The following is a 72089-nucleotide window of genomic DNA, read 5'->3' as shown; positions in this document are numbered from 1 at the left end:
TAAAGCTGCTTCAGTTTTCTGGATGCAGGATTTTTTTTTGGTTTGATTTTTTTTTTTTTTTTTTTTTTTTTTTTTTTTTTTTTTTTTTTTTTTTTTTTTGTGAAACTGTTCAACTCCCAAAGCTCAGTAAGATCTCAAACAGAGAGGCCTTTAGGATCTAGGATAAAGAAAGATGCCAGTGATATTCTACCACTTGCTTTAGTTTTCATGGTCTTTCACAGTATTTTCTTGAAGTTTCTAAAACAAGGACCTAAAACTGCTGCTAACACCTCCAGTCAATTCACTCTGATCTTGTAATCAAACAAGGCTGCAGAGAATCTGTCAGGCAATTTTTCTGTAAAGTGTTTGAACCTTGCAGGCATATTTCTAGTGCCAAAAATCATTACAGAATTGAAAACCTCTTAGTCAGGTACAATCAAGTGTGAATCTTGGTCTCTGGGTATATAAATTTTTACATTTAAGGCATGTTAGTGTTAACAACTTGACAGCTTGTCTAAAACAATTAAGTTTTTAAACCAAAGGATCTCTCATGTCATAACTTTTTACCATTATCATAGAAGTGTTTGAGTACAGCCTGACAGCCAAGCCATCCATTTTCTTTAAAGTAAATGGCACAATGATGATGATGATGATGATGATGATGATGATTGCAATTATATTATTCACTCTGTGAAACAAGCACCAAAATTTTGACTAACTTCTGCCAGATTTCCAGATTATACTTCCTTTTAGTAGCAATATGTTAAAAAATATCTTTCTACACTTTAGTACTGTTTTCCTGTTGAAAAATATCCTGCTGACACTTTATATGTATGCAATCAATGTGCACATATTTATTCCAAATTTAACAGATTATCAACACTTTTCTAGAATGAAATTGTGCCATCTTGCTAAAAACTTTTACCATCACTCCCTGTTTAAATATCAATTATAATAATAAATAAATCTGGAGTCATTGTCAGGTAGCCATTTGCAACCATTGCTGTTCTAGCAGTGAGAATGACACTTTGAGGCCCTATCAGCTGGCTGAACATCTGTCTGAATCTTAAAGGGAACTGATAAAAGTAAATAGATATAAAATCAATTTTTTTATTAATATATGTAAGGTTTGACTTTTTTTTTAGTAGTTTGTTTTTTTCCAGTAAGGCTATTAAAATAATATTTTCTGAAATTAGCAGACTTTGTAGTTCATATTTACTTCAGATTCATGTCAGAAAGCTCACAGAAACTAATACTTATAAATTTTGGGTTTTTTCTGAGTTTATTCTGTTCTTTGTAGGTTTGCCATGATACCATTGCCTCCTTTTGCTTGGCTTTGTCTTCTATGGATTTTGACATGGTGAATCTTTTGAATAACTGAATAATTTATTAAGAAATGAGGCTGGGCCCATCAAACCACTCCTGATAAAAGCATTTATCTAGCTATAAAAAAGAAATTTCACAAATGCCGAATTTTTTTTTCAACTTCGTAATTTGAAGATACTTTTTTTTTTTTTAATTGTGAATTTAACAAATTGTTTAATATTAAATACCTAAAAGAAAGCATTCTAGTTAAACTAACTAAACCTTAGCATTTAATTCTTTCAGTTTCCTGAGAAAGCTGTTTCTCATTCTCTTTTACTCACATAATCTTATTTTTAATGCAGATTTGCCAAACATTATTAAGCTGAATTCAGAGGTCACTGGACCTCTGTAAGACATGACATGTCCACTAAAAGTGGACAATTAATTATTAGACTTAAAGTGGATAGAGAACAGAGATGCTGATGCTGTTCCCTCCTGTGCCACTGCCCCAGTCTACAGCTGTTTTCTGTGAACATCTCTGTACCCATTTCTGTGAAGTCCATCAGTTCCATTTTCCCTTTGCCAATTTACTTTGTGTTGCAAAGTAACCCCTAAAGCCTTTTTCTGACTGTCCCCATTCTCCAGTCTTCCTCTCATATGTGTATTGACAGTCCTTTGGGCTGTTCTTGCCTTCTTCAAAATCTGGCTCAAGTGGAGGGAGCAGCTTGAATTGATGAAGTGCTCACATCCCTTTTTTTTTCGCTGGATTGACTTTCAGTCACATTAAATTAATTGACATCTGTGGACTTCCAGTGCCTCTAACACACAAAACTCTTTTAGGGTGCCCAATGTGCAGTGATTGGAACTCTTTTGTGGGCACTGTGGTCGGAATTTTCTTTCATGACTGACAACGAAAAGTTACAAAGGGCTTTGGTGGCAAACACAAGCTAAGAGCTTCTCTCTGGATATTTCCTCCTCTATCACTCTGCCTGTCTTACTGTTGGTTCAGAATGATTTCAGTGGCCTTGAGATCAGCAAAATTTATCTCTGACAGCACTGAGATGTGAATTATTATTGATGAGACCGTGTGTTTGTGGGGAGCTCATTTCAGGGTTTCACCACTGTAACGATGAAAGAGTTGTCAGACAATATGATTTCTGCTGCATCCTTAGTTCTCTAATTGTTTATCATATTAACCTTGGGAGATCTTGCAATCTCCTGTCTGCAACATTAATCAGCTGACATCATCCTGTGTTCTGAAAGGACATTATCAAATACAAAGACCAGAATACATCTCTGATGAGAAGGGCAGTGGAGCTTGGTGACCTGAGAAAGGGGATTAAAAAGACCTCTACTTTTAATCTTTGCCATATAACCTCAGATGAGTCACTCCCATCTTTGGATTGTTCTGTCTTTTGTCTGATGGAGAATTGTCTGAGCTGCTCTGCATGCAGAGGCTGGGTCTGCTTGCCCAGGCTGGGTCCATTCCAGGTCCAAGTTATCATCAGAAGGCACCTGCTGTTCTGCAGACTGGCAAAAACTCAAATTACACTACAGACCTAAACAGCATCCAGGTCATCTCAGTGTACTTTAGGAATTATTGCTAGCCAGCAACTAATCCTAAATGATTTTCAGTGGGAGGATTGCGAAAAAAAAAAAAAAAAAAAAAAAAAAAAAGGTTACTCAAAGGCTGAAGGAATTTTAGTTTGGGCAATTTGGGTTGTATTTTTTACTGTTAGGTGTGGTGGTTGTTTCTAGGGGTTTTTTGTTTTGTTTTTGCTTTTGTTTTGGGGGGTTTTTGGGTGTTTTTGTTTTGTTTTTGATTTGTCATTGTTTGTTTGGGGGTTTTTTTAGGAGGGTTGGGGTTTTTTGTGCTATTTGGGTTCCTTTCCCCTTCACCCCCATCTGAAAATGGTCACATTTGTAATGTGAGCTCATATTTGATGGAAGAAAGTTTGAAGTTCTGTGAAGTCTGGCTAATGAAATACTTTTGCCATGGAGTGTTGTGCAGCATGATAAACATATAAAAGGGAAAATTGCACTGAAAGGACAAATGCATTGTACTTATGAAATGTAAATGATTTATCTAGTACTCAAAGTAGTATTTCAATAATCTTCACTTGGTAAATGAACTGGTTTTATTGTGGGGTGAACTTCATGCAAGGTGAAGCAGATGTTAACCTACACAGAGATCAATTATTTGATTTCAGCTGCAAACACAACACCTTTCATAAAAGGTTTGAATTCACCAGATCCCTGGGTTAAACTGATGGATGTTTACTTTGTGTATCAGTAACACAATCTTTTCCAGACAATGATGGATATGATTAAATGGCCTAGGGCTCTATTGGAACCAGACACAAAATATTCCTCCAAATTCTCTTTAGGGGATGAAGCAATGTGGCTCAGAATATTTGACATGGCCACTGTTACTCAGCACTGCTCTGTCAGGTATAAAATGGGTCTTTGTGCTCCCCAAACTGAGCCTGATGCTTTTGATACATCAGAAATGCTGAAATTTGTGCCAAAGATCACTCCCATGGGCTACATTTGAGAGTTTCTGGAGAGGGTCAGTGCAGGTAATTGTATGCCTGCCCACAGCCCAGGTTTTGTGGGGGGGTTTGGCTGAGTCTGACCTGAGTTTAGGGAATTTGAGACCATCTGCAGCAGGTCTGCAGGGTGTTTGGGATCATCTCAGAGCTATGCTTGAGCTACTCAGCAGTACAGACAGCAAGAAATGTCTCTTGAGACATAAGATTTAAAACAAAACAAAACAAAATAAAAAACCTCATAGGGGAAAAAAAAAAAAAATCCTGAAATCATACCAAAACTGCTGACATGAAAGAATAAATGGCAAAAAATTCCTTATGTTGGCTTCAAAATTACCAATTGATCTGACAATTGGTTTAATTTGAGGTGACTTGAGTATATTAGAGATGCTAATTTATGCTCTGGGCCTGAGCTCAGCACTGTGCCCAGCGAGAGCCCTACAGCTCAGATTTTGTGCAGCCGTAAGCTCCTCACTGCCTGAGTACAAGAGGACTCGTGCTGTCAGCACCTCCTGAGCAGCTGCTTTTCAAACTGAGCTGTTTGCTAGGAATGACCTTCAGTCCTTCAAAAACACAAACACCTGCCCCCAGCTCAGAGTGAAAAAAACAAAAAAAACAAGCAAAAAAAAAAAAAATTAAAAAAATGAGAAAGAAGGAAACCAAGAGAGAAGGTAGACAGAAGACCATGCAAATCTTGATAGGAATCTTTTATTTATTTATATTTTTTCAGTTAATGAATTCCTAACTACTGCTACAGGTCTGAACATCTATTCAGGCAGAGTGAGGCTAGCAAGATATTCATAAGATAACACTTACTGAGGAAAAAATCTATTAGAAAACTATTCAGCTATGTTGATGTGGTGAATGGAAAAGTTTTATTCCATTAGCATGCATTCAACAAAGAGAAGTTAATTAGTTTGAGAACTTCTGATATTTCAGTAAAACTTTAGACTAATTTTCAGTTGAATTTTTTTGCCTTCTGGGGATCCTGTCAGTATTTTCAATTAACAGATTTCCCTGCACAAGCTCTTCAAAGAAATGGTGTTAGAAATAGAGGAGGGCAAGGACTGCATTTTTCATTTCATAGGAAATACACAATTTCTTTCTTGTTATAAAAAGCAGCAAAAAAAGAAAACATGCAAGTTTTGGGTATAAATTAAGTTCAATAATTCTGAACCAAGTTTATAAATTAATTCTCTGTAATAGTTTATATGTTAGAACTGAAATAGAAAATTTCTGCTACTGCCCCATTCCACCCTGTGTAAACATCATTCAAAGACATCTATCTCATTTGTTCCTCTACCAAGCAAGAGATTTCTTATAACTCTTAAAACATCACAAGAATTGTTAGTATTTCTGGGGAAATCTTGCATCCTTTGTTGGTATTAAGTACTTGTAAGAGCATATGTGACCTTCAGGCTTTGGTCTAGTATTAATTAAAAAGATTTTTTTTGAAAAATGAAGGCTTTGCTGTAGTATGTGTAACAGAACCTACAGTCCACAGTGAAAAAAAAAATGTGTTTTGTCTTTCCTTGCAGGAGAAACCTGATGTTCCTTTTAAAATGGTATGTGAGTAATAGATGCTTATGTTCCATTTCAGCATTATACATTTATCTACAGTAAACATGAACTTTGGTCTATTAAATTAAACGATGACACACAAATGCATCAAAGGAATGGAGTTTTGTCAGACAAGTGCCTAATGTAAGGATTGTTGGTGATATGTAAGGACTGGCTGAATGATCCCTTGTTCTGGTACATAGGAATTCTTGGTGCAGAGAAAGAAGATGTGTTCAGATTGCTTTTCTTCATGTTTGCAGTCAGATAACTGTACTCAGAGGCTGCAGCTGTGCTGTCCTGTCCTGTATTGTTTTATCTATCCTGCAACATTGAATCCTGCTGTCCTCCAGATATGGTTTTCTTTTAATTATTATCATCCCACCATGAAAATCTTGACTTGTTCCCGAAAATCACTTTCTTTATCCTTGTTTCCTCTTCCTCACTGATCATGAGCTTTCCTCAGCTCTAAGAACTGTGGAGCTCATACTCTTTTTTTTCTTCCTTCATTGATTCTCTCTTCTCCAGACAATTATCTCAACCTTCTCTCTTCTTGCCTTCAGGGCTTAAATTCACTAAAAACTTCCTCCCTTTCAACTGAGTGTTTGCAGCAATGATCAAACCAATCATAGCTCCCAGTTTTCTGTACTCTAAAATTAGTGTGTTGGGGCTGACGGTTTTTTTTTTCTAACTTCCTTGGTATTTCTATACAGTCAAAAACATGCTGGCCAGTTCTGCACTTCTTCCATCAGTCACTCTCAAATTACATCACTCTTAAGTTCTCACTTCACCCCTGACTGTGCTTTTAAAGGATTCTGAAATGTACATACATGCAGTTTTTTACCTATGGTATTGTTTAATTTCAGGTTGTGGAAATTAAAGAACAGTGATGGAAGCACTGAAGCTTCTATGTGAGATTTGAGCCTCCATACAACAATTACTGGGCATCTGAAATTGTCCTTGAGTTGTCTTGGATACTTTTCAACTGTTCTCTTTCAGCTTCTTCTCTCCAAGAATGAGCTGCTCTTGGTTCTTTTGAGAATCTAATGCAGCCAAGCATTACCTTGAAAGAAAATACACAGACTTTCTTCAGAGGAGAGCACTGACAGCTTTTAGTATGCATTCAAGTTTTAAAAAAAATAACCTTTTTGCATCATTTTTATGGTTTTAGATCATTTTTTAAACATCCCACACCAATATTATCTCAATCAGGATAAATAATAGAGCTTATTTATTTCATTTGGAATAATGTATTAGGTCTATAGTGATTCTTTTCATAATTAATGTTAGTTTCTCAGTTAAATGTTATGGTAAACAGGTGTAGATTAAGCTGCTTTGTATATATTTTTTATTCTCTCCTATCGTTTTTGAAGAAAAATTCTGCTGTAGACAGCAACAGCAATACAAGAAGGTAGGAGTCACACTGCATATAACAATTGTTTTACTTTGATCTGCAGATATGTGTAGTGGGTAGTGGAAGACAGCAATGAAGGAAAAGATATTAAAAGGAAAAATATTTATAGTATTGTTAGCAAAAATATACATAAACTCCAATATCAGATCAAGCAAAATAATGCGAAGTCAGTTTAGGGGATTATCATGTGAAATGTCAAATCTGATATTCCAATAATAGGAATCCTTCAGTTAAAAAAGATCAAAAGTCTGCAACAAATCTCTTATGACAGAGTTTTAAACAGATCTTTAATGAAAATTTTCATGTGCAGAATATTTTAATATTCTGGGACAAATCCCACACATAGAAGTTGGTGCCAGAATCTTGCAGCAGCTTTACTTCAGCTCTCTCATGCTTACACTGGTGAGACTCCCTGCAAAGGCACAAAGACACCTTTCCCAGGATGCTCCCAGGGAGTGAAACACACAGGATGCAACATCTCCCTTCACACAGCACGGACATTGACATTATATGAGTCAAGTTCACACTGTAAAAACAAAAATTAGTATAATGCACCTATTACAGTCAACATGATGTGCCTGTAATTACATTTTAAATTCAATAGATAATATTTTTTAAAGTGTTTCAAGGTATCTCTGATGGAAATTATTGCCTATTAGAAGTATTTTTAAAAAAAAACAAACTTGGGCATCCTTCATTAGAACTTGTCAAATGAACAAATGACCAAAGAGACTAACACACAAGATTTTTTGCACTTATTCTGAATGACTTGTGGTAGGTCTCATAATGATTTAGAAGACTTTAGAAGAAAAAGGGAGAGTAATTTCTATTTCTATGAGGTGATCAGTAAAGTATAGATTTGATTTATTTGACAATTTTTTAAATGATGGATATTACGATAAATAAGCTAGAGCAATTGTCTAATTAAATTCAATTCTCAATACAATGTTCATATCTATTTCTATTGAGAACATATCTTTCTTCCTAGAGGACAGCCTTGGAATTGTTACTTAATATATCTGGGTTTTTAGCTGGAAGTTATTTTTAATTTTTTCTCATATTAACAATGAGAAAGATTTAGTTGCCTGTAGCTATTTCATGAATGTTTGAGTTCTTACATTCCTAAATTTAGGTGTTTATATTCATATTTAGAAACTTTAGGTTTAGGCTTCCAAGTCTGAAGCTTTTGGCAGTGAGGGTTTCAGTCAGTTCAAAATACAAACCATGCCAGGGGCAGCTTGCTCCTGCCAGACAGGTTACCACCTGGAAATATGAAAATAAATCCATGGATTTTGCTGTGATTTGTGTTGATCATTTGATATTACTGCAAGCAATTTTGTGGTCTATAGTTACACAAAATCAACAGCAAAATTATGGGGGAAATGGAAGGTGGTTTTATATTAACAAGTTCACATGCAGAAGAATTATTGCCTTGATGGTGTGGGGATATGGTCACACTGTAAGGTTCTTACACACTGCACTGAGGTCTGCTCTGCTCTTACAGCTGTAACAAGTTGCTATTTATTACTGAAGGCAACTCTGTCCCTTCTTACTTGGTCCTTTTTCCTCTGCTAGTTGGGAAGCATGAGAAACCCTTCAGACCTTTCTGTGTGTGTGGTGGAGAAAGTGAAATTGAATTGCTCCCAAAATGTCAGGTGTTTTAATTTAGGTTTCTCACAGGCCACCTCGAGTCACATACCTCTACTGGTAATATCTCAGAAGTGTTTTATGCTGTGATTTTGGCCAGGTGAAGCAGCACCTTCCCAAAGGGTTCCTGGATGGGATTTAGCAATTCCACATTTCCAGGGATCCCAGCAGGCAGGTTTCAAGTGTTGAGCTCTTTGGGTGACTGGCAGGTCATTAACATGGGTGCAGGACTCCTTGGCAGCTTAGCTCAGTGTCTGGGAATGCAGGGTACACGTAGGTTATTGATGTAGATGTAGCTACAGCATGCAGAGATTTCTCCCTGGATTTCAGATATCTTCCCACCAATAATTTTAGTGAAATATATGTGTTTCAGTGGAATACAGCAATATCTAATTAAATAATATTTTTTTTAAAAGAAAGAGAAAGAGAAAAGAAAAATGGTCACTTCTTTGAATATGAAATATCTTCAACAATGGCAAAACCATTAGTTAGGCCCATTTTGAATATTAAAACAGAAATTACTTTAAAAAAATACATTTTTGCATCTTGCAAACTTGAGATTAAGGTGGATATTAGGGAATTATTATGCTCCCAAATGCTGTGAAGATTGGAACCAGTTATATGTCTTTGGTGAATTGGGAAAATCAGGGAGCTAGTGACTGTCTTTGAGAAATGAGATAGTTCTTTTCTGTTACTTAAACTTCTTCAGGATTTTTTTTTTATTCTACTCCTTTGGGTAAGGAGATCTTTTCTGTGTTGTGGTGGAGGAAAGACTACTTTTATATGATCTATGGAGTCATAGAAGTTTGAAATATGGGAATTACTGTATGCAAAGGAATTTCCAGATTTTCAGAAGTTTTCTCTGCAATATTACCAACTTTCCTGGGGTGACTTTGTGATGCTGATTTGTATCCCTATTTGTCTGTTTAGCCCAGAAATAGGTGCTGCATCTTTAAGCCTGGTTCCACTGGGGTCTGGGAGATGACATTTTCCAGCTCGGGAGGGACTGAGAGAGACTGAGCAAGCCAAGTTATATCCCACAAAAAGGACTTTCTGAATTTGCCATCCCTTCAGAATAGAAAAAGGTTTTATTGTTCAGTATTATTCATTTTTCCATGTTTGTGAGTACTTTGCTTGCTAGATAACAGAGATTTTCCACTTTTCTCAGAGGAGTTTTATCTCCTGAACAGGTCTGGGGAAGGGAGCTGTATGTGCCCTTTAGGAAAGTACCCCTTTGGAAGTTCCTTCCCAAATTTATCCCAAAGCAGGACACCAACATATACCAAAACAGCATATATTGGTCAAGTGAGTAAGTATCTGTTTTCTATGACAATTTTCCACCAGTCTGAGTGGAATTCCAAAAGTCTGAGACCCATTTTCCAGCTCCATTGAGAGGCATCCATTTGTTAGTGATTACTTCACTTGTTCTGGTCTGCTTTCCTTTCTTGCTACCAAAGCTTCTTGGAACCCCTCTGGGCTGACTAAATCACCATCTTAGGCCTGACAAATACATATCTCAATGTATGGAAACAGAAGAGTGATAGTTTATTTTAGTTGTTGCTTTTCACTCTAGAAAAAGAATGTGTGAAAAGTACATTGTGAACAGAAGTTCATGGGTGAAAATAACCTTGGATTGGCAACTTTTGCTGCTTTACTCTGTTGATGCTTCTGTGCTGTGCAAAAGGCTACTTGACTGATGCTATGAGTAAAGTAGATAATGATGGTAAAACAAAGCACAAATTAGCTGTAATAAAAGTTATTCTTTCTCATGTGACAAAATGTAGGATTTCTGGGCATACATCCATCATTCATTATATTAGGTGCTGTACAAACACAGGCCTACTCACTGGCCTCTATTTTTAAGGTTTCCTGTTCTTAGAAACATATTCTTTTTTTTTTTTTATGTGTGCAAAGGGAAGGCTAACATGAGGCATGAGGCTTTGTCAATATAAAGGATTCAAGTCAAATTAGAAACAGACAACTCGTGCTGAATTGGTGGAGACAGAAGCCACGTGTTAAGTCCTTATGCTCCAATTTTTACCTCTTGCCCTTGAGATCCTCATTACAATCAGTGGGTGGTAGAGCATCATGCTTGAGGGATACACCAATCTGCCCAGAAATAACTGAAGGATTCCCATATGACACTTTAATGTCTTCTGCAGGTAACTTTAGACCACTGTAGACATCATTAATGTCTTTAGTATTACTGTAATGGGCCCCTGGGGGGCTTAGTAAAAACATTACATGGTCCTGTAGCATAATAAGGAATTTGTCAATTGGCACATGTTCTGATAAAGCACATAACATCTGTAATATATTCCAAAACACCACTGCACAATAGAAGTCAGTAATCTCAGAATCTTATTCAGTGGCTCTGGAACCTGGGGTGTTCCTGTTGTGGTCTGTGAGGCAGCAGTTCATTTCCAGCATTGTGCTGGTTGCTGGGTAGTTTTTTTTGTCTCCTCAAACTCATCTTCCTCAGCCCCTGCTCCTTCTGTGTGCATTCAACACTGCAGATGCCTCATTACAGTCCTGTGCCACCAAAGGCTCCTTCTGTGATCAGAAATTTTGTTGGCCAGAGATTTGTTTTGATGGTGGAATAAACAGAATTAAGGCAAAACTGGATTTGTTGCTACCTCATCTTCATTTTGTCCTGCTGTCAAGGCCTTTGTCTGTTTTCCCCTCACTCTCTTCCTCTCTGAGGCTCTGAATCTGCTGTGCTTACAAATCCCTCCATAGAACACTTCTGCCAGGATAAGGCAACTGAAGTGAGAGTGGAAACCAAGACTTAGAGAAGCACACTCTTCAGCACAGATGTGTGTGAGAGTTTGGAGCAAAACAAGAGAACAGTTGAGCTTGCAAAGGACCTCTGGAGCTCATCTTGTCTAACACCTCTGTTCCAACAAGTTCAAAATACCCATGTCTTTCTTTCCATACAAGGCTTTCCAAATTGTATTTGAATGCAGAATATGCTGACATGTACATCATGTGGCAGAAAACTACAATCTTGCATAAAAGTAGGTTAAAGTCCTCAAGCACTAAGATAATGCTTTGGGGAAAATAAAGATGAAAATAGTTACATTTCTGAGGTAAGAAATCTTCCAAACAATATTCCATTTTTTTTCAAAGGCATATAAACATTACTCTCCTGATTTTTCAGGTAGGAATCTAAAACGATGAACATTGATGAGAAACATATTCTGGGAGCTTTAAGTCACAGGTACCTAAAGACACAGTGCCTGGAGGCACGTCTGGGCTTAAAATACAGAGAAGGAAAGGAAATGGAATAGAAAAAATGTAATAGCTCAGACATTAACTCTCTTCACTCTACCCCATACATGTATATTTTGTCTCCTCTAAAACAAGAGACCCCCCCCCCCCCCCACCACCAGTATCTGCATAGTAGAGCTTCATTTGTAGCCTACCAGCAACTTTTCTCAGTCAGTGGGTTTATTTTCTCATTCTTTCTCCTTTTGTCCTGGCTCTGCACTGTGGGTGAAGTTTCATTAGCACTTCAATTAGTGAGGCTAAATTAACAACATGAGTTTCTTGTCTCAGACTGCTCTCAGACCTTCCAAGTATAGCCCAGACATGGTTTGGGCTGGTCACTCTCCAGTGACAACAGCTGAAAATAGGACTGAGAAGTGAAAGTTCACTCTTTTTCTAAGAGCATCGGTGCAAGTTCCATGTCATTAAACTTCAATTAAAATCTCAGTCTTATTAGCTCTCAGTCTTATTCTCAAATTCTTATGATCTCAATTTGTCTTTTGAGACAGAATATCACTTCATCATTCTTCTGAGAGATGTAGTGCTCATAACTGTGTTTTTGCAAAAATATGTGTATTTTCTTGTGGTTTCTTTAGAAAAGTCTGGTCCTTCAGAAAGTCTTTTATTCAAGTGCTGGATTTTTTCCTGTCATGGCTTAGGAACAACTTTATTTTTATTATTCATATAAGGTAGTCTTAAGTGTCATTCTCAAGAATATGAAAAACAACAACAACAACATCAAGAAAAAAACAGTTCAGTGCTGTCCTGGGCAAAGAAACATTGAGCTGTTCTGCCAGTTTGAGTTGTAAAGGGGAGAGTTTTGATCTTATATATCCCACGTGTCAGACATTTACTTTTGCTTCATGCCTTTAAGTATCTTCTGATCATTGTTTTTTATTACCCTTGTTTCTCTTAAGATATGTCAAAAATAACTTGAACAGTATCAGGAAAAGTTTCTGTCACTCAGTTGTTAGAATGATCCTTGCTATGGTTTTAGCTCTGGAAAACTGTGACTATCTGAATAAATTTTTAAGCATAGTTTAGTAGGTTTCCTGGATCTGAAAGGATTCCTAAATACATTTGAATTTAGCTATACAGTTTAGAGTTTAATGATGTGGATGTATTTGACTCTGTGACAGATCATTTCAGTATCAGAGGATCATTCTGGAAATGGAATTTACTAAGACCTGCATCCCTTTAGAGATTTCTTTTGGTCTCAGTCACTTCCCTCTCCAGAGGTGTATGGAGTTTTTGTTATCATTTTTATTCATTTTGATATAATGCACAAAATTTTACTAACTGATCATTGCACAGAAAAATTAATCAGTTGAAAAGTAAACAAGTATCCCAAGGAACTTTGAGTCCTGAAAATTAAGAATGCAAGAGTGGGAAGAGATGATGAAGTAGAATGATTTGGGACAGTGAAGGGCAGGAATATGAAAATAGTACAGTCTAAATTCTTAAGCCTCAGTCATGCAGACATTTAAATATGTACCTTTATTGTCACTGTGAACTTTATGTTGCAGGACAAAGCCTTATTTGGCACTCAGAAGACATGAGTTCCAGAAAATCAGTGGTAGAATAAATCCCTCCTGGATTCTAGAAGGGAGCAACTTTTGGATTGTTTGCATTTTTTTTGGTATATTTTCACAAAGACAAAGCAGGCTGTAATTGTTAAGATTATAAACTGAGGTTTGAAACACACAGATTGTATTTCTTGCTTCACTGTAGATTTTCTTTCTGACCATGAGCATTTGTTACTGTGCAGCATGGAAGAGAATGTAGGTAGGTACTTGGCCAAAACAAAGTACTGAAAAGGAGGAATTAAGCTGTACTGGTTTCTCCAAATAACCAGAGAAAGAATGTAATTTCTGAGAGATTATGCATCTAAAGCTGAGGAAAAAAAGGGTAAGAGAGAAGTATACTTAGTTTTGTGGAGCTTAAGTATCCAAATTAGGTTTGCACAAATGGGGACTTCTGCCTGCTTGGAATTCAGACAGGTCTCCTGAAAACAGAAGGTTGAATGGATAGAAGTGTTTCTTCTTAAAAGATGACTGGAAGAAATAGCAGGAAAAATATCTGCTCAACTTAATCTTGAAACTTGGAACCAAAGATGTTGCTGAGTTCCAAAGCAGGAAGAATTCCAAGAACTGCTTCACCATCTCTCCAGGGAGTATGTTGAAGAACACTCCTAAGACATCACTGGACTGATTGGAGTCACACCTGGAAAATGGAGTGATACAAACAGACTGGGAATCTGGATCTAAATTCTCCTGAAGCCCCAGTTTAGGCAGGCTTTGAGGTATCTGAAACCCCTGCTTTGTGTTCCCTGTGTAAAATAGGGATAGCATCCTTTCTTAGGCAGATTGTGTGATATCCACCTCTCAAAAATGTTCCTGAAGAGATACAGGCCAAATGAAAACCCAAGTCTACTTCTACTTAATCATGCTAAGAACAAGTTTGTCCTCTGTCTTTTCATATCCAACAATTCTGTCCATCTTTCTATGTGGAAGCTTTCATTTTTCACTGCTCCTTTCATTGTGTCAATGACTGATGTTTAACCATGCTCTCTCCAGTTTTGCACCAAACTTGCTAGCTTTGTGGTTGACTTCAACTATATTTCTTTTACAGCAGTCCAACTTGCATCTACAGAATTAGACCTCAGTCTTTAAGTCAAAAAAACAACAATGCATGAGGCATCAGTACCTATTCCAAGTTTTTTTTTGACTTCTCCAAGGGATCATTTCTGTTACTTCGGTCAGACTTGCCATTGTCTTTATCACTGAACTCCTTTTTGGGATTTGATCTTTGTGCTCTAATAAAGCACCTAGAAAATAAAAAGGAATGACAGTCTATTGCAGATCAGTGCAGTACCAGAAACAGTTTTGACTCCTACAGATACTGGTTTGAGTACCTACTATGAAACAAATATGAAGTGATGAAAATCAAAAACTGCCTATAAGGAGTGTCTGATAACCACTTTCAGAGCATTTCTAATAAATTTGCAGGTCAATATATTTGCAAGAAGATATTTAGGTGCCTTCAGGTAAGTAGTTCACAATACTTTCGTGTCAGAATTTGACTAGAAATCCTGCTTTGTTTGACTGGAGACATTACCTGCTGAAATGTCGTATCTTGAATGAAATGCAAAGCCAAACCAAGATGAACACCTGTAGTTTTCACTACAGAACTTTGTACTCCCAGAAAAAAAAATACAGCCAGGACTACAACATTATGGCCAGAGTCCAGGTTTTGTTAATAGACCGTGGCAATGAAAATTATTCTTCAGGTCCTATTGCTTAAAGGATATTTATGCAGCATTACTGAGGGTTATTAAGTGGAAGCAGGTGAAACGAGTCTTACGTTTTGGTACCGCCAAATGGATTACAAGTATATAATACATACCAAGTGTTATTTTGATCATTAAATGAACTTAATTGAAGTTTTTTGTATAAAGATAAAGGAAAAGAAAGTAATCAGAGAAGGAAAATAGAGCTTTTCTTATTAAGACATGCTGAAAAACAAAAGAACCCCTGTAATGTAGCAAAGTTGTTCCAAAGAAATCAACTTCTTTGATTTATTACTTCACAGTCTTTTTTTTTTTTTTTTAATTTGGTGATTATAGTATTGAGAACATCTTTGGTAAGTTGTGATCAGATTTGATTCTATCTTTTCTGTGGAGACCAGAGTGGCCCTGATGAAATGTAGAAAGAAAGAAATGGGGAAAAACAAATAATGGAGGGAGTCCAGTTTCCACTGCACTGGTTTTCTCTCAGAGTGCATAAAGGTGAAAATGAAGAGGTAAAATACTGTCCTCTTGGAAAAAAAACTAAACCAAAAAACCTAGAAGTAACTAGAGTTCTAGATGAAATATAAGAAATGGCATCGGAATGCAACTTTTGGTGCAATGCAGAATTTGTCTCCCACCTTCTCTGTCTCTCTCCAGTTTTTCCATCAGTGGCACATCAAAGGCATGATCAAAGCCTTAGGATTTAATGGGGAGTAAGATCAAAAATAGGTAATTAATTACCCTTATAATTACCAGATATTATTTTGATTCCAGGGAGAGCACAGAGAATTGGTTGCCCAATTGTCACTGTGGATGTTGGCTCTATGAAAGATCACTTTGGTCTATCTTTTCTTATTTCTTTCATCTATTTTCTATTTGGAACATAAAAATATTTTGTATGGTACAACCTATTACTGATTTATCTCTATAAAAAACAAATATGTTCATTTCATATGTAACTGGAAATTCTCTTAAAAATCCATCAGCTACCAGGATGTTTGCTTGATGACATTTGGTCAGGAAACCATTCTCTCTGCATAATACCCCCAGTCTGAATATCACTGAAACCTCAAGCACAAGAACAAATGCCTTTGCTATAAAGCTGTACAAACTTTGGCATAAAAACAAGAAAATAACCCCAAAATATTTCATCCAACACTGCAATTAAGAAGGGAAAAAAAAAAAAAAAAAAAAAAAAAAAAGCCATTACCAGAAATGATTGTGTGTTCAGGACCGCTTACTTCATTGGAAAGTAAAATGGGCCATATCCAGCTCACCAAGCGTGTGGAATATATATCAAACATTACAGCCTGACATCCTCTATTGTCCTGGTTGATGAGAGCATGTGTTTGAACAGAAAGGTCATGCCCAGTCATGTGTGCTGAGTGTTTAGCTGGTAATGCAAAGTCAACACTTTTTTTCCCCCTTCCTTCTCTCTTTGTTCAAGTAGTACAATACTGACACAATGCCGAGAGTTACCTTGATTTAAAATCCTCACCTGCAGAATCTTAACAGTTATTTAGATTCTTCTTCATAACAAAACTTTTACTAACAATGTGTAATCATAATGTATTCCTTTGTTAAGTGTCCATCTGTCAGTAATAGTTTTGCTGATTACTTCCAGACCCAAAGAAAACTATGATGTAGGGCAGTAGATATATTTGTACTTCATATATCTCTACATGTCTGGTTTTGAATCAGCCCTATCTACATGCATTTCTGTCACTTATGCAAAGTGAGAAGTTGAAAAAAAAGGATGGTGGAACTGAATAATATGTCCTTCAAATGATAATAGATAAGAAGTTAGAGAAACAGATGCTTTTTCTGTTCACACTAAATATTTCTGTCCCTTTACAAAACATGTCAACTGAACATTACTAGGCATATAACCCTCTTGGCCAGAGAGCTTTTTATCCCAGAAGTAGGGAAAATGGTGAGAGTTGACATTTGAGATACTATGATCAAATTGAGAGACCATTTGATTTCTGATGGAGCAGAAATTCTATTTTCTCCAATAACAAGTGTTAGATTCAATGAGTTATTATGACCTTAAGCAGTTCCAGTTCTGTCACTGATGCTTGAATAATTCAATGTCCTTATTTCCCCTCCTGTGTTTTGATCATCTTGTCTGCACAAAAGGTGCATCTAGACTGCCCTGTATTAATTATCTGTACAACATTTAGTATAATAAATTTATTTTGACTCCCAGAATCACATAAAATTTGTGATTATAAAAATGATAAAAACCCTACATTTTTCTTGATGTTGGAGTTCATCAGAGCAATAAATAATAAGGGGAAAAAAAAGCTTTGGCCTTGGCATTTGTAATAAAAGTTTAAATTATAATTCAAATCTTCATGGAATATGTTTATTTAATTCATTTATTAAGATATCTTTCCCTGCAAAAGTCATTAGGAAACTTATATCACTCTTCAGCCTGTTTGGATAATATAGTGATGTTTTTATCTTCAAGTAATTGCCATCTGTCACCTGAATGTTTTCCCTAGAAAAATAGGAAAATGAAAATTACTATTTGAAATATCAGATGGCAGGGTCCTGTATTGTGTTCCTGTATTGCTATGTGTTGAAAACACTTGAAAGATTCAACACTTATGGAAGAAATAGGATCTTGTCCAAGGCTTCAGTTAAAAAAAAAAAAAAAAAGTAAAATCTCCATGGTGGTGAACACTGTTGATTGACTGTTCTTTCTTCAAGGTAGTTTCCAGAAATAAGATGTGCAATGCAGATGTGCTCTGTGTGACAGGATGAGAAAATTATTTAGGTATAAATCTGACAAAACCATTGATTATCAGATATTTCAAGTATAAGGTACCATAAAGGAAGGATTAGATATCTTGTTAAGGTACTTGAATGGCATACCTAGTTATTTAAGATAAATACTGCATGGTTTGACCATTCTTTGATATTATAGAATAGTGAACTGTGATCAACAAACCCTTTTTATACTTGCTTTTTCTGTAGGAAGTACTCTCAGAACCACACACTGAAAATAGGAGCCAAGTGTTAGAGACTAAATACTGATTAAGTGAATCCCAGGAAGCTCAGATCTAATTCTTATGCTGCTGTGTGTGTTTCCTATGTCATGTATCCCAATAAATGAAGGATTTATCAACATCCTCGCAATCTACTCATGTACACGATTTTCTTTGCAGCAATGTCAGAGCCTTTGGCAGAAAATGTAGCGTTGGTATTGCTCCTTTCACCTGTCCATTTTTTTTTTCTTTCTGTGAACCAGCAAGGAATTTCCCTTGTTTCCTGTTTCTATAGCACTTGTGGTCTTGTATGTGTTTTCATTTCTCTATTTGATGCTTCTGGGCTGTGTGCAGAGAGCTGTAATAGAGAGTCCCATTTGAAAGCCTCTGACCTCTTCTGAGCCACAGGTAGGCTCCTCCTGAGGGCACAGGGTGAAAAACTTTTCCTTAAAAAGCTGAAATATGCTCTTGGCACATTTTATGTCAACACTGAGTTTTGTGTAATCTCAAGCAACTCTTTAAAAAGTGTGCTCAAATTAAAATATCTGCCTATTAGCTGAAAGTTTGTGTACCTTGTAAGTATGAAACAAGCTACCTACTATAATAGAAACAATAGCAGCAACAATATATATTTCCTCCAGAATTCAGTGTAATTTAAAATTCTGCTACTATACTTTCTATTTGGAAGCAAAGAGAACAGTCTGTTCATCACTGCAGAATGGATTTACTAGGCATAAAATGATCCAAAATGCCTTCTCTGATCAAGATAAAAATACTTTAATCTTTTTCATCAATAAATGCCACTAAGACCCTGTCAGTTCTCATGCAGGAGACTTATGTCCAAACAAAATATTTAATATCACAGATTTGACTCTAAGATAAAAAGAAATTATGAAAAATATACATAAGCTTTCATTTTTATAACAGGAGAGGGGAAGAGTAAAGATATCTGAAGAAGAAAATGTTCTGGCTCTGATATATTTTTCTCGTTTCCTGTGGTATCTTCTTATTCTTATTGACAAATATTGAAAGAGAGTGAAGATATCTGAAGAAATAAATGTTCTGGCTCCGATATCTGTTCCTTGTTTCCTTTGATATGTTCTTAATCTTATTGACAAATACTGAAGAAGATCCAATTAGCAGTAGAATATTCCTGTATCAGGGATCTAACAAGCCCACACTTGGCAACAGAAAGGTGTGTGCTCATCCAATTCTATAGGAAGAGAATCTTTTAAAGGAAAATGACTCTTCAATCTGCTCTTACTAGATGGAGGGGCTGGAGTGTGCCCAAAGAAGAGCAGTGAGGCTGCTGAAGGGTTTATAGCACAAGTCTGATGAAGAGCAGATGAAGAAGGAGCTGGGGGTTTTTAGCCTGGATACTCAGGAGAGACCTTGTCATTTTCTACAACTTCCTGAGGAGATGCTCAAGCAGAAATGGTCTCATGTTACACCAGAAGAGGTTTAAATTGGACATTAGTAAAAAAAAAATCACTGAAAGTGTTGTCAAGGACCAGAACAGGCTGCCCAGGAGAGTTGTGCAGTCACCACCCCTGGATATATTTAAATGATGTGTAGATGTGGCACTTAGGGATATGGTGTGGTAGTGGACTTGGCAGTGTTAAGTTATTGGTTGGACTCAATAAGCATAGAAGCTTTTTCTAACCTAAACAATTCTATGATTCCATGATTTATACTGTCTTTCATCAGGTCAAAGTCTAGGAAAAGGTGCTCATCAATAACAGGATATTGTGGGCTTCCAAAACCATCACTGGAAACCACAGACCCCAATAAAAGGAAAAAAATGTATCTCTGAAGGGCAAAAAAAGGTAATTTTTTTGTGTGTTCTTAATTGAGTTGTACAAACTCCTAATTTAAAATAAAGAAAATGAAGAATTCAAACCCTTAATTTCTATCACTACCAACTATGGCCATGTTCTGTTACTCATTTGACTTGTATTAATATTTTCTTATTCAGCTCAGTCATTACAATCAGTGAGACTACATTACAAGGCACTTCTGTCTGAGTAAGGGTGATGTATTTTGTCAAGTGTATTAATTTCCAGAATAGTATACTTCTCTTAAAGGGAAGCAGAATTTACCAGCAGGATTAATGAAGGAGTGAGGTCAAAACCTTTGATTCAAGCAGAGCTGTCAACTAAAGCTTCATACAATGACACAAATCACAACTCAGGAGGGGTTTTGGAAACAGGCAGTAGAAGGTAAAAAAGGGAACAGCTTTATGCCTTGATCATGGAGACTAAGAATCAACTGAATCAAATCGTGTACTGAAATAAATTTTCACTTGATTAATTGTTCTCATCTAAAGTCCTTAAAGAGCTTCTGGCGATGAACAAATCTCAGCATGCACATCATCTGCATGAGTGCAGAAAGTGCCTTATATTGAATTGTTGACATGAATCTTCGACCCAAGATGATTCACAAATTAGACTAGGAATTGAAATATGAATTTGGGCTTTGCAGGGACAATACTCCATGTCTGTGAGTCAAACTGTTCTCATATCTGTGTTGCCAAGGGCTGTATCTGTCACAGATACTCAGGCAGGCTTCCTCCATTAAGATGAGCTTTGGTCATTTTAGTATGTATTTTATATATTTTGCTGAAGACATAGCTAAGTGCTTTAGAGTGATAATTTTAGAATTACTGAATAATTTACTTATTGAATTCAGGAGCCACATTTTAAGCTTAATTTCCTGCCACATGTGGAAATTCTACCACTGTCTCTGGCCAATACTGTGTAAATGCAGTCTAGAAATGCTACTGTTTTTACATACAGAGAGTTAAAGCTTTCATTCTTCATAAAAATGACATAAGACCATGGAAGATAGATCTGGGGAAAAAAATTCATGCTATTCTTCATGAATATTCAGATTATATAAAGTTACAGACAAAAGAATATCAACTGATGTGTTACAGTTAACAGAGAAAAGTAAATTCCTTTAGATTAAATTAAATTTTCTAAGGCGCATAAAAATTTTTGTTGTTGTTAACAGTAGTGGTACTAGTAGTAGTAGAGGTATTAATTTTCTAAAAGTGTCTGTTTCTCATTAATGACTAAGGAGAGCAGTGGAGTGGGTTAACAGCTTGAGTCAGTGAGGTGAATCTTCTACTAGTGCTGTAGTTGCTGTTGATCATCCAGAGCTCACAGGTAGGAGACTTGCTAACATATTCGAAGATATAATTACCTTTAATATGTTTTAAAATAATCTTAGAACCATTGAAGTTGGGAAAGACCTCCGAGATCACCAAGTCCAACCTCTGATCAGACACACCTTGTCACCCAGGCCACAGCACTGACTGCCACTTCTGATCTTCTCCTGAATGCTTCCAGGGGTGGTGATTTCATCACTTTGGTGGACAGCCTGTTCCAGTGTTTAACCACCCTTTCACCTGATAACCTGCCTGAACCTCCCCACCACAACTGAGGTTATGTCCTCTTGTCTTGGTGCTGGTTTCCTGACAGAAGAAATCAACCCCCAGCAGATCACAATCTTCTTTCAGGAGTTGTAGAGAGCAATAAGGTCTCCCCTGAGCCTCCTTTCCTGCAGACTAAACAACCCCAGCTCCCCCAGCTGCTCCTCATCAGACCTGTGCTCCAGGTCCTTCCCCAGCTCTGCTCCTTTCCCTGGACATGCTCCAGCACCTCAATACCTTGTCTGCAGTGAGGGGCCCAAAATTGAATCCAGTCCTTTTTCCTGGGTCACTTTCCAGCCACTGTGCCCCCAGCCTGGAGCACTGCAGGGAGTTGTTGTGACCCAAGGACACAACCTGGACTTTTGCCTTGTTGAACCTCACTCAGTTGGCCTTGGACCATTGATCCAGCCTGTCCAGACCCTTCTGCAGAGCCCTCCTACCCTCCAGCAGACCAACCCTCCTGCTGAACTTAGCATTGTCCATGAACTGATTGAGGGTGATCCCCTTGCACAGTTCATCCATAAAGACATTAAACAAGAATACCCAGTACTGAGCTCTTGGGAGCCCCACTGGTGACCAGCCACCAACTGGATGTAGTCCCCTTCATCACCATGCTCTGGGCCTGGACCTCCAAATAAATAAATAATTAATAGTAAATGGTAAAACCTTTGAAAAAAATGTATACAGAACACATCTCAGAACTATGACAGTCAAAAAAAAAAAAAAAAAAAAAAAAGCTCTGCACTTTTGGATGACTGTGAGTTTTTCCCAATACTTCATCATCTCTAGGAGTGATTGCAAAGGCAATGAACAAGGGTTAGATGGGCTGATTCCTCCAACTTTCTAAAAAAAACATAGGGAGATCTGTTCCATATTTTCATTTTGCCAAGAAGTAAAATCTGATATCCCTGAGAACTGGTAGGACCAATATTGATTCATTTACTGAGTAATCTTATATAGCAATTTTACACAGCATGAAGTGCTCTTTGGTGGCCTAAACCCTTATTTTTGAGCAAAACAAACCATAAATCTGATAGCATAAGTAGAGGAAGGGAACTACCATATGTTTCTTTGCTTTAAATAGTCCTTTTATGTGGACACTAGTGTTTCATAATAAAGTCAAAGGTTTCTGTGTGGAAAAAAGGGGGAAAAAAGGCTTTCAAGGAAGCAACCTCCCTTGACAAAGACCAGTTTCGAAGAAAAAAAAAAAAACAACAAAAAACCAAAAAAACAACCTGATAAAATATTTTTCTTTGTCTCCTTACTTATATCTGGTTTTTAAAAGATTATTTTAATTGCCTACTTCTGTTAACATGAAATGTGTTAATACAGGAAGATTCATTCATCCCACATACTATCCATTCATCTAGCCTAAATTTTCCCTTCTCTATAACACCTTCTAAAGGATGCAGAGTAAATGGGTTCTTGGTAATATGATCTAATAAAATAGTGTATATGAGAATATTGTGAACAGATTATTTTTCAATTAAATTATCTCTCCATTAGAAGTATATCTGCTGAATATTTTTCACCTTGGCTTTAATGTGCTTCAAATATTTATTTAATGAAGATATGAACGACAGTGCATTCATTCTAAATTTCAGTTTTCTTAATGGAGTGGTCTTTTCAGACCTCAGCAGGACCCATAATTTCCTGTGCTGAGGGCTGTACAAACATACAGAAAGGAGATTGCTCTTGCTCTGATTAATTTATTATCTAAGAGATAAGCCAGACGTAGGATACACCTACATGGGCTCTTGCCCTCTGAGCAGACATGAGCTCATTCTATTTGCATCCAAAGCAGATGGAAATTCTGTCTGCCTGTGCTCCACATTAACTGGAAGCCTTGTGAATACAAATAACATGGTGTTGAGCACAAGCTACCAAATGCTGATGAAAGATGTTATATCTTAACTTGTGTTTAGGGTTTCCCATGACATCTTCTCTCAAGCATGGGTAAAGTGACCTCTAGTTTTCTAGAGCTGTACTGACTCTAGATAATAATCTAATAATAATAGATAGATAACTAGAAAGGTTTTATCTAGATAACTCTGAAGAATACATTATGGCAGTGTGGAAGAGAGCAGTATGATTTTTGGAGATGTCTGGATGGGTAAGGCAAGACATGAATGGCAGTTTCTTGGGGAAGGATTAAGTAACTGCACATTCAAATACAAAACCCAGTCCAAGGCAGAATCAGTGTGCCTGTGTCTGCTAGAGTTAGTCACGACTGAGAGTAATTTAACTCTTGGAATGAACATTTAGCAGTCTAATAATTAGCTTTATTAACTCAGCTACTCATTTACATTCCCTCTGGAGAGAATGGACAAAAGCAGACACTGCACACACAGAAGTTACTGGTCCAATCCCCTCAAACACTTAAATTACAACAGACTGAGTCATCTCTGGGTGTGGCTTTTCTCTCCCCTCCTGACTACTGATAAAAAAACTGCACTTTCCTTTTCAGGTTACAGAACTGCATCCCCTTGAGTTTGAAATGCTCAATGCTACCTTGAACTGGCTAAATCTCTGTTCTGGCCTGAAACTGCCTTCAGCTTTTACAGGACACCATTTTCATTCTCTTTCAATAACCTTATTTTCCGGATTTTTTCCTTATTTTCTGCAGTGCTGATCTGTAGATTTCCAACCCCACTCCTAAGGAAATATAAAAAAAAAGGAAGAAAAAAATAAAATAAGAATGGTGAGAAAAAGTGATTACAAATCCATTCTACACTCACCCTCACCCAAGCTGAAATTATCCTGTTCACTGAGGCACAGGTGGTGATTTTCCTAACTTGATTTGGTCATTAAAAATCCTCTAGCTGCTTCAATACTTTCTCCCTGAGGCCCCTATCAGCACTCTCTTCTCCAGTGATTAGAACAGAGCCGATTGGCCTTCTGAACTTATTACAACCCTTTTTCTAATGATCTCATAATGACTGCAAACCTGAGCCCAGGAACCTGACAGATAATGATGTCAATTATGCAAAATAGAAATGAAGCCTCTGAATCTAATAGACTGTATCAGGGGGAGTGGGGGGAGGAGGCTTATTTATAGTTTCACTGAATAACTGTCATATTTCAAAATATGTCAGTAAAAGTTAATAAAGGGGAGTTTGGGAGCACACAAAGAGATGCTGGTTACCTTTGATAAATTTTAAAAAGAGGGTAAGTTCTTTCCTTCTTCTCTAAGTCTTATGATTACTTTTTACAATTTTGCTAATCCAGTGAGGTTTTACTTCCTCTCTTGCTCTTTTCTGGTGGAATTCCTGTGGGGAATCCCAAGGTCTGTAGGCATGTTAACAGAAAATGTCAGTGAATTTGGTTTTAATGACCATTTGTTAGTAAAGTCACACTCTAATAATTTAACTATGGGGAAATAAGCAAAAAAAAAAAAAAAAAAAAAAAGAGTATGCATCTGCTATTATTATTGTTACTGTTGTATGTTTATATGGTTTTTATTCTTTATTGTGCTCTAATCACACACAAGGTTTCCCATTCCTCCTGATTCTGAAGAGCAACCTCAACTCTGTGGCATGTTGCTTTAAAAAGTCACCATGAGGGCAGTGCTTGCAGGACATGAGGTGTGCCATGGAGCTCAGTTTGTGTCAGGACATCTCATGTCCTGATGAGATGAAATGAGAGAATTCCATGTCCTTTGTAAAGATTTCTCTTTACAAACCTGCATTGTCCTGTTCCAGTTATTCCCACCTTCCCATGACCCCCAGGTACCAGTAACCTCCTAGCTCTTAATTCTCATGGCTTTTTGACACCCCCTAGTGAGCTGTTCCTTTTAGACCTCAAAGATTAAAACATCACAGCACCACAGAACCTCTGAGACCACTGAGTCCAACCAGCCACCACTAAGTGATGTTCCCAGATGCCAAATGCACATGTTTTTTGAATACTTCCAGGGAAGGTGATTCCACCACTGCCCTGTGCAGCCTGCTCAAATGCCACCACTCTTTCAGTGAAGAATTTTTTTTCCTAAGATCCAGTCTAAACTCCTGGTGCAACTTGTGGCTGTTTCCACTCATCCTCTCACTTGTTGCCTGGGACAAGAGACTGATGCTCCACAGTTCTAAAATGTAATTGTTGTAATCAAAATATGAATCTGTCCCAGAGGAGCTAAAAAGTTGTAGGTTCAGGACATTCTGTGTGATTTTTTGTGTAAGAAACCAGGGCCTGCACAAAGGAAAATTTTAGTGACACAAAGAAGCCAATGATATGGAGCATGACTCTTGTGTGGTGGGAATAATGGCACTACAGAAGAGGGAATGTGCTTTGTAGTGGTGTTTCAGTATAAGGCTGGACCTGAGAAATGTGGAAATTGCTTATTTTTTTTTTTTTCCTAAACTTAATATGACCAGAGGCAGCAATCTTTCAAACTGACATGCTACATTGCCCTTTCTAAAAAGCAGTGATAATACTGCAGTCAGTTGCAGGAGTGGGAATAAAAAGTGCCTGTAATCAATGCAAATAGATGCATAATATTCTGCAGGTCTGATACAGTACATAATGCAATTGACAAGAGAGCTCTTATTGATTCCCACAACGTTAGCCCAAACCTTGGCTGGCAGAGATGCATCCAAAAAAATCATTCAAACTTGGTTATTTTTCTCACATTAGGAAAAAAATAAACACATGGATTTTTCAAAATCAGATACTTTTCATAGGGCTCTAGGATCCAATAATTTGTAGTGAATCATTTATTGCAACATGTTTGCAGATGAATATTTAAATGGTGTTATTTATAGTAGCATAGGAGATGTGCTTGCAATGATCTCAGTATTTACTGGTAGAGAGTGATGGTGAGAAAACCTGCACATGGGCAAACTCAGATACTGGAACTGAAAAAAATCATTCTACAGACTTCAGGCTGAAATATCACCTCACCATAAATGTCAGATTTTTCTTTACAGTAGTGCTGCTGTGCCATCCAGGATTTAGCACGAAATGTGACAGTCTCCACTAGTGACACACACCACTCTCGTGAGGTACTACCTGGAGTGAAGCCTCTCTTTACTCTGACTGATCACAATTCTCCTCTGTGCCAGCCCCATCTTGTGCCACTGAGAAGAATGTCCAATCCAGGTGACTTCCTAGGGAGATCAATCAACAACAAAAAGAATAAAAAAAAAAGAGAAAACAAAAAACAACAATGACAAACAAACAACAACAACAACAACAACAACAAAAAACCAAATGAAAACAAACAAAACAAAAAGTAACCCCCCCCAAAAAATAAGAAAAAAACCAAAAAACCAAAACAAAACCAAAAATAAAAACACACACATTAAAAATAATTTCCATCCCAAAACACCGAAGAGAAGAAAGAAATTAAAAACGTGAACCCTGAGATTTTAAGTTGTATTTTGATACTGGAACCAAAACACCATGAGTCATAGCTATCTCTCTACTGCCTAGTCAGTAAAATGGAAATTTAATATTTCTTTCTCTGTATTTTTCCCAGAGATTAATGGATGTTGTAAATCCTTAGATCATTTCACTGAGCTGTTGGATTTTTGCATATGTTGCCCACAAGTCATCCATTAATAAAACAAACAAGCAAAATGTAATTCATTATTCAGTTACATACAGGTATATAGCAAGGCATTTTTTATCAAAAAATATTTTCCTTACTATTATATCTTATTAAACTAAAATATTTCTATTCCTTACTGGATCTCTGAAGTTACCTGATGGTCCCTATTTGACACCTCAACCAAGACCAGGGTATTTGCAGAATGTCCTGTGATCAAGGGAGATAATTTGCCATTTATTGGTTTCAGCAGTGGGACAGATGATAAATATTGAAGAGCTTATTTTTAGAGAGCAGTTCTACAGTCAATAACTGAGTGGGGCATCACAGATATTGTGTTTAGCTTCGGTTGTGAATTTTTTTTTTCACAAATAGAAGACTATTTCATTTTATATGGATTTTTTTTCTTTTTTTTGGTACATGTAAAGAGATAAGTTTCCAGAGATATTCTTGGTTAGAAACCATCAAATTACTGCTCATATTTTCATGCCTGCATTCCAGCACAGCAGTACCAATGTTTTGTGCTCTTGTAGTTCATGTTCCTGTCTGATTTGCTCTTCATTACAGCTTCTTAGTGTAATAAGCACACTTATCCAGAAGACACTTGCTTGGATTGCAGTGCTTTGGATTTTATATCAATTTTATTTGCTACAAGAGAAACTGCTACTTTGTGGAGCAGTCCCACAATAAAAACTTCCCTTTGAATGCCCCAGTGCAATGACAAATTATGGCACAAAAAATACACATTGTAGTGCTTCAAAATAAAAGATATTTAATTTCCATCCTCCATTTAATTGTCTATTTAGTATTAACACTTGCTGCTGAAGGGTATGTTGAGAGTGCTATTGACAGTGAAGGAACTAAAGATACATCTGTAATACCAATACTTTTATTATTTCATTACATATATATGTGTGTGAAGTTACATCTTATGTGATGGGCAGGAGTATTACTCTTTCTGTCCAGATAAAAAGATATATAGCAATAGTTATTAAAGAGCAATAGGGGAAATAGATGTCACCTACTGAATGTGTCTGGCACTTTCATATTGTTGTAAAAGAAAAGCAAAATCTTAGGTACCAGGTATAATAACTCTCTAGTTCAGCTTCTGTGCCCACTCCACTTAATGTTTTATTCATGCTGTAAGAATTTTTTCCTTTGGAAAATTACACAGAATTATTTGTTTTCTTATAAGCTAAAAATTCTAAAAGATTTAGGAACAGACTTTTATGTCTCTGATATGTGACTAACCCAGACGTGCTTTTCTTGCCATTTAAAAGCCCCACGGATAATTACTCATCTTCTCTTTATGTTCAGGACTTTTAAAGTGAAAGCCTACCTTTTTCTGCACTTCAGAAACACGTGTCAAAAGAAAAAGAACCCTGAAGAGTTTGCAATGCAAAGATAAAACAAAACACAGCAGGCAAATATGGCAGGCAGATGGTGGGAACACAAGGTATCAAGAGCACAGTCACTCCCCATGTCATAAGCAGCAGTCATGACCCACCAGCTGTCAGGAGTTTCAGAGATCCCCTCACAGAGACCAGAAAAGGAAAAGAAGTGAGGTGGATATTGGCTGGAAGTATCACAAAAAGACTTCAGTTGGAATTCCAGAATGTTATCATATCTCATGGTTACGTAAAGCCCTTGGGTGTGAGGATTGTGCATTCACCTTTCATCCTGCTGATCATCCATGGACTGCCTGACTTCATGGCTTTTGCTTTTTTTGCCTCCCAATAACAAGACAGGGTTATTTATGATGGGCATGAGCATTGCAAATATAACCCCTTGAAATTTCTTATTTGTCAGTCATAAAAAAAGACATCTGGGACATGGAAAATTGGAGCCTTTTAAGCAGCAGCTGACCCAAACATGAAACTTGAGGGGACAAAATACCCCTGTGTTCATTGCTGCTCTGTCACCTCATGGCCCTTGTTATTTCCCATTCATAGCAAATCCAGACTTTCTTGTGTGTAAAAAAAATCACCTGAGACTTCAAAGATGTGAATGTACTTCAGGGCCTGGGTGTTTGCACAGCTGCTTGTGCAGTGTCAGTACAGCCCCAGCCCTGGCTGGGCAATCTCAGTGATCCCAGCACTCAGGTCATCACCTCGTCCTCCAGGATGCCCTTTGAGACTTGGAGAAAACGTGTGGGACTTTAAACAATTTGTGGTTGAGAGTGTCTCCCTCCATTTGTCAATGATCATAATGAATTTCCTTTCCACATGCTTGGCAGAAGCTAATTATATCCTCCCTCCTCCAGACCACAGTGAGAAATGATACCTTAAGCCACAAATAACAGCAGCTCATTAAAACAAAAGGGAAGCTGGTGACCACAAGTTCTTGTGTGGGTTTGCCTGTTGAGGTGATAACTTTTTGAGACAGGATGCCCTCTAAGGGCTGATCTTCATGACAGCTATTTACTTACTGATGCAATGGAAGTGAAAAAATGGATCAGAACAGGCACATGAAAACTTCCTGTATCTGCTCATGCAGCTCTCTCACATGCCCTGGGGTTATAAAGGAAACTGTCCCTTGCACAACCCTCCTGATGGGAAATGTTCTAGCTGTATAGAGCAATGATTTGGGAAATGTACTTTGAGAACCATGAAAAAAAGTGAAAGAGGAACTGGAGAATCCTGTTCCTTCCACCACCATTTTAAAAGTTCAAAGATCAGATCATCTAGTACTGATGATCTAGTACTAGTAATTTGTCCTGGAAAGCATTTCTTTTGGGTTTTTTGGGGTTTTTTTGTTTTTTTTTTTTTTTGAAGGATAAATGTCTTATTTTATCCCATCTAAGAAACTGAGAAAAAAAGTCACTGTGCAAAGGCTAATAAATAAAAATTGTCCCGCCTCAAGTCTGCATGGATCTACAAAAAAGGAGGAAAGGACAAAACACTGGAGAGAATATCATGATAGTGAAGAAAAAACAGAGATGGTTTGGCAGGATCTCTGGAGGTCCTTTAGTCCAGCTGCTTTTTTTTTCATTGGTTTACAAAGGCTTGCTTAGACAAATCTGGAAGACTTCCAGAGAGAAAGATTCCATAAGGATGGTTGTTTGATCTGGGAAGCTGATATTTGTTGTGTTCATAATTTCATGAGTATGACCAGCATTTACAAAGACAATATGGGGCTGTGTGGGGCTGCTCCAGCTGAGGCTCCCCTGCAGCCCCTGGGGCAGCCCATGGAGGGGCAGCTGTGCCTGCAGCCTTGGGGGTCCAGGGGGAGCCTGAAGGAGGATGTGATCCATGGGAAGCCCAGGCTGAGCAGACTCCTGGCAGGACCTGTGGCCATGGGAGGATCCCACCCAGGAACAGATTTTCTGGGGAGGGACCCACCCTGGAGGGACTCACCCTAAAGCAGTTCTTGAAGAGCTGCAGCCATGGAAGGACTCATGTTGGAGCAGTTTGTGAGGGATTGTATCCCATGGGAAAGAGCATTATTACTGACCACAATCCCATTCCTAGTTCCACTGTACCATTCAAGGAAAGGAGGCAGGAGCATTGGGAATAAAGGTGAACCTGGGAAGAAGGGAGAGATTGAGGAGAGGTGTTCTTAAATTTGATCTTATTTCTCATTATCCCACTCTGATTTTGATTTACAGTAAATTAAATTAATCTTCCCCAATTCAAGTCTGTTTTTTCTTTGATGGTAACTGGTTAATAATCTCCCTGTCTTTGTCTCAATCCATGAGCTTTTTATTGTGTTTTCTCTCCCTGTTCTGTTGATGGAAGGAAAATGATAGAGGCAGTAACTTGTTGAATATCTGATGTTCAACCAAGTTGAACCCACCACAGAGCCAAAGTGCAGATAACTACACAAAGTGCAGTTCAGAAATAACCAGTATTCTGAACTCTGTATTTTAATTTTTAATAATTTTACCTTTAATTTTTGTAAAATATTAGATTCTTCAAAGAAAAACCTAAATTATTACAATCATAATAGTCTAAAAAGGAAACAAACAAATCCCCCCTTAACAATAATAAAGCAGCATTTCCTATGCTGTGCATATTTGGCAGTAGGACTGGGATAAATGGATCCTTCAGTTAAATGAAATAATGCATGGTTTGCTGCATCTGTGAATGAGCTGCATAAAGATAACTGAGGCAGGTAAATGCTGAATAAAACTGGATGGTGTACATTAGAGAACCAATTGCATCTGTTAGCAAATAGCCTTTCTATTAGGCTGCCCACTAAGCACTGATGCCAAGCCAGCACTTGAAATGAATGGTGCAGATCCTAATTTGATAACTGCTATGGATATGCTGGAAGCAATGGAAATGTGTTGGTTTGGGGTACTTAGCAAGGAATAACTGATGCCTTAAAACAGAAATATTATTCTGTAAATGCTGAACATCTGTGTTCTCCCTGTGACTGCCACAGTTGGGATGAGATTTTCTTAATCTGATTTCCAGTATGTCTTTAAATTGGAAAATTATACCTTCCATCTACTGCATATGCACGTAAATGTCAAACTTTGGAACCTACAGCTTTTTAGATAGTTAAGGATATGACACACTCTGTGTCATGGTCTGAGCCAGGATCTCAGCACAAAAATTTGTCCAAATTAATGAGCTTTGAAGAAATTTCTTTGCCATTTAAACTCAGATTTCCTAAATGAAACTCATCCTCGGTGGCATCATTACCCTGCACCCTCCAAAGAAATTTAGTTTGCTATTAATAGCATTTTTCATTCACAATTTCACTCTGAGACACAGTCTGGCCATTCCTGTCACAATCTTGCTGTCACAGAAACCCTCATTTTTCTCTTTTGTGAAGCAGCAGGTTCCTACAGCAACCTTTGTTCCTAAATAAAACTGGCTTAGATTGCTAAGGTAGAATAGCAAATCACAGAGAGTAAGTACCTGGGAAATATTAAACGTTGCTTAAAGTTAAAAGTTGAACGAAGTCATTTTATGGTCATGGGAGAGAGGCCCTGATACAAACATATATGTGTCCTTCCCTTTAAATTATCTGAACTGCAAGGCTGTAAGAAGGCTGGCTCTATTCTCCCGGTGACCTGCTCATGATTTCCTGGCTCCCAGGTCCTTTGCAGCTGTTCCTTCTTCAGAATGAGCAGCCTCCAGTCCCTCAGCCCCTTCTCTCTGGCCAGTCCTATAACCCTGACCTCAGTGCTCCCCACTGAACTCCTCTGAGCTTGTAGGGAAGACAAAAGTAGACAGTATTATAAATGCAGTCTAAAATGTGGGCTGATTCCATGCTCTTTATCAGTAAAAAAAGGCGATTTTAGACTACAACTAAGTGGAGTTCAAGTTTGGGCTGTTTGGGCTCACTGGGGAAAGATGTAAACTGGCAAATGACAGATCACCTGTACTGGATACCTCTGCTAGAAACTTCTCTCTACACAGACTGCAGAGAGCAGTAGAGACTGTAAAGTCTGGTGGTTTGGTTTAGTTTATTAGGGGTGGCAAAATATTTGATGGTTAAGGACAAGGAAGATGAGTGTCATACTTGTAGACTGCTCTGTAATTTCCAGTCAAAATTGATTCTTCAAGTACAAAGTTGAGGCAGTAACTGAAGGCTCCTAATGGCACATTTTGTGCTTGGTCTGTTGCAAGAATGAGGAGAGACCATTAGTTTGCAGTGCTGTCAAGACAGGAACCTTTCCCTGAGATTAAGTTGATGTGGAAACAAAAAAGATATTTTCGCTTTTTGCTCCAGCCAAGGAACTTTGACTTTCAGTTGATGATTCACAAAGGACTTTGTGTGTCCAATGTGAGTGAGGGACAGAAGGAAAACCCACAGTAGTAGAGTATCTCTTATAATCTATTAAATATTTTTCAAAACCAAGACTACAAGTTCACAGATCTTCTGAAAAAAAGCCCTAGAGAAATAAAATGAAAGAAAATGAAAGCTAAGATTTCCTGCAGTAAGAGAGGTCTTAACAGAAAGTGGACATCATATACAGCTAACCTGTAGATGTGGAGTATCCTAGTCTATATTCCTAATGCTATCTCTTATCAACACACTTTTTTCTTCCATTCTCTAGGTTTTTAAAATTTTTGGTCCCAGTCCAAGAATGCATATTCATCCACCTCCTGAATATGGTCAACAGCAGCTCATAAGGCTCAGAGAACACTACAATTTTCTGTAATTAAAAGGTTCCATGAACCACCTGGGAACCACTTACCATGGTTCCATGAACCACAAACACCACTTGGGTTTCAGTTAGAGAATCAACAGTCTGTATCTTCTGATATATCTGGCCCTGATTCAGCAAATATTTCTAAATTTACAATTCGTTAGACTTCAGTGGGCTTGAAGATTGTTTTTAAGGTGAAGTGATTTGCTTAATAATGGTCCCTTTTTTTGTGTGCAATTGAGTGGGCTTCTTTTATTTGTTTTTTAATATTTTTCATTTCACTTGAATTTTCTTTTTGATATAATTTCTTCCACTTCTTTTAAATAGACTTAAAGCATAAATTGGTATGTTTAAAGTTAATAAAGACTTTATTCTGCAGTTGACTGAAAAAAAAAAATAATCCAACTTGTGATGCAAGTCCTATTTTATTAAAAGGTATAAAAATCACAATAATACATGGTGACTTCTAAACATTCAGTGATTTTATGGAACAAAGAACCTCAAAATTTTTTGAAATAAACTCCTCTCCATCCATTTAGTGTTTAAAATAAGAATTAACCTCTCATGTTGTTTAGGTGTGTTTTGAAAATATACATTAACTGTTTGTCAAAGTAATACGACCTACAATTTTGTTTAAGAGACCTCTCTTCTCATCTACTCTTTCTGCATAAAGTCTTTTCTATCCCTATATTCCACTCATCTACTCTTTAGTCAAGCCTCCAGTCTTCCCAGCCTTGTTTCATCTTTGCAATTGTTTTCCCTCCAAGTCAGAAAATAAACCAGCCAGTCAGTAATTCTTGGATTTCTAACTGAATGCATCCATTCTTAGAACCAGGTTTGTTCCCTCTCAAGACAATCAAACTCACTCGGCTCTAAAAATCATCAATCTGAAGTAGCAAGGGTGTTAATTACTTTCAGTGTTTTTTGGAAGCTATTAAGAAATTAATAAATTAAACTTGATCGTGCTTCCAGGAAATGCTACACTGCTGATTAACTGCTTGTTAAAATAAGAAACATAGATGAAGCATTTCCATATAATTAATCTTTTCTACTCCTAATTTCTTCCTTATTTATTGACCAAGATATGCTTTCTGAAAGCAGGATTTAAGCCTAGGAGCAGTCATGACATGATATTTAGAACGGAGCCAAGCACTTTGCCAATAGAAATGTTGTATGGATGTCTTTGTGACACACTGTGAGGAGAGACTTGGGGAACACAGAATTAGTTGTGTTTTATTCTCAGGAGTTTGCAGGTTGGTGAGAGATATTCAACTTAGCAATAAAAGAGCCAAACAGTTTTGCGTAAGGTCAGATCCCCACCTACATAAACCCCCTTGACTGGATCTGTGCTGGATTTCAGCCTCTCACCACACTTTGCCTGAAGCTCAGCTAAGCAAAGGCCAGCACATTTATTTCAGCTGTTTCTTTAACTCAGAATAAAGACTTTGTTCCCACAAAACCCTTGATGTTAACACATAATACAAATTCCTCTCTGAAACAAACTAGAACTTTGGATTTTGCCTAACTCTGATCAAGTCTTGGTGAAAGGTTTGTTTCTAGCTATGAAGTCATGGATTTATTTCCAGTCCTGCTACAGTCCTATTCAATCTGTCAGATAAAAGCAGCATCAGAATACTTAGTGGAAAGCTTTGCTACCAGCTAATAACAGCCTGGTTATGGCCTAGTGATTCACACTGATGTATTGAGAGGTCTTAGATCTTCTGTCAAGCTTCATTTACAGTGAAAATGAACCAATGACTCTTGTCTATTTTCCTTCCCAGGCTATCAGACCAGTCATCTCCTGACCATGTTTGTTATCCCTAGGGAAGGGCACAATTACACTGATAATCACTTTCTTGATTCAGTCTGACATGCAATTTCTCTTCTTCTCCAAATCCAACAAGTCCTTTTTTAAATACACTTCTTCCAAAACATGCTTAAGGATTATGTCTCCTTCACAGAGACAGGCATTACCTGACTGATCCTGGAGCTAATGAATATGCCTTTGAACCAACTAAAAAAAAAAAAAAAAATAATCCTTGCCAAGATGGTGGCATTACTTTCATTGTGGTATTTCCTCTTATTTCCATGTCCCTGCCTTTGCTGGGATTTGCCTGTTGGAAATTGAAACTCTTCATAGCAAAGATGAGTCATTTCCTGTAAGGCACCTAGACAGCTGTAGTGACAAAAATAATAGTTAAGCAATAACTTCTAATGAGCACTGTTGGTGTGGGAGTTTTATTATTGTGTTAACTTTAATAAATAGAAACAGTTGAAATTTGTTCTGCATAAATGATTTTGATAGAAAGTTTTTTCTTTGAAGGCACTTTCATGGAATGAGACTGCTTCCTTTGGGGTGGAAAAAAACCCCACAAGCAGGACCTACTTAGTTTCTAAAGAATGGAATCTCAAAAACTCTGTCTGACATAATTACATTTGCAATCAAAAGAAAATTGTAAACATAGAGGGATATACACTGCACAGGCATACATCTTTCATTAATTTACTAATTTATTTGTTCATTCTGTCTGTCTGTCTGGTTCTGGGGTTGGGCTGGACAGTGAACAAAATTTGAGAGTCTGAGATCCCTTTATTATTAATTAAACAGTTTGCAAGAAAAATTTAAAATATCTGACTCAGCTGAGATACTGAATGTTGTTGCATTGCTTTATCTAATCAATGACATACCTCTGTGTGTGTGTGTGTGTGTGTGTGTGTGTGTGTGTGTGTGTGTGTGTATTTTGTACATAGTGGAGTCAAATTTGTTTGGTTTTCCTCTAATACAGTTTTTAAGCCATAATGGGCAGACAAGATAACAACTCTTATGTCCCACCTGAACCACCTGTCCTGGGCAAAGTTGTCCTTGCCCATTGAAGAGGGGCTGGAACTGGATGATCTTTAAGATCCTTTCCAACACAAACCATTCTATGACTCTATATTTTTATATCCATTCTGGTATAACAATTTAAAATCTTATCTGTGCTGGACTGGAGTGAATAAATTTATTTAGCTGTAACAGATTTTGCCCCACAGCTGGTTCAAAGTGATGGTGGCAGCCTGCACAGTCAGTTCAGGTCTTCACAAACCCTCACCCTGGAAGCATAACTTAAGTTAAAGCCCCAAAGAAGGCCTTGGTTGGCACCATGGGTATTTAGCTTGATTTTTGAGCTGAAACCACACAATATGCCTGTGAATAGATATTCAACTCTGCACTAATTTAAAACATTCACCATGTTCCATTATGACTCTGCAAGACTCATTATATCCAAGGTGATTCTACTTTTAATTTGGGATTTTCAATACAAATAGAAAAACCTTGAAAACATTTACTGATTAATGGTTGGCTTAACTGTAAGAAGACATAAATGTCCCAAACCTATTCATTCCTTCTTTTTATTTAATTTGCTCTTACTGCATCACACACACATGAACTAAGCACATTTCTATTTTTCCTTCCTTCTGTTTTTCTGCACCAAACCAGCAGCTGTGTTGAGGGGGATTGCTGTCTGTCTAACATAAGTTGTTTATGAAGCACATATCAAAACTTAATTTCTACCTCTGTAGTTTGTAGAAAACCTATTTTATGGAGATGACAGTTGATTTGAAGACTTAAAGGTACTGTGTGGGATACACTGGGCTTTGAAGTCCAGAGCCTGAAGGACAGACTTATAAATGGTTTGTAGCCAGCAGTTTTGCTCACAATTCAGACCATTTAACAGCTCAGCACAAGAAGAACCATGTAGTGAGGCCAGGGGTAATTTGTTGCAGACACCCGAGATTAAAATTTTGATTTATGAAATATGCCTTTCCTTCAGTTGCTCCTGCAGGACTTCTAGCTATTGTAAATGTGCCTTTCTGGATTAGGCTGTAATGATTAAAATTCTGTCTTCCACTGAAAGTAAGTGTTTAAAACTGAATATTAAATGATGTACTCAAAATTTTTGGTATGAAAATTCAATGATAATCACACTTTACAGCATAAAACTATGGGGCCCGATTAAGTTTGACATTAGCACAAACTTTAACAAGACATTACCAAGAAAAATAACACACTCAAATCAGATGATTCAGCTTTTGCCACATTAAGGGAGTAATAAGCTTCTAATATCTTGACTGCAAGACATAGCAAAAAATAGGAAAGTGTCTTTCCTGTCAGATGTTTTAACATAAAATCAAAACAGATAAAAAAGAGAGGAAATATAGCTTAAGCAGAAGCAAAGCAAGAATAGCCAGGGGCTGACCTACATTTGAAAAGTGAAAGAGCCCAACAGCAATGCTCACTGTAGCTCCAAGAACACAATGTCAAGTATTTTCCATGGTATCCTACGAAGTGGTGATGATCCAGCCTGAATCTGTGCAGCAGCTGCTGCAATGATCTATGGGAATTATCAGCAATGGGAATTATCAGCAAGGAGAGGCTGAGAACATTCCCTCTGAGGAGCTGAATCTTTCTCAGCTCCCACTGGACAGCAGATCCTTCTTACTCCACTCCACATGCCCAGTGTACCACGGGGCCATGGAGTTGCCCTGTTATTTTCCCACTCTCTGAGCAGCTTTATTTTCTAATGAGCCTCAATCAGACTTCATGATTTTTGCAAGTCTATTAGTCAGAGAACCTGCTTTATCCTTCCCCCTTGTAATGGGATTTGCAAAGCAATTATACATCGCCGTCTCAGTTGATGTGCCTTGGACTAAAACTTTACACATGACTGAATTAGTTTATCACAGTAACACACACACTCTATAACACACCTCTGCCATCTGTCACAACAGCCAAAGAAATTAAAGAAAAACAGAAAACTGGGAAGTTCCTGACTGCTGTTGCTGTAGCCATTTTCCAAGTCAGTTGCAATTAATTCTTTTAAGGGTGAGAATAACCTCTGCTCTCATCCTCATATCTCCAAGTACATTTGAGAGGTTGAAAATGTGTTGATTATTCTTCTTTATGGAATGACTGAGAGAAATTAAATTATTTTCTTCACAAAGGAAGAAATTCTGAGTTCTTCTGGGCAAGCATCAGGGCCAGCTCCATGCTCAGTAATTGACTGCACCTGCAGTACAGGGGAGATATGGGACAAAGACCACCTGTAAAGCCAGTGTTTCTGCCAGAGTATCTTCACACATTAAAAAAGTCAAGAAATATGCTTTGTTGAGCAACTACTAGATTTAAATGGAAGTGAAAGGGGTGCTGACTAAACTGATAATGGGTTTTATGAGTGTACATGAAAATAGATACATTCAATCAAAGAGCAGTTTAAAGATTTTTTTCCTACTCTTTGTTCTTTTCCATCAGAAAAAAAAAAAAAAGCCAGTTCAAAAATGAAATCCATCGTATGCTTTTATCCAGTTCAGTGAAATGTCTGCAGAGCAGGTTGCTGAGGTCCAGAGGGATCAAGAATGCAGAAGGAAATATATCCATGAGTGATCAACAGAGCAGAGATGTTGAGTCCCAGTTTGTAACCTTTGAATTACAGAAGAACCAAATCAGAGAGAACTTTGATCCTCCCTTTGTTATACTCAAAGACTCTAAACAGCTACCCAAAAATGCAAAGTTTTTAAAATTATGTTTTCTTCATCTTTCTTTTACATTTTCCCTTTTTGTTTTGTTTGGGGGGGGGGAGGGGGTATTTTTGTTTGTTTTTTGTTTTGAGGGGTTTTGTTTATTTTTTGTTTGTTTGGTCAGTTGCTTGGTTTTAAGGAGGCAAGGAGGGTGGAAATGTCTGTGAATTTATCATGTTAAAGGTCCAGATGTGGCAACTTCCCAATCAGTGTATTTTTTCCAGTATTTTGCCCTGCTCTCTGTGTTGATTTCTTCTATATGCTGCTGTACATCTGTTCTCTTTGGTTATTTTCACTCCAAGTTGGCAGGATTTGTTTCTCCTCCAGCACGCCAAGTTAAAAAAAATAATCCTGCATTGTGTATAAAATTCACTCCTGTGAGATCAGCCCTATTCTAATGAAGTCAGCTGTTTTAGATTTTTGCATATCAGATCATTTACTCTGAGATAATATAAATTTACAACTGGAATCACAGTTGACACCTGGCAGTGCAGTAAACAATACAGGGCTTCCAATCTATATCACTAGCTGCTCATGATTTGCTGAATCTCTCCTCACTAACCTCCAAATCCTGTCTCCAGTGATGTCTTTGCTACTTGTTGGTCACTGGGGAATTTCTGAAATTAAGAAATAGGGACACTCCACAAATGCCACAAAAATTGAAGACTGGAGCAGCTGTGCCTCTGGTTTCCTCTATTCCTGGCAGAAAAAGCTTGATGATATGCATGATGGTGGATTCATTATTTGCACTCTCCATTTCCCTTATTTGCAGCAAGTCCCTGATGCACGTTGTCAGACTCAGGCTTTAAAGATGAGCTGCAGATCCTCATTGCACACAAACTTCCTCCAATCAGCAGAGATGTGTTAGCTGTTGTGCAGGCATAGCTACCACTTCCCACTGAGATAAGGACCAAAGGGATAAACTTCCAAAGCTATAAAACCAAAGTAATTTGATAGCAAGCCATAGAAAAAGAGTTCTGGAATCAAGCAGCTGCAGAAATTTGCTTTCCTGCCTCACTGCTTTACAAATTAGCTGTGGACATTATACATCTATGACTCAGCCATGGGACAAATCTGGGGGACATTCCTAGAGGCTTGGTACTGTTTTGGTACATGTTTCATGGTCATGGAAAAAAACAGATTCTATTTCATTTGAAATTCACCACTGTGCTAAGTAAGCCTAGTTAGATCTGTGGTCTCATATTTGTTACTGGTGACTTTCTCAGAGCAGACCTTTCAGTAACATCAAATAATTTCTTCCATCTGAGCCAAGTTATTGGCTTAGCTGGGAGGTAGCTGTGCCTTGACACATCCAGCAAAATTTTTGACTCTGCACACTGTGTTGCTAGATTACATTTACATGAAGGAATATAAAAGAACTGCTTATGAAGGGATATACAAGAACTACTTATGTGAATATCAACCACAGGCTAAGAAGCATCTTTGTAGCTCAAACTCTCTCTGGTATTTTGTACCACTGGGCAGATACAAAAGAAGTGACAGCAGAAATTAAATTTGATGAGATCTATTTAATGTGCCCAAGTAATTAATGTTCACAGTAAAAAAGGCATTTGTATAAAAATAATTAAATACTGATTGCTAAAGTGAATCAGGATCTGGAATGCATAGAGGGGAAATTTTGAAAATATTTTCTGTAGCAATGGAATAATCTGAGGACTAAAACTCTCAGTTGTTACACTGGTCACCTTCAACCTTGAAAAACTCATCTTTGCAGCATGGAAAAATTGGTGGTGTTCAGTGCAGATAGTTCTTGAAAGTGAAAAGAGGGTTACTTTGGATTTAGTGAGGAACCCATAAAGTGTAGGAGAGATGTTTTCAGAGTGTGTTTGTGTATTTAAGAAATGGCTAGTACAGGTTTTGAGGAATGAACACACTCTTGTAACATTCAGCAATGGCATTCAACATTAAAAAAATCAACATTCCTATACTTATAACGACTGAATGAAATCTCTCTGGACTTGTTTTCATTCTAAAAGAATAGCAGGAGTACTAAAGTAGTTTTTGGTGAACAGAAAAAGCCACAGATAAAGAAAAAGAGTATTTGTAAAGCTAATAATACCTCTGATACTGATAAAAACTGACTGGGTTTCAATCAGTGTTTTACAAATCCCTAGGATTATAAGTACTTTTATCAGACCATGAATGCTAAGAAAATTAAGATTTGCATTTAAGTTCATTGCAATGTTTTAGGAATTTGTGTACTAAGAAAATGCGGAAGAAATTGGTAGGTTAGCTTGACTGCAGAAAAAAAATGGTTGCAGAAAAAAATCCTTTTTAAACTGTTATATGTATTGGTTTTAGAATCACCAGATTATCTGGTGAGAAGAAGAAAGGAAGGCTGTTCTCTGAGTGTAATGCAAGTTTTGCTTTGTTATGTCTTAAGAATTCTAGAAGCTCTTGCCTATGATGAATTTCATTATTTGTCTACCTGAGATACTTCTGTTATTTCTTCTGACAGGAAAAGACAGGTTTTCATTTCTTTAGCCATGAAAATAATGCCTTAGACAGAGCATGACAGTGGGGTGTCCATGGAAATTTCCGAGCCTTATCTTTGTTCACACTTGCTCAAAGTTTTGTTTCTCTTTGTTGTGAAAACAACCAGAAAAGGTTAAGGCCTTTGTTTAATGGTCTTTACATAGAATAGTTTGAATGGGAATATTTTGCCTTGTGAGAGGATGAAGACAGCATGGAATAAGAACTGCCTGAGAAAATCGGACAGGCATGATTTTATTGGTGAATAGCTGTGAGCTATTGATGACTGGATAATAAATAAGACAGACAATGTTAAGTGATTGTACTTGTTTTGGCTGGCATAGTGTTGATTTTTTTCACAGTAGCTCATGTGGTGCTGTGTTTTGGGTTTGTGACCAAAACAGTGGGGCTGAGCTGCCTATTGGGTTATATGACAACAGAAAACCAGTAAGATACTAAAGAAAACAGTTGAGCACAACTCTGCTAGGACTGAGCAGAGGTGTTTAGTTGCATGGTATCCTTTCAGTCATCTTTTGTTCCCATCATTTTTCTATTCTGCCTTTTCCACCCCACTTTGTGGAGTGCTCAGAGCTGGGTCTTGTGGTTGCTTCCAGCCCAGCTCTTGATGAGTAGCAAAGCATCTGAAGCACTTGTTACACACAAACTGACAAAGATTATAGTTTTAAAAACCCACGGTGGCAACTGATGCATTCCCTTTCAGCTATTTCTATTGTTGCTGTTCCTGTCAATAGAATGGACTCCCATTGTGACATTTCTTTCCTTTTTCCATCAATCTTTGTCTTAAAAATGGCAGTTAGAGTCCTTACATGTCACAGTCTCTACTGTGCAGTTGAAATAGCCTCCTATGGATACTGAGATTTAACTGCCTACTATGGCAGGCTTTTCTTTTTCCCTTTTTTTCTTTTTTTTTTTTTTTTTTTTTTTTTTTTTTTTTTTTTTTTTTTCTTTTAAAGGACTTCGGGGAAAACACAGGTTTCTGAAGAGAGGCTTTGTTCAAAGTAAAGTTATGCAGGACTTCAATTTTTATACTTTGGATCTGGTTTGAAAACAAATGCTAGCAAGGCAAATTGAAGAAAACTAAGTATCATGAGGTCTTTATAACCATAATCAAAGGAGTACACAAGGCCTGAATTTGTCTCTTGCTTTCTGTAGAAAATGTCTTTCTTGAAATTCATACCTTCTTGAGAGACTTTTCCATAAAATTTAGGAGTTACTTTATAGTTAAATTATTCATGCAAATTTTCAATAAGCAAATACAAGTATTCCAGTATGAATAGCAACCCCACACTTCTCAGACCAGTAGTGTCTGCAAAAACTGGGTAAGTAAAAAGCCAAGCTTAACCTTTTTTGCTGAGGCCTGTCACAGCCTGAATGATGGTATCATGCTAATGCAATCAAAATTGCTATTTTGACTTTTTTTAAGCTTTCCAGGACAGGAAATATTGATTCAGTTCCATATATACTAAAGAGTTATAACTGTACCCCCATGAGTTACCCAGACCTTGGCTCCAGGAGCCAGTGTAAGTGGATGCAGGAGGTAGGAACGAGGAGGAAATAACTTTCTCTTGAACAAAATGGGAAGAAGGAAGATCTAGTGCTTCAGAAGATGGTACTCTAACCTTTAAATCTCTTCCAACTTCTAGAGAAGTCAGTAGATTTTTTGCTTATGGTTGTCTCATAGTTTTCCCTCTCCTGTGTTATTAAATTATAACTTTAGGACATATTTTGGAACTTCATATTCCTAACCACGATAATAGATTCTGAAAGCAACCATTCATAATTGCTATGAATAGGAGTCTCTGGTGACTGTAGGGCATGGTCAGTATGAAACTGCTTTAGTAAAGAGAATTACACTAACTGCTCTCATCTCCCAGAGGATAATGTTTTCAACAGAATTTTCTGTGCATAAATGGTGTGTCAGAAATATAAAGAAACCGCCAGTCCAATTCAGTTAATTCAGAGGATATTCCAGTGGAACTGATCTTAGAGAAGTGATTGTCTGAATGCCAGGACATTATCACACTTTTTGGGTGCAGGGAGGGTAAGGGTCACAACCTAAACCTTACTAATGGCAGCACTGTGTATGAAATATCTAGACTACAGAAAACATCTAGAAACAAGATGTTGTCATAGTCAAAGACACAAACCAAGTTGAGTCAACAAACCAGTCTGAGTTAATTAGGATTTCTGTTTACATAATTTCATAGACCTAGCAGTATTTTGCTCACCTCATATTTGGAGATTGCATATGTGTCAGAATATTTTTGTGTGTCTTTTTTACTGTCATGAGATTTTTTTTTCTTCTATGTCTGAGAAAAGCTTTTCCTTTTAAATAACTTATTTGAATCATAGAAAGGGAGAAAAAGTCACATCAGGTATGTGAACATCTTTAAAGAAAGCAAATAATGAGGAAAGAAGAATATAGTTCACTAAAGCACTTGACTGATTCTTTCTCTATCCAACTTTGAAAACTGCTGTAGATAAGAATTCTACATTTGAAAATATTTTTGAAAATAAATTGAAAATAATTCTGCCACTGATTCTGGTGGTTTGGGCTCTATGGTCTGCTCACTGCTAACAGTATTTCTTGTGATTTTTGTTATCTCTGCCTTGCCCTGTGTGCAGTTGCATGAAAGACCTTTAAAGCTCTGCCCTGGAGCTTGGACTCAGCAATGAATGAGTGAGGTTTTGACATTTGTGTGCCAATATGACAGATAAAACATCATTCCTTCTTCTGCAGGCACTGGATGTGAAGGCTTCCTCAGCCTGTGAGTTGCTCTTGTTCCTGAGTACAAATACTTTTTTCATACACTTCCTACTGAACCCCCAGTCTAGATATTTTAGGAACCCTCTTACAAGTAATCTCTGTTTTAAGGACTCATCTTTATTTTCCCTAATAAGCCTCAATACACATTCTTCTTCAGCTTACCTTCAAATGAGTTCTTAGTGTAGTTTTTGTATTTCATTGCTTCTTTATAATGGTAGCTTAGCTAGTATTAGCTGGGCTGAGTAGTTGGACACCCTGCCCAATATTAACTTGTTTTTTTGTCAGATGACTCTTTAGGATCATTGTCTTTCTTACACCTGTTTGTCTGTTGACATCATTGAAACCTGAGAAACTTAAGTGGTGATAGTAAGAAGAAGGGAGAAAAAAAAGAGTTTATTTTGTGTAGTCAGATTTCTGATATTCTTGCTCATTCATTAGAAGTATCCAAAGTCCCAAAATGACAGCAAAGGTTTTGTATTTTGCCTTGTGAAAATGTATGGCTCTTAAACTCTTTTGCATATGGCTGGCTGGCTGCAGTGTCAGGGTGTGCCTGTTGGTTTTGGGTTTGGCTTGGTTTGAGTGATTTTTAGGGTTTTAAATAGCTGAAGAAATAAGTAAGGAAAGAGGAGTAAGTGACAGAAAGTCTCACATTTTGATTCAAATTTGGTCATATGGCTGCTAAGGCCCAAAGACCTCTTGTGTCACTTTCCATAAGCATAACAAGGGAGAAATTGATTTTTGGACCATGGAAATATAACAGCAGCTTTCTTATGGTTTACTTATATATTCTTTATCCATTGTGGAAGCAAAATACCTTCTTGTCTTCCACAAGCATCAAAACCTTTTGCCACTGTTCACTTAGGATTGTTAATTCGGAAAAATTCCTTGGCTATCTGACAAAATGTGTTTCCTTCTTCAACATTGTATTTAATTTGCCCTCTCTGACTCTCATATCACAGCATTCATGTAGGTCAAGAATCAACAAATTACCTTAACCATGGAATTAAATTGACTTCAATTAGCTATTTGGCTCTGTCCCTACAAAGCAAATGAACCATAAGTATGTACTTTACAGTTAAGGATATACTCAAAACTTCTCTAAATCAGGGACAGAGTTAATGATGTTATTTTACTTTCACAGTTTTTAAAAAATACCTTCTCCATAAAGCATGTGATTAGACAGTATCTTTATTCCTTCTTTAATTACTAGAAAAACAGGAACACTTCCTTTTCACTTCCTTTTTATTTATTTATTTATTTCTGTATATTTTAACATGTAGAACACTCTCTTTGTAACTGAAGAGATGAATTACTGTAGAGACATTGATCCTGCTTAATTTCCCTGCAGATTCAACACACTTTGTTCTTTAAACAAATATCTCCTTTGAGCTGAGAAATGGCACATGCATTGTTATTAAACTGCCATTGCTCTTGCAGTCACTGCAGTATTTTTCAGGTCCTTGGCCTTGGAACATCTCTATGGATAACACACTTGATTATCATTTTAACATTTGAGCTACTTACCCCATAACAGGATATCTGCTGCAGTATCATGATCTAGGAGCAGGGAACATTTTTACAGTTCATAAACAATTATATGTGTCTCTTGCTGAGCATAATCACCTTAGGGTATTTGGGTACCTAATCTTTTATTATTCTTGTTGTTGTTTTCTTCTCAGAAAGGCAATCACCATACTTAAAATGCATAATTAAAAAATAATAATAATGCAACTCTTCTGCCAGAACTTGACTGGCAACAAGAACTAGGTTCTAATGTGAAGAAATCAATATTAACACACTCATTAGAGCCTCCACACAGAAACATGAGAGCTAAAATAAGATTTCTGATGCTCAGTGACCTAGTTTTCCCCAGCCTCAAAATTAATTAGTTTAAGAAATAATATTTGTATTAAATGAAGAAAACATATCACCACCAAGACAGCTAAGCAAGGCAAGCTCCAATCATAAAATTGTAAGTATTGGAAAGGATCCTAAAGATCATCTCATCCCAACCCCTCCATTACAGACACCTCCCACTAGACCAGGTTTTTCAGGGCCTTATCCAGCCTGGCCTTGAATATTGCCACGGTTGGGATTCATAAAGTCTAACTGCACTCTTTTTCAGTCTTTATCCCTTGGGTAGCAACAATTCTGAATCCTTCTGTTTTTCTACTACCCAGTAAGTCTATAAAGATTTCTTGGAGGTATCCTGTGGGAGAGTCATGGGTGAAAGAAGGGTCCTGGGAGATTCAATTGATTTTTGAGCATCACCCTGCAAGCTCAAGAACAATAATCATGATTTACAGGAAGTCAAACAAAGATAGCAGAAGTCCTGTGTGGATGAAGAAGGAGATCCTATACATGTGTAACATAAAAAGGAACCATAAAAAAGGTGGGAGGAGAGACAGGTTATCCTGAAGGAATGTAAGGGGCATTGACAGTGTTGGGAAAGCCAAAGCCCAGGTGGAGCTGGTGAGGGATGTAATAAATAAAAAGATTAGAGAAAATGTGGATCTGCTGCTAAGGGGGCAGGATGCCTGATGACAAGAAATTCAGTAGCTTTTCTAACCAGTCCTTTACTGATAAGACTGATTCAGGAATCCCCAGTCACTGAGAGCAAAAGGAAAGTCTGGAATAAGGAAAACTGACTCTTGGTGGAAAGAGACCAAGTCATGTCAGGAAACTGGAGATATAACAGTCCATGCTAGGTAACAGGACACATCTGTTGGTGCTGAGGCAGGTCAGTGTTGTCAGTGAGATATCATTGTTGATCATATTTGAAAGGCTGTGTCAGGTGGGGAAAAAAAAACTGTGGAAAAAAAAAATGTCAATCCAATCTTCCCTAAGGGAAAAAACAGTATCCAAGGAACTGCAGGCTGGTTCTCCTCACTTCAGTTCCTGGAAAGGTAATGGAGGGACTGATTCTGGAAGCCATTTCTGAATGTGAGAAGGACAGGAGGTGATTGGGAGGAGTCACTGAGGATGTACAACAGGGAAATCATGCTGATACAGGGGACAGTACCAGTTAACCTGTCTATTAGTGCCTTACATGATGGGATAGAACACAGAAACACAGATCTGCAGAAAGTACAAAGCAGGAGCAGATGATCCACAAGGCAGTTGTGCTGACAGTCAGAGGGACCCTGACAGGCTGGAGAAAAGGGCAGATGGGAGGGAGCCTTATGGAGCTCCACAGCAGGAAATGTAGATTCCTGTGCCTGGGAATACCTACACAAGCTTCCTCGTACACCTGGTAAATTGTGAGTGGTATAGGGAGGTTTCTGGGAAGTGTGGAGCTTTGTAGGGGACTTGGACTTCATTAGCATTAAGGGAAACTGAGACTTCAGTTGCTACAGTTGGTTTCTCCAAACACCAGGGTTCTGTTTGTAAAACTAGCAGATTTTAAATAGGATTAGAAATTAAGTAAAAGAGAAAAGGATTCACTGCTTCATGACTTTATGCAACAGAATTCTTCTAGTTGTTTAATTTGTACTAAATCTTGCAGCTTTATCAGTGACTTTAAATTAGCCAGCTGTTGTTTCCTGTTGAGCACTATCAGAAAGTGTCTGATTGCTTAATAAATCCAATTTTTCTCTGATCAGGTTTAAAGAGATAAAGACATTCACTTGCAAAGTTCACTGTATATTTGACAAGTAATTGGTAGAACTTACTGAGTAATGTTTGGGCTTTTTTTCCTATGACAGGAAGAAAAACTCCTCTTCTATGTCTGGATGTGCTACAACATTCTTGCCTATTTCTTTGTTGCCCTAAAGAGAAAAAGAATAAAGGAAGCACAGGATTCTGTCCAAAACCAGAAAGACTAAGCAGTAAAGCACTTCACAGAATCAGGGAGATGCTGTTCCAAGGCTAACTTTCTGATATATATAGATCTGAACGTGTGTGTATCCATAAACTGTATATAGCAGGAAATTTAGTAAGAGAGTTTAGACATGTTATAGATTTCAGTGATACTTCAATGATGGCAGAATTTCTGTTGGCTTCTGTGTTGCCATAAAGTTATTCATAAAGAGGAAAAGAATTTTCTGGAAAAGGAATGGAACAAAATTACTTCTCACTTCTTCACAATGATGAATATGTGAACAAACATGTAGTATTACATTTTATTAAACATTTTCTTTTATTTTGTCATTCCATGAACAAAGAAGAATCCCTTCCCATCCCAAATCTATTGTATTGGTGTCTCCTAGTTTTAATAATCTTAAAGTAGCACAGATTAGTGTATGAGAGTATAAAAACGTTGAGCTACATCCAATAAAAAATGCAAATATGATAAAAAGAACTTAGTAAGAATTTAAGCACCTATTTCCAAAGCTGTGCACCCAAGAGCTGTATGCACACCTGGCCTTTTCTCCTTCTCATCCACATTTCTCTTGTTTGGACCATATTTTGGCTTTCACTATAAATTTACCAACTGGTTGATTTCCTGAGCTAGTCTGGAGGTGACATACACAGTAAATTGTTTAGATAGATGTCTAAGCTGCCTCCTGAAAGGCACTTTGTTCCAAAGTAATACAGTTACCATAAAATAAATTATTAGAGTTTTGTTTGCTTGTTTGTTTGTTTGTTTGTTTGTTGTTTTATTGGGGTTTTGTTTGTTGGTTTGGTTTTTTTTTTTTTGGTTGGTTGGTTGGTTGCTGTAATTTTTGGTGGTTTTTTTTGTCTTTACTTTTTGTGGTAATCTTGACCAGTTGATTACCTCAAACTTATAAATAGTAGCGCAGATATAAAAATAGAGGGGATGAAAGGCAATCTGGATGTTAAAGTTCCTTTATAATTCTGATATCTGTCAACAGCACTCAGAAATATTATTGATGTTCTGTAAACTTAAAAACCCTAGAAGACCAAAAATGCAAATGATAATTCACATTTTGAAACATTTTTGTGTCCTGTGTGTACTTCAGTGTCTTGCACTTTAATATGAGTCACAATTTCCTCATTCTAAACTGAAATTTGCTACAACATGATTAAGCTTCAAGTCTCTCCCCACCATTCTTTACCAGGAAGTTCATTGGAAGGTATTATTAATCCTTCTTTCTGATTATTTCTAAATATCTGAGATTCTTTCCCCTTCTTTTCTCTTGTATAGGGTTTTCTTCATTTAACTGTGTTTGAAACACTACTTATGTTAGTATCTTACAGATTAATTTCTTTACCAAACAACTTCTATTTTTCTAAAGCTTTGTAAAAATAGATTTCTGATGGCTGTAGCCTTCTGGCTCTGTGTTTCAAGGCTGTCTCTAATAAAGTTTCTCTCTCTAATAAAGTGTCCATTCCAGCTGATGCTTTTCCTGTACCTTTTGCTGGTATGGATTGTCTGAAGTAGTTTGATTTTGTTGTTGATCAAAACTTCTCAACATTTCCACAGCAGGTTCACTGTTTTAGATCACTTCCCTTTTACTGAAAATTCTTTGTCCTTTATAGCCGTGAGATATTTCCGCTCTAGATTCTTGAAACTGAAAATTAAGTTTTAAAGATATTTGCAGGAATGAAAAAGGAATGACAGACACATAACACAAAAGTTGATCATATAGGCATCATTTGCCAAAGAAACAGGTTGACAAATGTCTGTTTTGAAAATGAAAAAATAAAAAATTCATATCAACATCGTAACTTTTTCAATAAACCTGAATTAATATTTTCAATACAGCTTAAAATATGTATAAAACAGTAGCTGGTATTTCACTGGGAAACTTGAAACATGTAAATTAAAATGTGAATATTATAATAGTTTATAAGTTTTTTGGTTTTTTTTAATTTCCTGTTTTTTCCTTTTTCAACTTATCTTGAGGTAGACATCTAAATTGGATTGGATACATTGCATTCTAGAAGTGGGCATTTAATGCATCACATAAGTGGTTTTGGTTGTTGAAACATCAGCTTTTGTCATTTGAAATTCTTAGGGGTATCCAAAAAATTTGTGTGGGAATGACAGAAGTGCACAGAACTCAGGACAGTCACTTGTGCTTTTCTGGTGTATTGTATGGAAGCTGAAATTTCTAAGAGGCACTAGAAGCCCATATTCAGTCAATGAAATCCTGCTGCAGGGGTGGAGTTCAGCTTGAGGCTCAGACATCTAAATGAGGTGTGTTCCATTCAGGTGTCTTCTGTGAGTCAAGCATCTCAACCCCTGCCATCCTCAACAGAGATTTAGCAATTCAGTCACTGAAGCCTTAGAGATAAATTCAGCTGTAACTGGGATATATCTCATTTTTTCTACCTGAATTCTGTCCCAAATGTCTCTGTTTGCATGATAGTTGACTGAAGTTTCTGCAGATGAATTTTCAATTATGTGTCGCACTGTTGTATACTTATCATGATCTAGGTGAGGTTGTTCCTGTGTGTCCACACAAAGGAAGCCAGTTCAAAGGCTGGGCAAGAGTTAATGGCAAACTAAAAGAGGGTTGGTTTAGATTAGATGTAAGGGAGATTTTTTTTTTGCAATGAAGGTGGCAAAGAAATAGGAGGGATTGCCCAGAAACATGATGGGTGCCCTATCTCTGGAAACATTCAAGGCCAGACTGGATGGGGCTTTGAGCAATGAGACTAAATTGAAGATGTCCATCCTCATTGCAGGGGCCTTGGACTAGATGACCTTTAAATATCCCTTCTGATACAAGCTACCCTATCTCTCTGTAAACACTTCTCATGTTTATATTAATTTTGATTCCTGAAATTACTTTTGCTATGATGCCTTCAATACAGCTGTCAAGGGCTGCAACTCTATTGTCTGGAGATAGGTAATGAGACAATTAATATTTGTGTTCTCTCTCTTGGAAGCTGCTTCTTACCTTGTGTCTTAGATAACAAACTTTTTGGGGCAGGGCTGCCTCCTTACACAGCATTGAGTAGCAAGAGGGGCTATTTGAATAACACTGAATATTGTTTTGAGTATTTTTAACCTTGAATGTTGTTAAAAATGTGGTTTAAATAAAACAGTTTTGTACTTTCATCAAGGTTCTTTAAAATGTAGGAATAAAATTCAGCTGTTTGGTAGTAGTAATGAATTAGCACACATTAAAAATAGAGAAGTCAGAATACAGAAGAGGCAGCTGCACTGGCAAATCCAATTATGGACATGTATTTATTGAGAATTATTGCATTTGTAAGTTTTTTCCAGAGGAGTCTACAGAAATCTCATGGTACCTATAGCTGTAATCCATTTTCTGTTGATTCTTCAGTTTTTGCTGCTGTGTAGTCCCACCTTTCCTTTCATGGATGCCTAATGATGCCTCTTGCTGGCTGCTGGCTTTGAAGTGCAATACATTAGTTAAGCAGCTCTGCTATTCACCTCCTCTGTAATGCAATGGGTTACTTTGGTGTGGGATACTTTCAGCTTTCCACCTTTATGAGGTCTGATAAACTGCAAGCAATGACTTCATTACATGCCTTTTCATCTTGCATGTGCTTTTCATCAGGGTGCCCTGACATTCAGCTGGGCTGGAGTTTGTTTAGCCTCGTTGTGCTTGTTAGGGTGCACTCCTCCCTCTTTCTCCATTTCACTCTTTAATTTAATAGTCATATTTATTGTAATGTTTATGTCTCGTGGAGGCTTTTGATGCAGTTCAGCAGGAGGTGATGCTATTTTAGCACAGTGTTTTTCTGGTAGTGTAGCTAGTCTAGACTCCAATGTTATGTGAAGTTTTTCCCTTACTGAGGACTGTTCTACATTTGCAAATGCAGAGGCTGGCTGAGGTTCTGAAATATGAGAGCCCTTCTTTGTCTCATTACTTCTCTGTGATCCTCATTTCTGCTATTCTTGTGCTGATTGGATTTTTTTTGCAGTGCATTTATTTATTCCGTGGCTTATAAATAAGTAATATTTTCTTAAGTATGGATGACAAGCTTTTGCCATGGCCTGATTTTGATTTAAAGTGATTTATAACTCTGTATAAAAGCTATTTTGCAAGTGATAATGCTGCTTGAAAAATGAAAAAAACACACTTTAAAAATACCTTCCTCCTTAATGCCCATGTAGAACAGACACTCAAGGGTACAACCCAGTGAATTTGGGACTGTGTGAGATCAGCTGTAATGTACAAACCTGCCACTTGTGGATGAGGAAACATGATGTGCTAAACAGTTAATTGCATGGAGCTGTGTATAAATATTAGATTCAGGTCAATAGTATCTGCAGCTGTTATTTTACATGGCATGGTGAATCTGAGAGAGTAGAGGATAAGGAGAAAATTAGAGCTGATAAAAGGAAATGTCTGACTAGCCTATGAAATTCATGGTCACAATAGACCAAAGCAAAGGTTTGCAATTAAAATTAAGGAGCCTAATTTTCAGTCAGAAAGGAGACTGACCCAGAAGTTGTAATGTTTTCTGCATAACACAGACAGAAGAGACTTTTTAACTATTTGGCCTGCTCCTTTTGCCAGCTTTCCTAGACTGGGGTAGTCTTCTGTTTTCTTTCCAAAACCCTTTTTGGCAGGGCTTTGCAGTTTTTTTTCTAGTTTTGCATTTGAATTCAGGTTTCCAAGCAATGCATCTTTCTCTCTTGAATTCCCACCCTATAAACATTAAATCTTCCACAACCCTCAGATTCAGTAAAGATATATAATAACGCATAAAAATATAATTAAATCAGTACTCTCAGAATGTCTATTCTGAACAAAATTTAATAACTAACACTTGAAGAATGACATTACCCCTGTAGAGTATAATGATGTGTAAGATTGGTGGGTTGCAGCAGAGTCCTGCAGGTGAGAACTCATTTAGAGGCCTGGGCCATAAATGTCCTTCTGCTGTCTGCTTTGAAATGAGCCTTTTCCTTGTGCTGAAAGGAGACTGGGGAATGTATTTCCATAAGATGGGGAGATATGGCAGGATCTACTGACAGCCCTTCAAAGGAATGTACCATGAATGGCAATTCATAATGTCAATAATGGCTCTCCAGCTGATCTTGCCAGATGGACAAGGGATCAATAAGAGACAAGGCCAAACTTCTAATTCCTCAGTGCTGTATTTTGATATTTTTTGTGCTTGACTTAATAGTTTGCATGGTTTTTTTCCACTAATAATATATATACACACGCATATAGATTAAAAAGATTCCACTTGTGAAAAGACATACGCAATGCAATGAACTTTTATTGATTATTCTGACACATCATTCCCAAATGAAGAAATTATCTTTTGTCTTCTACTTGTCATGTTTTTTTGTTAAAATGTGTTGAAATATTTACTATTTCTGTTTTATGTAGTAAATAATTTATACCATTGCACTGTAAGTTTTAAATTTACATTCTTCTATTGAAATCCACTCTTTTTCAGCCCAAAATTTATTGATAGTCTATTTTTTTTTTTTTTTTTGCTTCCATGTATGTCATGTATCTCAAACTATAAGGAGCTTTAAAATAATGTGATTTGTTAAGATAGTTTAAAATATTTTGAAAGCAGAAGATTTACAAACATGAGTTATGGTTTTTGTTCTATTTCCTCTGTCTGTATCTCTAAGGTTGCTCTCAAAACATAAGGAGAAGAATTCAATATAACAGGTTAGTTTCTTCCAAAAGTTTTCTCCTGGTCCCTTTCCCCTCCCCTTCCCTCTTTTTTATTCTTCCTTAATGGCAAAGAAAGGGAGAGATTACACACTATGAGTGTCCTACACTGCTTTTTATTCTATTTGATATGGAGAGTAAATATCCAATAGTTATGTTAAGGCAAATTAGACTGAGAGAAAGAAACCATTTGTCAATGATTTCAATAATAATGAAAAACATTTGTTGGGTCCCAGAGCTCCAGCATTCAGTGCATGTCAGGTCAGTGAGGAAGCCAAACTGTGCCTCTCTACACAGCCAATAGAGAAGACAAAAAAACATTGAAAAGATCTTGAGTGCTGACACTTCAGGAAAGGTGGATCAGATGGCTGAAAATGTTGCATTTACTCTTTGACTGTTTACTAGAATCTAGAGGGTGTCCATGTGTCTCTTTAAAGATGGAAGCTGTACTTGCAAGTTTTGGAAAGGAAGACAGATTAAAAAATGCCAAAGTAGAAAAAAGTAGGAGAAGGAGCTTGCAGCACATAAATAAAGTAAAATTTTAAAAATCACGTAAAGAAGGGCAAGATTCCATATGGTCTTACCCTTCCTGATCCATTTTTTTTCCATCCTATGATGATTTTCTATCCAATGATGATTTCAAAAAAGTATTTCAGTGCCTCACCATCTCTACCCTTCATCAGCTTTCTAATGTCCAGTGTTTGAACTCCTAACCATAGCAGGTATGATTGAGGGTTATGCCCTTTATATTCCCTCTTATATTCCATGTGTGTTTGTCTCCTGTCACTCAGTCCTTCTAAACTAAGCAGTAATGATTTCTTCAATCTTCCCTCTCAGCTCATATGGCTCAAGGCCTCTAAACTCATGTTACTCACCTCAGACCATTCTCCATTAGCCCCACAACCTTCCTGAGTTGTTTTACACAAAGCAGAACACATAAATGAAGACTCATCATGTGAATTTGATTTCACAGATAGTCGTCATCAAAGCCCCATGAAAAACAGCAGTGATCATTTCACATGTTGTCTAGACCCAGGCTGACCAACCTAACTTAAATCAAGAGGAGTTCAGATCATGTCAGATAGAAACTCCCAGCAGTACCCTAAGAACAAGTCCTTGCCTAATGTAAATTAGCACTGTGTCAATAAAACAATTTATTCCATGAAACAATTTTGATTTGTAGCACAGAGCTTGCTCACAACTATTTTTGGCAGCATTAATGCTTACAATCATTTGGAAAATGTAGATAGGCCACATGAACTAAATCCCAGATGAAAGAAATTTGGAGGATCTTACCCTTATTATGGAAGTATCCTTCAAACTGTTCTAAGAAATGCTACCTGTCAGAACGCCATTAAGAACTCCAGGTTTTGTGTTTAACACCAAGTCTGTTTCAAATTGCCTGGGTGCAAAGTGGAAATATATGTGTCAGTCCATGTGAAATTTTCTTTAACTTTAAAAAATTTCTGTTTAAATCAGTCTTTGAAGAGTGCAGGACACTCTTTTGATTTGCCTTAAGTGGGTTTAAGGCTTGCTTGTCATATCCTAGGTTGGTAATAGTCTTCTGCTGTTAGGTAAACTACAGAGGAAGAGACCCTTTAATCCCTTTCAAGTCCCTGCATTCTCTTCCAGATAGTCACACTGCAAAACAAGACAAAAGGGCAAAAATAACATTTTTTTGACAGTGCTCAGAGAGTTGATAACAGCTGCACTTTTGTGCATCATTACTGTAACATCAGAGCAGCAGAGGCTGTAACTTCAGCTGCAGAACCCTTGGTGCTCAGGGAATGTACAGAGAGTTGTACAGTGAGCTCCTCATCACATAGCAACAACTTTGAGATGCTTTTGACACATGGATGCATTGCACCTGAGGCAAGCAAGATGTTATTTGTGTAATACTGGAATCAGGAAGAAAAGCATGGTCATTGGCCCAAGTGATGTAGAATGTCTATAAATGTGTTGAATATCTCTACCAAGAAAACTAACTAGTTTCCTCTTCTTGCAGCATTGTATTCATGTGTAGGTGATGAGTAGAGCAGGAAAACTGGGTGAAATGAGTCCTTTTTGTCATGGAATTCTGACTTTCTGTTGTGCAAACTGATGTCATCCTGCTGTAGCTGGCAGAAGTTACATGGTTTTGCAGAAGATAAATGGCTACTCCCAAAATTGGCATTTACCAGTATTTATTATTTATGACTATTTGTATTCATTTTTTATCTCTCTAGTCAAGCATTTCCTGTGCATTTTCCCAGAAGAGGCCACAGCATTTGATCCCTGCCTGGAGGAACTTGCTATCTTATTGGTAATTACTAAGAAATGGCTAAGTCTGGCAATTACTGATTCTGTGCAAGAGGCACAGTACAGTCTCTAAAGATCTTCACAAAGGGAGGCAACAGAGATTGAAAAATGTCTAATCCTGAACCATTAAGTATTTAATTCCTGAAGTAAACTTTGTGTATGTTTTGTGATTTCTCTATAAATAAGGCACTTGAATAAATATTTTATGGATTTTATTTTTTCCATGGCTAAGAGGTAACTTACCCAACATCTGGAAGTTAGACACACTGTGATTGCCAACATATATGTCAGCAATACACAATCTCTTCTATTTTAAGCTTCAGAAAACAAAGTGAGAGAAGCAGAGAAGTGTCTGGCCCCAGACACCTCAGTGTGTTCCCTTAACTAAGCAATAAAGCACCTCTGCTCTTATCCCACTGCACCAGAGTGAAGTTGGTGACTCTGCTAGGTTTGCAGAGACCCATTGAAATACCCATGGCATTTCCCAAATGATATTACAGTGGGGAAAAAAATATATATAAATAAAGAATTCGGCTTTTTTTAAAGTAATCCTTACCTATTTGAGGATGTTCTGGCTAAAGAAACACAGAATAGAGGGACACATCTCAATCTTCTCTAAGTCTCCTGTTTTTGAAAACAACAAATATACATGGGCTTAAAAACTTTTACACTTTTGCAATACAAAGAAAACTCACATTCCAAATCTATGGCCTAACTCTTCAAACAAATGCAGGAATATGCTGAAATATGAGAAAAAAAAACCCCATAGCAGTATGGCCAAACACAGATGGTTAAAATATGCTAAATTATGTTTTATGGAAATAGATAATTCTAGAAGTTTTAGAGATAGGGTCTCATTGTCTTTCCACTGTTCAAATGTATAAATATAAGAGACTGCCCATTGCCACAAACAATGTCATTAGAAAAGACTAAGAAAACAGTAATTTATTTTGATGTGAATGAGAACAAAGGAACATCATTGTCTGCAAGTAAACTCTGTTTTGTTTAAATAATGAAGTCACACTCTGCCTCATCTGTCTTTTTCTCTTCTTTTTTATTGGTTTTGTTTTCCTTACATTTAAATACAAAGGCATGTAAATTGAATCAAAATCTTGATTGCCATGGGTGGAGTATTTTATCCAAAGATGTGGGACACTGTAATACAAAGACAAGAATGACACTGTGACACAGGAAAGGGGCATCATGGAGGAATGGAGGAATTTCAAGGAAAAAGTTAAGACCTGACAGAGGATTTTTCCATTACAAGAACATGCAGTCAACTAGGTGTTAGTAATATTGCAGTTTGTGAAGTGAAAAGAAAGCATCAGGCTGAACACAAGCAAGGTGGGAACTGATGACTACAGAAACATTAAGCAAATTACAAGGCTCTCCCTTTTATAACACGAGCTTGGCCAGTGAAGTAATGAGAAATTTACTCATCCCATGTGCAATGTATATTGATTTCTCACTTTGTTTTATTTAATCTGACAATTAATGCATCTCATATAACTGGAAGAGACTAGGATCTCCCTCACTACTGTTTGTCCATATAAAATTGCTGGTTTAACAAAGAGAGAAAGTTTATCTCCATTCTGCATATAAGGAACTAGGGCACAGAAAGATGAAATATGAGCTTATATTGCTGCCAAAGGTCCAATAGAAGCTTGAGTAGTTATATTTGATCTAATTTTGGTGTAGCAGTATACTACATTTGTTGTTTACACAGCTTTTGACGGCAGCATAAACCAATCTTTTGTGATTTATGACAGAAGCTGCCCATAAAACTTGAGTCATCTAAAAATCAGACATTTATTGTAAGCTTATTTTCAATGAAGAGGGAGATTAGCATGTCCCAGGCTCTAGTCAGTTCAATCTAAATCATCATAAGCTTATACTTCAGCAACTGAGTCACCTACCTTTTGATGTCTTCAATTAGTTTTCTCCCCTCCCCTAGGAATTTCACTTATTTTTCAAGTACTTTCTGAGCAAACTGTCTTTGTTTCTGGTGGCAAGGTTTCCAACAGTGTCATTCTCCATACTGTGTAGCAGAATGAAATTTGGGAGAGAGAGTTGTTTTACAGTGCTGCTGTGGCTTCCCTCTTGTCCTAACACAGTATCTGTCATGTAGCCATATCAAAGAAGCTTTTCTGACCTTGGTTCCTGTCTTTTCCACGTTAAAACAGCCTCTTCAGCTTTCAGCAAGATGAAAGGAAGACTGTTTTGTGTTCTGCAAAATGTGAGTTAAATAATTCTATAAGCAGCAATGCTTGCCCCTTGACCTCTCTGACTTCAGTGTCTTGATGACACCGCACGAATTCTTAAATGTGCAAGACTTCATTCCCAGTTCAGTCCCAGTCTTCTCACAAGTATTCAACACAAGCAAATCTTCCAAGAGTTTTATTTTGATTTGAAGCTACATTTGGGAAATACCATTTCTTTCCTCTGCAGTTCAATTCCTGCCACATGGACATTCCTTCTCTGGCCACTACCAAAGCATGTAAGGCAAAGGCAGGTTCTCTGCTGAGAGATATTTTGGACACCTACAATTATATCTGGGCATTTAGCCCATCAAATGTCTTAGCAATTTATGCATCAGGCTTCTAGATATAAGAAGGAATATTCTTTGGTCAAAAGGCAGAAGCTCAAAACACAGACCCTGTGGAAGAAAATATGAGAAAAGTGTCTGTGGGTGTGGTGTTCTGAGGACATAGCTTATTATTTATTTTTAATTGTCAGTCCTATTTCCTTCAAGTGTCAGTGGAATTTCACAGAATGTGGCTCTTGAATGTGTCTAGGCATCCACTTTCCTACACAGGCATATAATTCCCTTTTAGTGCTGTTAGTAAAAACATTTTGCAATGCAGAGTTTGGTGCCTACCTGCTCTTCAGTCTAACAGCCTGTGATGATCTGTTCTTTACAGATGCTGTTCCTTTCCTTGGAAGTATTCATTTCCTTGGTTTTGCAGTGTTCCTGTAAAACACAAAATACATTGGACAAGCACAAAATTAGTGGAGTCCTTTCAGTGGATTGCAACAGTGAATTTATAAGGTATGAATAAAAGATAGTTGCAGGGTATTTGCTGAGCAGAGTTTTAGTGGAGGCATTGGCATGCAGCTCCATTTGATTAAAAATTGGTCTCTTAACAGCAGATAAAAAGAAAAGCACTTGTAGCACAGTAACCTAAAGAAGGCAGGGTGATGTCATTCCATGTTTGTGTCCAGTCTCTGCAAGAATTCACATGCAGACAGACAGGAGCCTTGTGTATGAGTAGCAAACATCCAGCTCCCCTCTTGCCAATCAGAGCAGCCAGGCAGGTGTTAGCACAGAGCAGCCAGAGTCTCAGGTCTGAGGATGAGAGTGGAGTGCTGCAGCTGCAAAACAGGGCTCACTGAGGGTAGATGCCTGGACAAAACTTCTGCTATTTAAAATTCAGTGCTTATACTGTTTAGAAAAAAAATCAGTTGGAAGGGACCTTAAGGATTGAGATTGCCTTGTTCCAACCCTCTGCCATGAGCAGAGACCCCTTCCACTGGACCAAAACCCTCATCCAACCTGGCTTTGGAGACTTGCAAGGATGGGGCATTCATGATTTCTTTGGGAAACAAATTTAATGTATTCATTAAGAAGTTTGTGTTATAGTTACCAGTGAAAGTCAGTGAGGCATTATTTGAGCTGTCTAATGCTCATATATATATATATATATATACACATATATATGCACATATATAAAATTTGTCCACATATATAGAAACACTATAATTATTTCCCTAAATATCTGTTTTTAAGACAACAGAGTTAAGCTCCTGATTAGCAAACCTGACAACAGTTCTCCTTCCATATACGTTGTAGAGGCTGCCTCTAAACAGCATTGCATTTTAAATAATAAACAGTAGCTTTCCCCTCGACTTGCAAAAACACATTCTAAAGCACATTAATTTTTACACAATCTATTTTAAGCAAGTGGGCATATGCAATTCACGCTTTTTTAATAGCTTAGGATTTAGTCTAAGAAGTGTTATGCAAAGATTGCTCTGTGGCAGATCATCTGTGTTTATGGTATAAATTAGTGAGAGTGTTATGTTAGCCGTTGTAATTATACCTTTGAAAAAGAAAATTGTGACAGATAAAATTGGGTACATTGTGAAATTCCTGATGCAGTTGCATATTGCTAGAGATCCAAAGGCTTACTTTTTTTTTTTTTTTTTTTAAACAAGGAGCTTTTTGAAATAGAAAGAGGGGATTTAGAGGGTGGTGAGAAATTATGTCTGCTATTAACAATAATTTAAGATAGTTATATTCTTTACTGTGAGGGTGGTCAGGCACTGGCACAAGCTGCCCAGAAAAGTTGTGGGTGCCCCATCCCTGGAAGTTTTCAAGGCCAGCTGGATGTGTCCTTGAGCAACCTTGTCTGGTGGAAGTTGCCCCTGGTCATGGCATGAGGTTGGAAATATATGATCTTTAAGGTTTCTTCTAACTCAAACCATTCTATGATTCTATATTTATTCTATATTTGATCAAACCTCATAAATTTTTTTCATGGAACAAATGGTGCTACTATTGAGAGAGAAATCTTGATTGTACTGATTAACTTTCCCAAGAGGTTGTGGGCTGTATGCCATTACACTGAATTGTAATTTACTCTGAGAGCAAGGCTGTTGATTTTATTGCAACTGCTCAAATTCCAAAGGGATAAGTTGTGTGAGCTGCACTCTGCCATTAGTCAATGATTTTGCTGTTACTGTAGGACTTCTGCTACAGGCTAGGTATATAGCAGCTTAACATCCTAAATAGATGTTGAGAGTTGAAGGAGTGTCTTTCACTTCCAGGATATGATCCAAAAGAGAAAGAAGAAAATAAAAAAAAAAGTTTGACAAGCACAGCAATGATCTCATTTATCATCATGGGCATTTTTCTATTCCATATATTGAGGAAATGCCAAAACTTCTTTCTCCCCCTCCCCCCAAGAATAAACAGACAATAAATTACTCTGTGGGTATCATTATGGTTTTTTTTTTCTCACTGTTGACCAGGTCTGCAGCTGGAATAACAGTTCTGGAAGATCCTGAGTGAAGCTGTCATTTTGTTAGTAGCAGTGTGTTTGGCTCACCCCCAGTAGCATTTACAGGCTGATCCAAGGATCAGGGAGAGGTTTTGTACCAAGTTCCTGTTGACTGACTGCCTCAGGTTCATTAAATTCTTCAAGAGAAGAAAAATGCAGTTGAAGCTCAGGTAGATTTTCACAGTACTTTTTGTTCCTTTTACACACTAAACCCTGTTTTTGCTTTAAAAGCTGTCTGCCTTTCACTCTTATGCACACAAATCTGAAATGAAAATGATTATTCACCCTATAATATTTTCTGTTACAAAAATTAAACCCTTTTTTGGACTCATTTTTATTATGGCCTCTATTTTAATCAAAGCCTTTAATATTCAGATTTGAATTTAAAAAAATTTGCATTATTCTCTGCAAATACCTTTCATCTCTCAGACTCTACCTGTGCCACCTTTAAGGTGCCTGTTGGCAAAAATGTGTCTGGCTATGGTTTATCAAAATATTAATGTGATTAACCAAAATAACAAATTTTAATTGGTAAGAAAATCCTAGTAAATGCATATATGTGCATTTGAAATCATGTCAAGATCTTCTGAAAATCTGAATAACATTAGGACACCTCCACAAAAAGTACTTTCCTGGGCTGTAACTCTTGGCTGCAGTGTCCTATTTCTAAAAACTTTGATCGTTTTAAGTAATCAATTCAACAATATGTTTCTTTAAACATAATTGGTGAGGACTCAGCATATTTGTCACACATTGTTCAAATGGACCTGAAGAAAAAAAATGCAGATGACAGCACTGCAGACCAATTAGCAGCTGAGAAGAAATTGAACTTAAAGTCCAAGCATTAAATCATGATTTCATTGAAGCTAATAGCAAAATCCTATTGGCATTAGGAAAGCTATTTCTACCTTACTGTGAATTCTTCATAAATAAAGATGTATTTTGATATTTCTTAGATTTCTCTACATCTTAGGTATAGCAATTCAGAGATCTGGAAGATATGACTGTTTTTCTTTGAAACAATATGAGAATATTTGAGAATAAAATGAGAATTTGAGAATAAAAAGGACAAGCAATTACACTGAAACACCATGATGTGAATCCCCTCCATGATACCAGACATTGAGGAATATTGTGTGTTTGTAGTCACATGAGCCAGCAAACTATATATACCTTCTTGTCATGATTAAACTGAAAGGCTTCATTATATCATATGCATAATTCCACTTCCCAAAACAGTTTAATAATGTTGCCTTAAAAATCAGATTTTATTAAAAATAAAATATGGTGTTTCTACTGTTTTGCTGAATTTGCCAATGTAGCAACATCTATTGAAGCTCAGAAAAGCCAGAATTGGAGCTCTGTAGAACAGAGATGTAAAGTACTCTATCTACTTTTAATAAACCACCATCTCTGAAACATGCTGCCCACCAGGTACTGTTAATCAGTATTTCCTCTGGGAATTAAGAAATTAGAGCTGCTATTACTAAAGAAACAGGATTTTTCTGAGATTGTGTCCTGAGGGTAGATCAAGGCTACATTTTCTCTTTTCTCGGATATTTTCTGTCTGATTTGAAGATAGCAGAGGAATGTTTGCAGAGAGAGAAGACAAAAAGATGTGTGCATAGACATGGATGTTATCATGGAAAAAGCCCCTGGCAGAAATTGATACATATCCTGGTTGGTGCCTTTATTTACACTGCTTGATTTTGTATCAATGAACTGCTAATGTCAATATTCCCTTAGGATTACTTTGAAAAGCAACCTTGGAACTCCCAGCCTGAAATTCTTTCACCTGTTTTTTAGCATATCACATGAAAATACAGATTTAAAAAAGGTCTACAATGTTCACAAGAAATTAATTTTCAGTAATTGTAGAGTTTGTTATTAATATTTGCCATTAATCATCATATATATTTTTGTAACACTTTTGATCAATAATCTATTCAAAATGCATGCTAGCAGGGGTCAATAGCACTCTTAATTAGGTTTTGCTCACTAACTCACAGTCATGTACTGAATTGCATAATCTATGTTTTTCCTCCTTTATCCTTGAATAATCCCTGTTTCTAGCAAGAACTTTGCTGCTACTGATTGTTTTGATGGCTGCAGCTAGAAATGATGTTGGAATGTGAGAGAGGCAGAGTTAATGCAGCAATGCAGGCTGGAGAGCAGGGAGATGAGAACACTGGTGAGATCAGATTTGAGGATGATGGGAAAAACTGGGATGTGCATAGCTTTTGTCTGGGGCTATCCAGGTATTTTTCTTTGCTACTGACAAAAAATAAACTGAGGAAAACTGTTTCATATTGCAGAGCTGGCACTACTTTGAAGCAAATAGTGTGCTGTGGGGAGGCTGTACTGGACATTTTTTTCCTTTTTATTTCCCTAAAGCATTGTAAGATAGATGCCAGGAAATTTACTGAAAACTAACAGATAAGCTTCTCTTGCAAGTCACAGGATATTCTTCACTTCCTCTAAAGAGTGCATGCAAATAGGGATACTAAGATGTCCAAGGAACTTTTTAAATTGGTAGTTGTTCCACTTCATGTCACCATAACAAAAACCCATTTTCAAGTTGTTGTCTATTTCCTGAGATGTATCATGATACTTATCTAAAAAAAACCTCCCCAAAGAAACCCACAAAAGCCCAACACACCAAAACACAAAACATGAAAATTAAAATTTGAAAATATGTTCCTTTAACAGGAGAAAATTTTTTAAAATTAATTTAGCATGTCGATTATGCAGACAGGTTAATCTAACAAGACAATCTATCAAAGTCCTCAGCATCTGGCTGGAAATGAAAGGAGGAGAGAATTTCAGGAGGGGAGATGAAGACTAATATTTGGGCTGCTCTGTTAAGATGTTTGGTATCTATATGCCATATCTTCAGGACAGTTATTCTCTGAAAAATAGCAGTTAAAATAAGTATCCTTGACATTTCAAGTGCATGGAAAAAAATATTCTGGAGTTGGGCTCAGAAGAAGTGATAGCACATAAATCCAACCTGGAAAATTATCTCAGCTGTCAATCAAAATCAAAGAATGACTTGGTTTAGAAAGGGCCTTAAAGACCTCTGGTTCCCACTAGTCCAATTATAGAATATCTGTTTTTAAGGAGAAGAGGGGCCCCATGCTTGCAGTCCAGGTGTGGGCATCAGGAGTTGCAGGTATGGTATTGAGGTTTGCAAAACTCCAGCAGCATTCTGTGCTGCTTTCCTTTGTGCTTCCAGAACATGCTCTGCTCTGGCTCACCAGCTGCCACTTGCTGATAGTCTGAGGCTTTTTTGTGTTATAAGGAGCTCAGTGCTAAGTGCCATGATTTGAGATTTGCTGTTGCATCTCGCTCAGACCTAACCCCACTAATAACACAGTCCTCAAATGTGAGTTTTAAAAACCGAGGTCAATTAAGAAAGCTACATTTTAAGTGGATTTTTTGTTGTTTTATTCCCAGTGAGAGGCTGTTGAATTGAACCATATTGGCTTGCAGAGAAATCCCACCAAAGCAGAATTATAGTACTGCTCACTTTTAAATTTCACAGCAAAGTAGCACTTAATGCTTACTGCAGTGCATTAGATTTAAAACCAATTAAGTACAATGCTAAATCAGTGTAAACCACATTTCTGAATTTATCTACAACATAATGAATAACATCTGCATCTGCAAAGAAAAGATTTACACTGAGCAGCAAAACAAAATGTGTTGACAATCTGAGCAGTTTTCAGTCCCTTATGTCATATGTCTTCATTATTTGGTAAAGCTTCACTACAATCCTTTGTCATTAGAGCAGTAAAAGGGGAAAACACCCAAATGGCAACACACTGAGGTAAAATCTTCCTCAGTTCATTTTCTCTTCTCAGCAAAGGTACATCTTATTTGCTTCTGGAGCTTTTCCAATTTGAAATCTGTTCAGGATTTGACAAGGATCACCATTCTTGGGTGAATTAGAGGATCAAGGGTTTTCTTCTGACCTCCAATGGGCATTTGTAGAACTGCCCTCTCCAGAAAACAGACTTTCAGTAAAGCCAACCCATTCCATTCCTCTCCCTGCCTGATAACTGGCATAACATATGACAAAGGAACCAAAATATTCCAGTGCTTTTTAAGGGACCAAATAATATCTTCAACAAAAATGAGCTTCACTGCTAAGTCTGCCTGAAGTTTCATGTGTGACCTTTGACAAAACACTTATATACTGCTCTGGACACAGTTTGCACAAATCTGGTTTGCAGGCTTGACTGTTGAAACTTGCCTTATTATTCTCCACTCTTTAAAGGAAGCAGGAATATTGGTCTATTTTACCTTCTTGGCTTATAATGTTTTTTACCTCTATGTGTTTCCTTCTTATTACAGACATACAGCACTTCAATCAAAGACAGGGAGCTTGGTCTGGGTGTCTTAGCACTGTGATGAAGGAGATTTTATTTCACATTTGTGATTTTTATTAATGTCCTGACAATGCCACTATTTGTTGGTAGTGTACATATTATAATACACAGCAAACCAGCAAGAGCTCCCACTGCTGTCACATTTCAGTTTTTTGCAACAGATTTTTTTGGGTAAAAGGGCAATTTTTCTGCCATTTGTTTTAGTGTTTCTTTTTTTGGAGAACATAGGAAAGCTGTTCCTACTTGTGAGAGCTTCTGTGAGAGAGAACTGTTGTCCACAGCGAGGTTACAATTAAGAAAATATTCATAAGGCTACCTTTCTATTTTAAGGATTAGCCTTTTGTGTTCATAAAGCTGAGTTCCAATCTCAAAAAATATTTTTTTTAATAGTGCCCTTATTTATTTTCCAAATTGAACCCTGCTCCTGTTGTTTTGGGCCTGTAAATCCTCTCATGCTTCTCAAAAATAGAGTGCCTATTGATGGTAATTGAGCTGCATGAAGATTGACAAAAAAATTGATGGGGAATTACATTGTCAAGATAAAGTCCTTCATCCATGATACTCTTACACCTGGAATTTTTAATCTTCAGGGCTTGGATGCAACTGACACTACACAATGGGAGTTTGTGTTGTCTTGGCATGAAACAGAAGATGTAATGTCAACAGAGCCTTAATTTAGCAGCCTATTCCTGCTGGATAGTGTCCTGTACTGAAAATATATAACCTAAGAAAAAAGGGATTATGGCACACCTGAAACCTCAGGGGGTTTCTATAAGTGTAGGGTAAGGTTATAAGTGTAGGGGGAAGGTTAACAAATGTGTTGGTGAGGGGTTGGGGTGGGGGTGAATATTAACAAAACTGCAAAGCCAAGCAATGGAAGCAGTAGAAATTGAATTAAAACTCCCCATAAATGAGAGTGTTATCTACACTAGAGCATCTATGATGCTCTAGTGCTGCAAGGAATGCTGTGCTCTCCCTCTGAGTGGTGGGACATGGGGCTTTCAGCATTAGTCTGCATTACCCAGCACAGCACTGGACAGACACACCCATATTTTCCACAAAAACCATTTCTGATCCCATTGGATGCTCACAGAGGGAATGGGTCTGCAGCTTCCAGAGCTGCAGCTGCTGTTTCTGCCCCATGTTGTGTTGTGCCACACAAGTGTAACAGGATATTTACTTCCCCCATCTGACAGAATGGAATAGCCCAGCTTTCCCATACCAAACCATTATGGACCAGCCATGAACCAGCCTAAGAGAAGAAACCTCATCCTGCACCAGTGTAACCTGTCTTCTTGTTCTCACATATCCCTGGAGCTCACTGATATTAAGGAATTTATCCTGCAGAATACTGAGGAGTTTAATTCCATTTCACTAGTGAGAAAAATGAGGCAAGTAAGGTTTCAAAGTAAATGCTAACATTTTTATCTATTTTGGAAGTTACATTCCTCCAAAAAGTCAACCTAATATTTTCCTCTGCTGGATACTCTGTCATAAGTATTCTGACTGACATGGCTGAAATGTGAACATTAGTGACCTTAAACCCAGTCTGTAGACTGATTTATGCCAGAGTGCCCCAAATACCTGCCTGAGACCACTGGCTTTGTTCCTCTAGGGTACCTGTGCTCTTCTGGAACTGAATAAAGGTGTCATGAATGTATTTCATAGCTTGTAAAATGGCACTGAATGCCCACAATTTGGCAAGATTCTGTCTGTAGTATCCTAGTTGAGAAATCCCCCATAGGAAGAAAATTAGGAAAATTATACTCAACAAGTTAAGCAACAAAATTTGAAACTTTGGGGTGGGTTTCCTCACAAGACACTGCCATGGGAAGAAAAGCAGTCTCAGTTTTGAAGGCTGCTTCAAGTGTTAACCCTGCTGTGGTGAAATCTTGTTTGCAAAATGCACAAGGGCTTTCATGAAAAGACTTATAATTTGTGCTTCTCCTCTGCAAATGGGCAGTCAGGGCATTGGCCAAAACAAGCTGTTTTCTTCCACACCCAAAAGGGTCCCCTGAGGCCTGAGAACAGGTCTGGGTCTCTCTGCTAATCCCTTTTAAATTTTATTGATTTTTCCTTAGGTTTGAACGGGGACCAGAAATTTACTTTTTCTAGTGACTTTTCTTGAATTACATTGTGTTTTATACCTCTGGGGCTTAAGAATTGCTTCATTTACCAATAGCAGGTAATTGCTACTGCAGCAGTTTGGTACTATAGAAATGAGCAGCTGGAAGGTATTGATGTTTTGATAAAAGGTTGTTATTTGTGTTAATTTTCCCTCCCTCATTTTCATTTTTGGCCAGCCAAACTTGGTGTCATTTGCCATTGTTAATGGTTAGGTTACCTGAAGCTGTTACAAAAGTCCATGCCAAGTGCATTCCAATAAATTGAGGAGTAATGTAGTTTTAATTTTAACTCCAATTATATCCAGGAAGATTAATTGTTGGGGGCAAATCCTTGCGTGGGGCCAAAAGGGAGTTATAAATCATTCAGTTAGATTATCAGATAATTTTCAAGCTCCTGTGGGTTTCAGAAAATGGACAAGAATAGCTTAAACCTGTCTCTTTCACAAAGAACTAGTAGCTTTTGATAAATTAGAATCTGTCTTTTTCCCCTCTCCAGTGATCTCTCTGGATGTGGGTGAAATGTCCACTAGTGCTAATTTAATTGCAAGTGGAACCCTCTGCTGCCTGCAAGTAATTCACATTTTTCAGAAGCAGATAATGGCAGTAGCAAAAGTGTCTCCTTGCTGTCAGGTCATTTTATTTTTAAGTCAATGACAATGGAACTATTATGTACCAGCTGATGAGAGTTTAATTTGTTTAAGTATAGAAGAGGATTTATTAGCAGTAATATGTTAGTATTACTGTGGCCCTCTACTCGTAGCTCTTACATATGCATTAGACAATTTCACCTAATCTAAGAAAATGTAAACTAATCTAGCTAGATGCATAAATGTGGATCTCATTTTCCTTTCATGGAGACAAGAGATAATTAGAAGACACTTACTAGACCTAAAGCAGAGTAACTTAGCAGAGAATCAGATCTCATATCTTTTGTGGAATGTGAATATTTCACTATATGATCATGATTCTAAGCATAATTCTGGTCATGAAATATGACTAATTGCATCCATGAAAGTGAGCTCTCCCCCTTCAGCAATGCTTGCATCTGTGTCAGCTGCTGAACAGCAGCACTGCAGAGCATCTGTGATTCAGCTCCTCTCTGTTACTGCACAAACCACTCATTTTCCCTCACTTAAATTGATATGAACTTGAAAGAACCCAGAAAAACCTGGAAAAGTCAGAATGGGGCTGTGGTCAGTCCCTTCCAGTTGTTCTGGGCTGCTCCTCCCTCCTCCCTGTCCCTCTGATCCTTTTCCTGGGCTGCAGTCCTCCAGGGAGAACAAACCCCAGCTGGGACCAGGTTGTGTCCAGCATTTGGAGCAGGCTGAATACTCTTGCAGTAGTGAAAAACTGTTGTCTCTTCTTGTTCATGCAAGAGGTATTTTGAAGGTTTGGCTTGTTTTGTGTTTTTTTTTATCCCTGTCTAAAAATTTGTGACCAGGACTACATGTTTTTTGGTTTGTTGGGTTTTATTTTTTTGGTTTGTTGGGGGTTTTTTTTGGTTTTGGTGGGGTTGGGTTTTTTGTTTGTTTGTTTGGGTGGTTTTTTGTTGGTCTGTTTCGTTTTTTCTTTAATTAAATGGTGAAGGAAAAGTGGGAAAATGGAGATGTGTGAGCACAGAAAGCTCTTGAAAGCTTCCCCACTGTCGGGATCATCAGAATTACAGATTTAAAGGAAATTCTGGGCAGGTGAACAGTTCAAAATGTCATAGTGGTACTGAAAAGGTACAAGAGGTACAAAGAGGTACAAAAGGTACTCCAGAAGGGAGTGGATCCATGCACTTTGACAATTTATATCTCCTAGATATTGTTCAGTTCCATTTGTTTGAAATTTCATGGGTTTTTCTAGGCAGAAACCAAATTTGATATGATATGGTGAAACTCATTGTCTATTTTGTTTTCAGTCCTCTGTTAAAAAGTTCTGAACAGTTATAGAAATAGTTAAATTGTATATATTAATTTATACAGACATAATAAACTAGTCTTATGCAACTGTGCATACACACACACTTTTCTTTATTAATATTTTATCCTATGCTTTTCACCTCAGTATGAATATCTGTTTCAAGTGTTGAAAATCAACTTCTGCTGGAACTCTTTCTGTTGAAAATGTACCCTAGAGAGGCTACTTAGAAATTCCTGTGGCTGTTTTGTCTCTCAGCAACAGATTGCTGCAAAATTGGGGGCCACTTTGAGATATAATTTGCTGTACACCAAGGGTGCTGAATTTACATTTATTCTTGCAAAAATGAGATCAGAATCTTTATCCAAATCCTCTTGTCAACTGATATTTTAGCCTTTTCAAAGATGCTTTTGAAGTTACATTGTTGTGTCTATTCAGTAAATAAAAGTGAAGTTCTTTATTCTGTGTTGTCATTTCTGTCTTTCACACAAAAGTAATTTGAAAGAAAGGAATGAGGACAAGTAGTGTCTTGCCAGGCTGAATTCCTAGTCCTTTTTTTTTTTTCTTTTTGGTTGTACAATGTACAATGGATTTTAAAGAACAACATACTTATTCTGATGGAAAAAGGAACAAAATTACTGAATGATTTTCCTAGGTTTTCAAACTTTTGAATATTGGAACATTTAGAACATGCATAAAAATAAGTGATTTCTACAGAAGTTATCAATTTGAAAAGTAAATTGTATGATGCAGTTTAGTAAGGTTCTAGTTTCCAGTTTCATTTAAAAGGTTCAAATGAGAAAGCAATACAGTTTTGTACACCATGGGTCTAACGATTTATTTTAAGAGGACAATTTATTTGCCAGTTAAGCAAACAAGTGCATCTAAATGAATAGATCTCTCTGCTCCAAATCATCTTGATTATGACTTAAATTATCTTGATTTAAATGTCTTCTCAGTTATAGATGAGTATAGGTGAATAACTGCATGAGAACCCCAATATGATACTTTTTAGATAAAAGGCCAATATTCCATACTTGAGAGCCAGATTTTCTTGTTCTTTTCATCTTTGCCATTGATTTCCTTGTTCTGTCATGTAATCTTTGAAGTATCCAATTTCAAGTAGAGGGAGTAAAATTTGTACATTTTAAAGATAAAATTGACATCAACATCTCTGTTCAGGAGTAGCCAAACAGACTTTTTTGGAAACTGGGCTTCACATTCACTCTAAAGCCCTGAACTGAGAAGCTGTCCTTTGGATTTAATCATTATTATTTATTAAAGTCCTTAAATATTAAGCATTTTGGAAATGAGTATGTGGATGTGTGACTTAAACTTCCCCTCACAGTCACCAGGAACAGGTTTCTCTTCTTTTTGAAAAGCACCAAATGGAAATAAATTTTAAAATCTAATTGATGTTTTGTCTATAGTGAGACATTATGAACAAGTCCACAGGCAGTAAAGAAAAATTTTTTTTGAGAATTTCAAAGTTTTTCATTGTTGAAGAACATGTTAGAACAATAATACTTTGCATAGTTCACCCTTTTCTTAAAGCAGACTGAGCAGAGGAAAAAATAGTTCTGATACATGAAAGAATTCTACAGTTCCCTGAGTGATGGTGACATTTGGCAGCTCTTGGGGCAAGCCAAGTCTATGATCCCCAAACCCAAGTTCAATTTCCTTTTATTTTAATAAATTAATATAAACTCCAGGCTAGATCATAATTTCACAAACTTCATTTTTTATTTCCTTTTCTTCCCAATTCTAAACAACACCTAACCACCTAATATACCAAATAAAATTTATCTTAAACTGATTTAGTTACAGAATTGAAAGTCTGTGGACCATTTTTTGAACTGCATTCATTCACATTCACATTTTTAAGACATCAAATGAGAAAAAGAGATTTGAGCTGTTAGTACTTGATGTGGATTTTTTTTCTTTCTGTATGTATTTACATGTTCACATGTGCATGTGGACCACCCTTTGTTGCCAGGGGTCCATGAATAAAACAATGACAAAACTGAAGGAGGTTGTAACCCTTGAGACCTCCTCTCATGAATATTGCTCTGAATTGCTGCCATGAAATATGCTGCCTAAAGATGTGAATCTGTTTTTAAAAGGATTTTCTATTCTAAAGAGCATTGAAACAGGTAAAAATAAATCAGGTTAAGGGTTTCATTCAGGTCCTTTGAATGTCTCAATGCAGATGACAGATATGTCACAGCTGACAATAAAGCTTGGTCTGAATTCTTGAATTTTGATTTCGTGTGCTATGCATTGTGTCAGTTGGACAGTATTAGCTTTATCTTAACTTCAACATTCATTTTTTGCCTTTTTTTTGGTCCTTCCTGGGCTGTTTCAGGGTCAATCTTGGGTCAAGGTTGGTATTGTTTTCCAAGAATGAGTTGCAAATAAGTGCAACTGGGAGAAATTTTATTGCCTCCTCTTAGTGAAATGCAGTCTGCAAATCCCAGTGTGACAAAGTGCATGGGGTAGAATAAAAAATTCAGAGCTCCCTGTTTGGGATAGCATTCTTTGGATTGATTTATATATTCATAATCCTCTTTGGAACTGGGTGAAGTGTGGCATATGTCTAATAGAGGAAGACAGAATATGAAAGCTTTTTAAAAGGATTAAAATGATGCACTAAAATGCTAGGAATTGCCACCAGCATAACTCATATTTGCAAGCATTAGAATTTCACACTCAAGTCCATATTTCCTTGTGGGTGAAGGGAGTCATCCCTGATCCTGCTCAGGAAGCTCTGATACATGTTTAGGGCACCACTGAGTCATGACAGGACAGAAATGGTTCAGAAGCAATATTGTGTGAGCCAATTGCAAAGTCCAATTTCAAAATTTCAA

At 37.2% G+C, this 72089-nt stretch overlaps 1 long non-coding RNA gene across 1 annotated transcript; it reads right to left on the bottom strand.

The window, feature by feature from the left end:
- Positions 1–30476: 30476 nt before the first annotated feature.
- Positions 30477–57940, bottom strand: LOC306799083. Its single transcript, XR_013773527.1, has 3 exons — positions 57660–57940; positions 54742–54847; positions 30477–30499 (listed from the first exon to the last, which is right to left on the bottom strand). It is a non-coding gene; the product is annotated as an uncharacterized lncRNA (long non-coding RNA).
- Between the last annotated feature and the right edge of the window lie 14149 nt (positions 57941–72089).

The sequence above is a fragment of the Erithacus rubecula genome (genome assembly GCF_903797595.1).
Source record: "Erithacus rubecula genome assembly, chromosome: 3".
Lineage (NCBI taxonomy): Eukaryota > Metazoa > Chordata > Aves > Passeriformes > Muscicapidae > Erithacus > Erithacus rubecula.
This window is presented reverse-complemented; position numbering and strand designations above follow the sequence as displayed.